General features: G+C 40.9%; 2 protein-coding genes, 1 non-coding gene and 1 pseudogene across 5 annotated transcripts in view; all 4 read right to left on the bottom strand.

Annotated features, from left to right (window-relative positions):
• Positions 1-10,230, bottom strand: part of kirrel1a (kirre like nephrin family adhesion molecule 1a) — an 18,068-nt gene extending 7,838 nt beyond the window's left edge. For 2 of the 3 annotated variants that reach the window (XM_062449477.1, XM_062449478.1), the window contains exons 1-2: positions 9,932-10,230; positions 460-609 (exon numbers count right to left, since the gene is read on the bottom strand). In XM_062449477.1, the coding sequence (XP_062305461.1) occupies positions 460-609; positions 9,932-9,977 (196 nt within the window). In that variant the 5' untranslated portion in view covers positions 9,978-10,230. The remainder of the gene's footprint in view (positions 1-459; positions 610-9,931) is intronic. The other variant, XM_062449479.1, reaches the window with a different exon arrangement.
• Positions 10,231-11,389: 1,159 nt separating this feature from the next.
• On the bottom strand, positions 11,390-11,463 carry trnar-ucu (transfer RNA arginine (anticodon UCU)). Its single transcript has one exon. It is a non-coding gene; the product is annotated as a tRNA-Arg (tRNA).
• Positions 11,464-29,432: 17,969 nt separating this feature from the next.
• Positions 29,433-33,091, bottom strand: LOC134009862 (interleukin-13 receptor subunit alpha-2-like). Its single transcript, XM_062449606.1, has 8 exons — positions 32,804-33,091; positions 32,233-32,360; positions 31,806-31,971; positions 31,215-31,320; positions 30,609-30,790; positions 30,351-30,493; positions 29,642-30,101; positions 29,433-29,491 (listed from the first exon to the last, which is right to left on the bottom strand). Exons 1-7 carry the CDS (start codon positions 32,877-32,879, stop codon positions 29,712-29,714), a joined length of 1,191 nt encoding a protein of 396 aa, XP_062305590.1. The 5' UTR covers positions 32,880-33,091; the 3' UTR covers positions 29,433-29,491; positions 29,642-29,711.
• Positions 33,092-43,697: 10,606 nt separating this feature from the next.
• LOC134010136 (dedicator of cytokinesis protein 11-like) lies at positions 43,698-63,380 on the bottom strand (annotated as a pseudogene).
• Positions 63,381-72,089: the final 8,709 nt, after the last annotated feature.

Below are 72,089 nucleotides of genomic sequence, written 5' to 3'. Positions count from 1 at the left end.
AGAGAGAGAGAGAGAGAGAGAGAGAGTGAGAGAGAGAGAGAGAGAGAGAGAGAGGAAGGGTGAGAAGACAGATGATGTGGCCGAGGTAAGAGAGCAGCAGAGAAAGAAAAGGAGGGAGAGAGAGGAATGAGAGCGGGGTTGAGAGAGAGTCGAGGCCGCGAGAGAGAGGGGGGAACAGAGAGAGTGTGAAGCGAGCAGAGGAGGGAAGGAAAAGGGGGAGAGCGAATGAAGAAGGAGAAGGGGCTGAGTGTGAACAGCGGCAAAGAGAGAGAGAGAGAGAGAGAGGTGGAAGACAAACGAGGAAGGGAAGAAAAGAGTGGAGTCTGCGGAGAGAGCGAGAGAAAGAAACGGGGGGGGAAAGGAGGGGCGTCAACAAGAACTGAGGGGAAAAAAAAAGAAAAGGGAGGGAAGAAAAGAGCAAGGATGGAGGGAAGACAGCGGACGGGTGTGGAGTCTCACCCCGGAGATCTTCTCCTATGCCGAGGGCAAGGCCATCCTTGGTCCACTGCACGATGCCTGAGTAGTTAAAGACCACACAGGACAGTATCACCCTCTGACCCCTAACCACTGACTGGTCCGCTGGCTCCTGAGAGAACCGCGCCGTCCACACTAAAGGAGAAAGGAAGGAGAGACAAGGGTTAGGGAGAGACATATAGAAATAATATATATATATATATATATGCTGGATATAAAGAGAGAGAAAACTTTCTTTGTACACTATTTGTACGTCACTTTGGATGAAAGCGTTTGCTACAACTGTAAAAAAATAAAAAGACAAGGCGTAATTGTACACATACCAAAAGCTAAACATTTCTGTGTGTTTTGTGGCTCGATTGATTAAAAATGGTTTCCCATCAACAGCGGAGTAGACAAGCCACAGGGACATGATAGCATGTCTGCTGCTGTTGAACAATACACTGAGGTAAGTTCAAGAGAAAGGGATAAAAGAACGACAGATTGAGAAAAGTGGGTGAGAGAAGACTGAAGGAGTCGAGCTGCTGAGTCAGGAGGAGTGAGAGAAGAAAGACGGAAAGAGATCAGACGCGAAGACTCGCGACCCAAGGGGTCTCACCCTACTTTCTCTCTCTCTCTAATGCCTTTATTTCTTCATTCCCTTCTTTCTATCTTTGTTTCTCTCCTTCTCCTTTCCTCTCTTACCCCTCATTCCATTCTGGCTATGAGTCATTTCCCAGGCCTCCCCTCCCCACCAACTACAGTGGATGTCATTGTCTACCCGTCTGCTTGTTAAGAGAGAGAGAGAGAGAAAGAGTGTGTGTGTGAGAAACAGAAAGAGGGAAAGATTCGTCTCCACTGTTCTTCCAGATAAAACGGCATGCGTCTCAAGTGTTTCGACCAAGTGTCCTACAAGAAAAGGGGGTTTTGTACGATGCTGTGCAATGACACATCATAATTAACTGTTCCTCGTGAAATGACACCTAAACAATGGAAGAATGACAATCGCCGTCGGCTTTCTGCCTCGCTTGTTGTTCTTTGGCGCTGTATTCCCCTTTTTCTTTTGCCCTTTCTTTCTCTCTTGCTTCCTATTTCTTCTGTACACATATAAAATGTTGTATATGTCTTTTACTCATGCTGCTTTCTATTTCTGTGGTCTTCCTCCCAGTTTCTGGTTGTAGGGGGTTGGAGGCGAACTGTCACAACTCATTTATCACATTAAATATCAGCCCTCCAGCACTCTCTCCCTTTCGCTCCGTTCTCTTTCTCTCCTCTCCCCCTCTCTCCCCCTCTCTCTCTCTCTTTCTCACCAACTCCTCCACCCTCGCTCTCTCCAAGCCCTCCAGCCTTCCTCTGAAGGTCCCCATCTCTCTCACTTTCTTAACAACTGCCATATGCCTGTGCATCCCCCCATGACCCTGAGTCACTCTCTTTCTCCAAAACTCCCTTCCTTTCGCTCTCGTTTTCTCCCTCGTTCACGTATGTGTGCATGCATTCTTCCCCCAGTCTTCATAGAATTGGGGAGATTTGCTGAGGTCTGACATTCCCCATAACATGTAAAAACTCAGTCATGCATAGAGGTTCTTTCACTGGCAATAACGATTGGAACAGGGTCAAATATAAATATTCTGAAAAATAATATAATGTATGCTTTTGCGGTAGTAAAGGACTACATTCGGGTAACAAAACAGAATTAAAAGCAATGGTCCCAAAACCCAAACCCGGTGGGACACCTATTTAAATTCTGCTTAGATTGGGATTTGATACATTTGTACAAACTAGCAATATACAAAAACTCTTTACGCTACTATATTCTCCATGTTTCTCAATTAACTCAAATTCTTTCCAAACCTTGAAGCTCCTCTAACCACTGTGTGTATCACAATGTTCCAACAACAAACAACAACATAGCCCCGGGCAAAGCCAATCGTTCCCCTCCACCTTCAACAGTGTTGTACAGGGTATTCCCTTCACTGCCTTCTATGAAACCATTAACAGGGTCTAAAATGCATACTGCTGAAGGGGGGTTACTTCACAATCTGGACCAGGTGAGAACACACAACCGCCTGAGGTGGACTACCTTGATACATGACTCTGTTGGGAGAATTTGAAAATACAGACTGTTCTATATGAACTTAAACTTACCGAAGACTCATCATGTGTGTGTATATGAGTGTGATTCAGTAACAAGGAGAGAAATCCAAAGCTATACATAGAGAGCAGATGGAAAGAGAAACGACAGGAGCGACAGTGTGTGAGAGTGAGGGTACTTGTATTCTTTCATTATGTGGGTTATGCTGCAGTGACAAATTTAGAGTGTCCTGATTTCCCTGAGTCAATGATCCCCTAGATACCATTGAGATACTTGAAGCACCCTGACCGTACAAAGACTATGGTCACAAAGAACTGTGACCGTGACCGCACAAACATGTAGTTACAAGAGCAAAGCGATCTCATCCCACACACGCGCAGACACAAACACACATAAACACATGACACCAAAACCTTAACACTTAGGCTCACCATATGCTGTCAACACACACACACACACATCCAACCCCAACCATATAATAGACACAAAGAGGTGGTTTTGTGGACACAGATTACAGTGCATCAGGCTCTAGACAAAACCACACGGTCAATAGGAATGTCCAACGAGGAGGCTTTCCAGTCTAGGATTAGTGTTAAGATACAGGAAACCTGCTCTCTGGAGACAAGGTGACACAGTCTGACTACACAGACACAAAGCAACACCGATCCCTGTCAACATAGCCACAGAGATGCAGGCAGACAGGACCAGATAGCCAAGGCCCTGCATTACCACAACATATTATCCATGTATCCCACATACAGGTAAAACCATACATAGTTGCATAACTTGAAAGTAATAAAACAATTGATCGCAAAAAAACAACAACTAAAAAGCTATTCTACAGTGCATCACTAAAAAGGGGCTTGTTTTAAATGTTCCCTTAATATATATTAATATATATTAATATTATTTATATATACAGCTATATTGTATGTATAGCTGCGCAACTTGGAAATCAAAGTTTTCCTTGCTTATTGCGTGACAAAAAGATGATGTCATGGAATCCTAGCGCGCTCGACGATGATTGATTAGTGAATGTTATGCATGGCATCAGTCACATGGCCACAAACAAGGGCCAATAAAGCAATGTCTGTTCGCTTTTAATCAATACATCGAGTTATTCATCTATCTATTGCTCCATATATTCCTCTATCGCCCTCTTTACAAAGTCCTTCTGCCTTTCTCTCCCTCTTTCCTGGCCAATCCCGCTCTTCCTTTGGATCATAGACATGCGTCACCATAGCAACAGCTGACGTCCAAGTAACTGCCCCCCCCCCCCCCCAAAAAAAAAAGTTTTCCGTATGTGTGTATGCACGCGTGTGTGTGTGTCTGACGAAATCCTCCCTTGAGTTTGGTACACCCATTCTCTTCAAAACATCCATCATGATCTCATCCTCCTCCACCTCTCTAATTAATTGTCCGGCGGCCACCCAACTGTGTCCTCCTCTCTCTATGTGTCCTCCTCTAAAGTTGTTCTTTAATATTCATTCTGTATGTCCCCGGACGTCCCTTCTTAATGCATGGATGACGTTCACGGTATAGACTGCCCAGAGGAAAAAGTGAGGGGAGAGAGAACAAAGAGAAAGGGTGGCAGATGAAAAGTGAGGTGTGATGGATCGGGGTATAATGTGTGTATGTATGTATTTCATTGTGTATGTATGTATGTATGTATGTATGTATGTATGTATGTATGTATGTATGTATGTATGTAACTGTATGTACTGTATGTACTCTATATATGTATATATAGCATGTATGTATGTATCTATAGATCCCGGTCTATGGGAATAAGACCACCTGTGTCCCGTGGACAACATGGCGACTTGAGTAGAGTGGCCCTAACAGTATCTCCATGCTAATGCCGGGCTATAGGGCGGAGGGAGAGAATGGTGGGAGTGAAAGGAGGGGACATGCTGAGCTGGCTGACACCATGCCACTCAAACACAAAGGTGACTTCTGGAGGTGGCGAAGGAAACAGGGGAAGATGAAGAGAAAGAGGACGAGGGAGACTCCTTTGTTTGTCTGCTGCATTGTCGGCCCGCTTCTGCTTCTCTGTCATCTTACCTGGGTGTCCTCCACCTGACTACTACTCCTCGACCCCTCGCTTTCTGGATCTCTTTGTTGCCTGGTCCCCCAGTCTCATGCTTTCTCTCCTTTGTCTGCCCAGAACATACTTTGAAATGATCGCCGTCCTCCCTCCCTCCCTCTCTCCTTCCCTCTCTCAATCTCTATCCATATTCTCGACTCCTCTACCATTCCTCTCTCCAAGGTTTATTATTCCCCCTGCCTTTTATTTCTCACTCCCTCTACCCGTGCAGACCCCTGGTAAAATGGCTGCTGTAGAAACAGATTTATTTGGTAATGGAGGGAAGGAGGGAAAATAACGTCTATGCTCTTTGTGCCTGTCCGTTTGTTCCTCCTGTACGCGTGTGTGCGTGTGTGTTTGTGTGTCTGGCCATTTTCTCTGGCACTCTCTGGGGCTATTCTCACACACGTATTGTACATCTGAAGTGCTTTATTTGTATGGACCTCTGTTAGATACATTGTTACCATGGCTACAGCCAATGAGGACCACTGACACAATGATAGACACAGTGGCCATGGCAACCTCTGGGATCAGAGCTGGGTAATATGATAATTCATGGTCGAAGCGCCTGCCACATTATGGGAACATGAATATGCCAATGGATTCTAAAGCCCTTCCTTCAAAATAATCCATTGCTCCTTTGTAAGAACAAGCAAGTGAATAAGGGGCACAGAAAATACGCTGGAGTAACCAAGGGGGACCACTGGAACAAGATTAACAATAACATCAGCAATACAGAATCCTGAACAATGGTTATATATTACAAATATCTACAGTTCTACATTTGTTGTACTCTGATTTCTTCTGATTTTAGCTGGCAAAGTCAATGTCATGACATAAATCAATAATTCATGACAGTGGTCTCTAATTGATTTGGAGTGCTGACCCGACTAAACCTTATTGAACTGAATTATCATTCAGCCACAGGTTTAAGAGAACAGGCTCATGAAAACATACCAGTCTTTAGCTTCACCCACCAATGTGTCTATACCCAGCATTTGGGTTAACACTGATTTGGTATGCGTAAGTTGTTATTTTTCAAATGTCGTCATAAATCATTCTCCAAGGTCTAGTTTAATTCAACTCCATCGAATTGTATTGGTATGTACTGTAGCCTCTTGCGATGTCATCTGTCACAGACTGCCCAATATAAACCATGGCCTTGACCTCCAGGCAATGTAATATTCATGCAAAACCTCTATATCACCAACATATGCATACAGTGAAATAACATAATTTATTGCAAGTTTTAAAAAAAATGCTGTGGCTAAAAATGTTGAGGTAATTCAGTAAAACAGCTAATGCATGTTTTTACCATGATAACTAAATAAATACAGACGGCTCTTAACTGTTTCTGCAGTTTGCTTTTACAGGCTAAATAACTAGGTGGCTAACATTGTGGGGGAGCAACTTTAAGCTGATTAGTTGGATGTCGGACAGTAATGTTGTTATGGTTGAAGGAGACGGATGAAGAGACCCAAATCTCTGTCCTCTCTCCCTCTCAAAGAGAAACTCGGAGAGCCAGAAATGAAATGACATCATCAGCATCAGCCACATTCCTACAAGGGGAGGGGGGTACAGCTCGGAAGCCGTGTGTGTGTGTGTGTGTGTGTGTGTGTGTGTGTGTGTGTACTGAGGGGTGTGGGTGACAAAAGTGGAGGGGGGAATGTACCAAAACTTGAGGGTGAAAGAAATCAGCCCCTGCCCCAACAGCAGTGAAACTCATCAGTTAGTGCTTTTGTGTGTATGTGTGTGTGGTAGTGTCTACAGGCTCGTCTTCCTCATCATGTGCTCCCTGTTTTAATTCATGTGCTTTCCCTCCTGATCCTGATCCCCCCCCTCCCCCTCCCCCTCTCCCTCTCTCTCTCCACTGACTAGAGGAATGCAAGAACCACATCTGGAACTTATTAGAGATGGAGAAAGAAAAGGGGGAGAAAGAGAGAAGGAGAGAGAATGACAGAGAGGAAAGAGAGAGAGAAGGGAGGTTAAAGAAATGGAGACAATGAGAGGAGGACAAGTCAAAGGGGGATGAAGAGAGAAAGAGAAAGAGAGAACAAGAGAAAGAGAAAGAAAAAAGGGAGAGGACGGAAAGGGGGTGAGGGGGTAAAAGACTAGAAAAGTTGGATTTAAAGAGGAAAAAAGTACAGGATGGGGACAAAGAGTGAGAAAGAGGGAGAGAGAGAGAGGGAGGGAGGAGTGAGAGAGAGAGAGAGAGAGAGAGAGAGAGAGAGAGAGAGAGAGAGAGAGAGAGAGAGAGAGAGAGAGAGAGAGAGAGAGAGAGAGAGAGAGAGAGGTAGGGGAATTGACCTTAGCAAGCAGAAAGAAGGACAACAAATATATTAGGACACGGAAAAGAGAAAAATGGTGGGAGAGACAGAGGGACATGTAGAGAGATGATGAGACAGAAATGAGTTTCAGCAGCCATTAATACCAATTACTAGGGTATGCCAAGGCAGGGCATGTGCAGAAGGCATCTTACAGGACCCTGGAGCTGGCGGGGTTGTCTTAGATGTGGGTTAAATCAGTCTGATTTGAGTATATAGCCTTTGAACCCCCTCTTCCATATTCTGTCTGAATGAACAGCTCTGCTGTCCCTACTGAGGAGCCAGTCAGGCTTGAGTAATCGTCCTTTCTCTCCCCGGCCCCCTAACCACAACCCCTCCTTTCTCTCTCTCTCTCCTCCGCTTTTTCACTCTCATTCTTTTCATCTCCCAACCCCCGAGTCGGCTACCACCCCCACCACCCTCCTCAAAAAACTGTAGTTGCTCTCAATCTGCCCCCCCCCCCCATTTCACCCACCTGCTTGTAAGAGTGCCACCCCCCCACTCCCCTTCACCCAAAACAACTTTTTGGTCACCCCTCCCCCATCCTAAATTGGTTCTCGGAAAAAAAATGGAGCCACAGTTTGAAAACAAGACCAATAGATTCAGTCAGATGGGATGTAAAAGGACACATTTAGTAAAACTCCAGTGGTATGGCCTGACTAAAACCAATGACAATCCTATCCATAATATTAGTTTTGCTATTTAAAATACGTCATATTGTTTACTTGGAGACCAAAGACGAACTAAAAAAACTCAAATAAATACTAAAAGTATTATCATAGAATAATTGTTATGGAGGCTGTCATACTATCTACACACAAGGCATTAATTTAGTTAATATTTTGTAAGTTGTTTTTGTATTTTAATATGTTGAACATTAGGAAGTTATTATTATTTACTCCATGTATAAACAACAAGCCACAATATGGCAGAAATTCAATATATTCTTGGAATAGATTGGAGAAAGGAGCACACGAACGGATAAGGAAAGGGTGAACACAGATGTAAACAAAGGCATTTGTTTGTGCAATTTTCATACCAACACAGAGTAGTAACTATATAACTACCAGTTAGCATTTTTACAGAAGAATGATTCTACATTTGCAGGCCTGGACTCAAGGATTGAATAGGCGTGTATCTAGGGAAATGTATTTGGCCATAATGTCTAGAATGTGGTCAGTCCATTGTGGCTGGCTGACAAATGCTGTACCTGCATGGAATGTTTTGTTGGAGTCAGCATTTCAGGCGGTCTAAGGTATAGTAGCAACACCGAGATGCATTGTTGCAAGACTGTCCACTCAAAATGCTTTTCACAAGAAGCCGGTCTCTGCAATGGACTATTCAGCAGATGAATGCTACATTACTCATTACATGGACTGATGTTACATTTCCAAAGACAATCTGTAGACTGCAGTGCCTTAGTATGAAGATAGTCCTATGTTAAACTGTACTTGGAAATGTGCTGTGGGTACATGTACTCAGGATGACAGGATGAATATGAGACACAAAGGGGATTGTGAATTGGGACACTGCAGATGTCTATCAAGCATCTAACAGCTTGAATTGGTCATGTTAAATGAATAAATGTTAGGGGCCAACTTAAAGCTTTATGGGCGAGAAAGGTGGACACATCAGCATTCCCATGTGACAATGAGGATGATGGTTTCTATAACATAAGTAAACATGTATGTGTGGCTGGATTTCTCATTGTCATGTGAGTATTTTAAAGTTAATTCGTTAGCATTAAGTATAGTCCCTCCTTCTACTGAGTGTGTTGTCTGACTAAAACCACAATTTCCCAAAATGGGAAAATTACTATTGTCAGTAGCCTACTGCGTGTCAACCGGCTCCGAATCGTAAATGTGCGTGTGGCGTGCACGAGGGACAGGAACACAAAGAGCCATGGGTGACATCATCCTTTACATACCTTTCAAACACGCCCCCTACCTATGATAAAGTGGCCGAGTGGTCTGAACAGTAGACTGTACAAGCGCGCGCCTTTGCCAGTTTGCGCACACACGCTTTTTTTGTCACATCTATAGTAGACAATGAAAAGGTTTGCCTACATGCTCGAGCACAACAGGCAGTGATGTTGTAATCAAACAGGTAGCTTAAGGAATCACATTCTTGGCAAGGCTACCCGAGCACTTGTTTCCTAGCAACTCCATTACACCTAAAATCACAGCTGTCATCGTACAGATATGGAATAGGCCTATGCATCACATGGGACACATCACTTATGTCTGTATTTCAAACTAACGTCCATGCCATTTTATATATAAAAAAACGGTAATTAGTCCAACCTTTGTGTCACACGCCAGAGCAGGACGCATGCATAGGAGCGGCAGCTGCGCGTGGCAGGCAAGAGACTGTCTTTAATAGCTTGGTGTGTGCGTGCGTGCTTGTATGTGCGCGTGTGTGAGAGAGATCCCTCAAGCTCAACTATTAAGATTACAAAATGTCAAATTGACGGCACGAACTATATACCTTTGCCTATTCCGATCCAATTAGAATGTAGCCTATGGATCACGTTCGGGAGAGCACAGTCATTCAAGTCACGTCCATAGCCTATATATGCTATTTGAATTTTGCGGCAATAGCCACCAAGCCAGAACTAAGGTCGTTTAGTCGGACAGGTTATTGTGTGAATCAGGCCATGATCATGGCAAACATGCACACACTCACACACATACATACACAGACAAGCCCACACCTATGGAGATCCATTCACACTGCGGCGCATAATGATAACTCCTGGCCTGGGAGGCAACGCAGAAAAGAGAGCATCTCTCTGTGGCTCGCACATATGTGCGCGCGTGCACACATACACACACGCACAAACACACCCACACACACACCAACTAACCGAAGCGAATCTGGAGTGGCCTAACTTTTCTTTCTCTCATCAAGTATAAAACGTTTTGTTTCACACAGTATTAGTGTGCAATCGATTAAAAACGAAAACAGAACTCTTACCATAGCGAAAACTCAACGCCAAACTCAGGAGGAGAAACCTCTGCATGGTTTACCAGACCAGCTAGTCCGTTAGCTCAATTTTCCGTGTGGACAGCATCAAAAACCCTGCTTTAATTTGAGTCACCAGGTAATACGTTATTATAATCCTCCAAACGAATGTTTACGGTTGTTCAGTCGCACACCACCTCCCCTTGCTTCTTTTTCTTGCTATTTAGACCATTTCACGTTTTCCCCCCCTCTCCTTCGCTGTCCGATCTTGCGTGCTCGGCTGCTGTCCGTTTTCTCATTAGCGGCGCATTCCTCCCTCCCTCTCTTTCCCTCTCTCACTCTCTCCTCTCACGTCAGCACAGAGCACGGCCCATCTCTCCTCCCTCTACTCCGGTTCAGGACAAACTCACAATTATCATTTTACTGGCGACAGCACAGAGTGAATGATGAATATGACAATAATTGTAATTTATTTATAACGGCGTAGGCCTAGCGTTAGTGCATTTAAAACAAGTATCAAACCATCGGATCTTTGATTTACTAAGCCAATGACAGAACCGATCCGAGTTCACCTCGAATCTTTTAGAAATGTGTCATTTCCAGAGGCGATTGAAGGTGTTGTTAAAGGTAGGCCTACCATCAGTTCAATAAGCTATCGGTTAACATAACCGAGGAGTTCTTATGCGCAAATGTTGGCAAAATCCATCGTTCAATCTCACCGCCACCATTAAGTTTTAGACAACATGTATGAACTACGAGGCTGCTTTACTCAGATAGACTTAGAGCGCCCTCAAGTGATCGTGAAGAGCCGCTTGCTAAAACGACTAGAACGTCCAGACTCAATTTATGTGCTTCATGTTTTCATGTTGAGCTCTTTGCTGAATTCGGTTTAACCAAACATAGACTGATATTAAAGTTAAAGGTTTACATTTTTTAAGTTAATATTTTGCTTGCTTGAGACATGTTACAGCCTATCTACAGTTTGTTATTTGTTTTATGGTTTTAAAGCCAGAAAGTCTGTAAATAGTCCTATTTACAAAATATTATTGCTATTAATCAGCAAGCTTGGGAGATTTACATATAGGCTTATTTGTGACACATTTCCTTTTTATGATAATGTCAATAGGTCTCAACAGCCCACCACTGCGTTAATGTTTTTATAGATTCCACCCGAATGTCTATGCAGACTTGGTGATACAATCATGTTGAATACACATGATTGTGTCAAATCGTCTCAATATTTTTCGTCCATCATTTGAATGAAACATGTTGATTATAACTGAATGTGCAAAACCATGTGTAAATGTGCACACATGTTCTTAATGACCTTGTTGCAAAAAAAAGTAGTGAAATGAAGGTGTTGGTAGGTCTACTTCAACGTTCCAAAATGCAGAAAAACGAGAACGTCCTTAATTTTATTAGCTTTATTAAAAAAGGCCACATGTAATGCATGCAGCTCCATCAGTGGCCCATCTCTGCCGGGACTCGAACCCGGAGCCTCTGGATTAGAAGTCCAGCGCGCTATTCCATTGCGCCACAGAGACTGCGCCAATCGGTGTATTTCTCACACGGTTTAGATACTTACATTCCTCTGTGGCGATGCTTTCTGCATCTCTGCAGCATCAGGACCATCATTGGTCGACATTTTGGCTCTGAGAAGTTCGCCAGTAGATGGCGCTGTTAGCGCGTTGACCAATGGACGCAATGCGCTCCGTCAGAGCCAAAATGGAGTCGTGGTGCCCTCACTGCACATAGGTTGCAAATCGGCTGCTGTAGATGAATCTTGATTATTATGAATTATTTCAATTTAAGGGACTTGTCAAAACAAGTAATGATTCAGGGGAAAGTAGGACGAAAGTTGTGTTGTTAAGTAGGCCTAAATACAGTGTATGAGAATCCGCATGTTTAGGATAGGCCACGCTACAATATTTTCCGAGGCAGTCTGTTTCGAGGTAAGGCAACAAAGCCTCCTGCAATAGAATCTGTTATTCCCATAATATTTGCCGAATATTTTGTTATCGATGACCCTAATAGGTCCAGATAAGCAAGGTGCTCTGTATCGATGGAAACGCACTGCGTTGCACTGTGGTTGCATCAGGTGCCTCCAACGCCAGTAGGTTGAAGCAGCCTACCCTAGCCTATCGGATATAGCGTACATATGTATATGTTAATATTAATAGACTTGGACAATGTGAATAATTTGACTGTAAAAACCACACGGTAGCATATTTCAAAAGTGTTATTGCTTTACCAGTCAGCAGATGGCATTATCTCCTGATAGTTGATATTTCCATTATTAATTTAGAAACTGCTTTAAAAAGTATCCCTGCAAATAGCCTAGTGCAGCAGGTAATCAATGACTTGTACTGCACAGTTCAAACTATATTAAAGTGGTTAGTGCCATGGAAGGTATGTATATGAATAAGAATTTCAATTATATATTGGAAAAAACAACTATTAAACAAACGTAACCAAAGCCTCTTTAAAAAATTTGGGTTAGTTCCATGATAAGATGAAAAGTCATGAGAAGTTATCTCAGAAATGAAATATCTAGGTTTTTGGACATTATTCAATGATTTACTAAGATTGTTCCTTTGTCTACATACTGTATATTTGCAGACTTCTTCAGTTATTTAATTCATAAACCAACATGACATAGTAGGCAACAATAATTCAACCTTTAAAATGTAAAACTTTACTTGCCCTTCCCATTTCCTGGTGAGCAAGTCAAACTAGGAAATCAGCATCCTCTCTCAACTGCACGGAACTCAACTCTATTATTGGCTCTTAGTCAGTGAACTTAATCGTTTCCTGGATAAACAATAGGTATATACAACAACTATAATTGTGACAGAGGTTATCCACTTCCTAGTAAATCTAATACATGAAAGACATGTACAGCACATGTTCACCTTTCACCACCTATCATGCTACGGTATATTCTTTTATTGATACATGGACAGGAAGAAATAACCATATATACGTATATATATATATATTTTTTTAAAGATGGTATATAGTTCAATGACCACACCACCAGCATCTCTGCAGCATCAGCACCATTCTCTGTCGACAATTTGAGATCTTGCCTGGTATGGCACTGATGGCTGTTAATAAATAACCGGATTGACCCTGCAATTATGCTTCTGTTTATTTGATAAGGTTACAGTGCATACAGTGAAAATAACTCTATTGTTTATTTTATGCTTTCCACAAAATAGAATATAATTACATGCTACAGAGGTATGGTCAGAATGATATAGAATATATACGACCCAGGGAAGCAGATTGACCACAACATGGCACACTAAAATAAACAAAAGGCACAAAATGAGCAGAGCTTAAAATGGTGTGGGGATTTTACTGCTCATAGGTGGCTGTAGTTGCAAATTGCTCTGATTTATTATTATTGATTTATTTCCATATTGGGGACCTGGCAAAACTACAAATAATTTTGGGAACCATATAAATATGTTATTATTTTGTCTGTATGAGACAACTTTTTTTGAGGTAGGGGAACATAAGCTTCTACAATATCGTCCATCCTTTTCTATTATGTTTAGTAGAATATGCCCATATTAATACAGTATATTGAAGTCCAAAAAGCAAGGTGCCCTCTACTGGTAAAAAGTTGCACTGTAGTTGCGTCAGAGTGCCTTAAATCCTCAATTCTCAAGTTCTCATGTCTGCTGCGTACCACCAGGGGCTCCTATAGAGCTGGCAGTACAGGACAACCTCTGACATGGTGCTCTATTGAACTTACTCTGACACACCCAAATAAAGAGTCATGCTTTTTTATTACTTCTGTCTATCATGGTTATTTCTGGGTGTGTCTGGAATGTATGGGTGTTGGAAATCATGTTTTATTTCTTCTTCAAAGGAACATTGACAGTGTGGACATAAAAATGTCTCATTCAATCTCTTCCACAAAGGCCTTTTTTCTCAGAATGTCCTGAATATGAGAATATTCTGAGATGACCCGCCTGCATGGTGTGTGCTTGTCTCAGAGGGCTGTCAATAATCCCTGTGTCGTCACCTCGCTATTTTCTTTGTGGCACCCCTGTGGCCATAGGGCAGTACTGCATGGTAAGTGTCCCAGCCTGACCTCTGGACCTGATATAATCCAGCTATCCCAGTTTTGGCCTGGTTCTTCAGCGCAGCAGACCAATGGAGTACTGATGGCCCTACCTCTGTTCCTTTCAACCAAACTGTCTGCCCACGACTGGCTCTTCGACATCTTTCTCGTCATCTGACCAGTCTTCATTCTTTGCAGTTGTGACTATTAGTGTAGAATGTGTATCTGTCTGCAAGCTTTTGAATTATATATTTGAAGGAGAAGCCTAGGTCTGCTTCATGTGTTGTATATTTATCAGATTGATTCACACCCATTCGACCTAGACAACCCTTGATCCAGAAATGTTGGTACTAGTACTGCTGGCTAGCCTCAAGCTACTCTGCCTTGGCCTTGTCCAAAGTCTGTTTCAGTTTTTCTTTCACTTATTTCTTACTTTTCCTTTGTTCCTCCTGTTTTTTTGGCCTTCCTCCAGGTACTGTTCTTTTTTTCTCAGCTCCTATACATGTAACTTCTGGTCCCCACCTTTCTATTTGCCCATGTTCTGCATTATTGTGCAACAAAATGGCATTAACAAACTTGCCCAATATCCCCTCACTGCAACAATGACTAGAAAAGGTAAAAATGTATATATATTAAATAGAATAATGTGTTATTAACTACCCATCCAAATTCAAATGAAAAAAAACCCCGGACAAGTATGTTAAATTAGGCTTTGAAATTGTAAGAAAATCATCCGTCTTCTCTGTTTGAGACTGGGGGGGCGTGTCGCCTGAAGGAGCTGAAGCTCGGCCCCCTCGCTGGAAGGCGCTGCCTCTCTCAAGTAAGCTACCTACGACCCAGATAATGGACGCTACGTCAAGCCGAACAAAACAGTATAGAAACGAATGTATTTGTTCAATGAGTGAAACATACAAATGCATATAAATGAAATATTCCCCTGAGCTGTAACACAGGAGTAAACATTTACAGCAGAGACAGCAGACAGTGAGCTCTCTAAATACTTCTAGCACATTAGCTACCATTTCACCAAAATACCATCATTCTACACCGAGTATCCTAGTCAGGTGGCTGAGCGGTGAGGGAATCGGGCTAGTAATCCGAAGGTTGCCAGTTCGATTCCCGGTCATGCCAACTGATGTTGTGTCCTTGGGCAAGGCACTTCACCCTACTTGCCTCAGGGGAATGTCCCTGTACTTACTGTAAGTCGCTCTGGATAAGAGCGTCTGCTAAATGACTAAATGTAAATGTAATATCAAGTTACCGGTTTGCACTAATTATAGCAGAGATACCTCTGGAAAAGTTATCTAGTATAATTATAACAAGCACACAGAACTGAGTGATGAACTGTTGGCGGCGGTGGATGGTCCAGGTGCGACCGGAGGATGAACGGCCGGAGGGGCGATGCTCGGTAAGGCTCCTCGCTGCAAGAGAAGCCGTGTGTTGGTGAACCTCGTCTGTCTCTGGTCCATCGTAAAACTGTCCGCCGTGAAATGGTCAGTGGCGAAGAGGCGGCTGTTGGAGTTTATCCGAAGCTTTCCATGAGCATGGCTTTTCACAAAATCTATCCACCTATTTTTCCTTTCATTATCAATAGGGAACTTAAATGGCGTTGCATCCAGGGAAGATGCAGTTGCGGGTGGTGGGAGACATCCTGAAGCTAGCTAGCTGATGTAAGCTACAATAACAGTACAGCAGGAGGAGCCATTCAGTGATCTGACGTAGATGGGGCGAAATGACGTAGATAGGGCATTTTTTGGCTCCGCCCATTAAAACTTGATCTGAAAACGGAACAGAAACTGTTCTTCGGTCTAACTCCACATTTCAGTGCGACAAAGTTTTAGCGCTTTGCACATGCTTTCAGGAATTCATTTCACACGTATATAATGTACTTAGAAGCAAAACATGGAATTTACTTTACAGGATCTTTGAGAAAATATTAGGGGTGGGAATTGGCAAAAATTTGACGATTCGATAGTATTGCGATATTTGGTGCCACGATTCAATATTATTGCGATTCTTAACATTGCGATACAGCAAGTATTGCGATTCGATTCTGCGATATATTGCGATTCATGTCCTCCATATTATTTAAAGACATTACAAAAAATAAGGAAAATCAGACTGCTCAACTCACTTCAAATGTCACATTTAATTCTGTGAACAACAGTGCAAGAACTTAGGAGAGTAGTGCAAAAACGTTGTCCTGAACATTCAGAAAACAGGACCTTTGTAATTATTTTCTGAAAAGGAGAACGCTGAGCTCCCAGCACATAAACTATTGAAATGCAATAGAGTAACATAAAGCAGACATAATAAAGTAACATAAACCTGAGAATAATCATATAAATAAGTAACTTAGAGCTTCAATCAAATTGAGAAAATAAACAAAAATGTGTACTGTCCAGTCCAGTTGGCTGCATGGTCATGAACCAAAATGTTACATTCATTTTGGAATGTTGGCGATTGTACTGCGGTGGAAAAAAGTGGTTATGCGCCGGACTCTTCCTAGTAACCTAGCGACAGCAGGCACTTTAAGTGCGCGCTGTGAGGCGAGGTTGAGGGTATGGGCAAAACATTTCACGTGAAGGTAGCCCCCCACCTGAGCAGCCACAACCATGTTGGACGCATTGTCCGTAACCAAAACAATATGTTTCTTAGCGATGCCCCACTCTTCGGTTGCCGTTTTCAGAACCTCAGCCACATTGGCCCCGGTATGACTCTCATGCATCGCCCTAGTTTGTAGACATGTACATGTCTTTTTATAAGACATGTACATGTTTTATAAAAACCTAAATGTACCCACACTTTCGATTTAAAAGACGGAGCGTCGTAAACAACCGGTTGAGATGATGAAGCCATTTTCAATTGAATTACTGTTGAATGCACGTCAACAAAGCACCGCAACAAGCGCCACCTTGTGGATGTAATATGCAAATGTAATATTATCAGAGTAAACTCCGAGAAAACCAATGGAGAAAACCCAAAAGTAAAACACATAATTATATAATTAAATATTGCAATTCTTTGCGCTATTGTATCGATATAATTGCGTGCGCAAAATATCGCGATACTGAACAGAATCGATTTTTCCCCCCACCACTAGAAAATATGTATTTATTCTGATGTCCAACTACATGAAACAATAATGTTTGAGTCAAATAAAGGTTATCAGTATTATTTAGAAACTTTTGTTTCGTCATGTTTTCAAAGCCTACCTCAATTCTGACTTGAGTGCTGACACCTGAATTTATGTGTGCGCGCTGAGTGGCTTTACTGTAATAGCAAGTACACAGGCACACGTGAACATGGATTTCTGCACGCACACATCAGTTTGTGTTTTCGGTTAAATTGCGTTGCTTTTACAAGCGTTGACTGGCTTGTTGCGTTACATTTACATTTTAGTCATTTAGCAGACGCTCTTATCCAGAGCGACTTACAGTAAGTACAGGGACATTCCCCCGAGGCAAGTAGGGTGAAGTGCCTTGCCCAAGGACACAACGTCAGTTGGCATGACCGGGAATCTAACTGGCAACCTTCGGATTACTAGCCCGATTCCCTCACCACTCAGCCACCTGACTCCCCAAAATGCGTTGCATTTTTATCCATTCCTTTTTTTCTGGGATAATCAATCGAGAAGAAACCGCTGTCCAACAAAGTAAATAGTTAAAACACGTGAGATTTTACAGGGGCACAGCAGATTTAAACTGGGGCACGTACACCAGTCAAAAGGATCTAGCGACACCTATTCTCATGGGTCTTCTAACCTCACTGCAGACTCTTCTGGAGCCTCAATGCTCATCAGGGGTCTCATTTATAAAACTGTGCGTAGGATTCTTACTAAAAGTGTACGTACGCCCAAAAGCCTAAAATGGCGTACGCCAAAAAGAAAATCTGATTTATAAAACCGTGCGTACGCACACCTGTAGGCAATGTTCCCTTTATAAATCAAATCAAAGTGTGCGTACGTGAATCTGCATTTTACCCCGCCCTAAACACGCCCATTTTTAACCATAAATGGTCAATGCAAAGCACCTCATGAATGCTAATCCAGTATATTAATGACCCTGGCATGCGATTGTTCTTCACGGTGAATCATGGCGCATGACAACTTCTCAGACACTGTTAACCTATTGGTGGAGGCCCGAAAACCACATTATTTGGTGGCCGTTGGATCACCAATTAAAAAAAACAGTGCGAGTGGCGTCAACTGTGCCAGTGATACCGCAAATCGAGATACAATTTGAAAACAAAAGTGTTTTGTTATGAACAGTAGTCTATTGAAGTCTGGACTGATAACGAGGACGTAGAGTGTAGCGATTGCGCGGGATCTTAACGACTGTATTTCCAGTTTTTGACATATGATGATATATGCACAGTATTAAATAAATATATTTACTTATACAATGTGTTCTGCAGTTATCTAAAGGTAGGATATGTGATGTTATCCTGTATTCCATGCAGGCGGGCTCGGGCATCTCCCCCTCCTACATCCCGTAGTGGACAATCTGATGGTGAGACATACAGCGCTGAATTTTTATTTAAAATTTGAGTTGGATTGTACAAGGTGTTTATGGAACAATTATCAGTCAGTACAAGCTAAAATAACACTGCTGGATTTAATCTTCATGATAATTATGAAATCGAGTGAAAAAAACGTGTGTAAGGAAAACAAAATATATAAATATTACGAGTAATGTTCTTCCCACATTCACTTTCTGCAGTCTGACTACAGTACGGTCATCTGCGTCGCCAATTCCAACTGCTTCCAAAATGTGCGTAGGCCTACGGGAGGGTCAGATTTTGCGTGGAGGACCGCACATTCTCCCGTCAAGTTTGTTTTTTATAAATCACAACCTTTGCGTGGAAAGTGGCATACGCACATTTTCAGCCCCGTTTTGTGCGTACGCAAGCTTTATAAATGAGACCCCAGGTTCACCTTCAGGGCTCAACAATAACGATGGTCCGATGGCCAGTAAAAAGTAACGTTGGGACAGTTAAACTAGCAACTCATCCTGCATGTTTTGCTATCTGCTAAATGCATAAATTACTTTGCAGCTCCTGGGGCACACCGTTGGCCAATCAAGAGTTGAGTAGTGAGTGACGAGTGGTTGTCAAATTGTAATTCTCTAATCTCAATACATTTGGCGCGAGACACTAAAGTGAAGATGGCAGCAAAGGAGAGATACGAGTTCAAACGGAAGCAACTTTTTTTTTTATGTAACTAAGATGCAGGTGTCGTCTGTCGTATGTTCCTGTCTAAAGCAGACAAAAGTTGATCTTTATACACAGGCACCGCCAATTTTCCAAAACAATCCCTGAACAGCCATGCTAATAGCAGACAGCACCTGGTTTGCGTGACAGCTAAGCGGGTGGTTGTGTTAAGGATTGTGTAACTGGGTAGTACTGGCAACTTTCTTCTTCAAAAAGTCTGGAAAGTCGCTATTTGTCCAAAAAGTCGCTAGTTTTTTTTCGCTAGGGAAGGTGAAAAGTCTCTAGGGGTGTGTCTACTACCGAGCACTTCGAGCACTGACTTTCAGTGCTTAGGGTGCTTAAAACTGTCCTCGGTGAAATGGTTCGAGCAAATTGAGGGTCGAACTGCACAGGGATCTTCTCATAGACAAACATCACAGCCCGTCGAATGTTTGGTTCCTTGGGAAGACTCAGCAAGCAAAGTGTCAGCATTCCCTGTACAGCCTGGAGCACTGCATTTACCACCGTAGTCCATTTTCAATATGCTAGAAAAATGTTCTTCTTTGTAATTCTGTGGAAGTACACAGAGCCGCGCGCAGCACATTTTTGGGCGTGACAAAGGTACAGACAAGAGCCCAAAAAGGTGTTCGGTGGCATTTTCAAAACCTACAGTTTTACAGCTACATTTTTTTTTGTGAGATTTGCATAGGAAAGAGGTGTCAATGGTCACTGTATGTCCATTTTACCCCATGAACTGTCATTATTCAACTGTGACAAGGTAAATTCAGTTCTGCAATCAATGACCCCTTTAAAGGACACAAACACTGAAATATGCATTTCATGTGTTCAATAAAACACACACGGTTTGATTTGAACATTAAACTGTGAGGGGAATGATATCTCAGCAAAACATACAACAACAAACTTTGAAACTATCTACTGTAAATCATTTTTTAATAAATAACTATAGAACAGAAGATATAGAAATGCATTAACACAACAACTGCAATACCTGTTGAGAGAAGAGAGGGAGAAAAGAGGCAGGGGGGAAGACAACACCAATAAACACATCCCTTTCCATCTACGCCTTGTCGTGATATTGGTCACACTCAGCTGATTGCCAAGACTGAAAACAGGTCCTATCGCGAAGCAAGGAAAGTCGTCTGCCATTACATTCTGGCGCGCAACAAAATACTTTCATTCTATTTGCAATCCTACGTTTATGATAGCATAGCCAGCATCTCTTAGGGGACTCTTCCATTCTAGGGACATGGGCTGTGTGGAATGACGACGAAGGAGGGTCTACAGGTTTTTGTGTATGTGTAGGGAAACTAGCATGAATGTTGATACCTCCCAGCTGATGAGCAAGGTTCTCTCTGAAATCTATCTGGGTCACTGGTCTACGCTCTTCTGGTGCCGCATGAACGTGTTGCCATTCCTTGAACAGTACAAAGCTATTGACTATGGCAATGTCTATGAAGTGGAAAAAAAGTGTCGTATGATTTAATCATTTGATCTGACCCATCAACACCGTTTGTTCTTATTATATTCACTGATGACAGCGGGCTGGAGGGCTAGTTATTTTGTCCAGTTGCCATCATTCTTTACGAACTTAGTAATTTTTGTTGAGTCATTTGCATTGTGGAAATTGGAGAGGCATGTAACTGCATGCTGTCCTTCCACTGGATTACTAGTATGTTCCCATCAATCCTACACCACCTCATATCCCCACGAGCTGCCTTGCGTTCCCATTTTTTATGTCTTTGAATTCTGCAGGGAACAGTTTACAATTCACCCTGCATGTCCCACAAGCATTGTTTCTCATTTCTAACAACTTAACCATAAGGGCTGTGGACGTGTAAAAGTTGTCAAACCAAAGATTGTGGCCTGGTCTTTGAATGGCTGCATTAACGACTCAATTACTTTGGTGGCCAAGTCAGTGACACGCCCGAGTGTATACCCTGAGTCGGATGTTGCAATTACCCATTACTTGAAACCCCACCGAGTATGCTTGCCTTTCATGTACTGTTTAAAACCTGATTGATCTTTCGACTTGACCATGCGTTCAGCTATTGCTAAAATGTGGTTAGGCTGAAAGAGCTGCTGGCATTTTAGTTTGAGGTGGTCCATAAGGTAACGCAACTTCCTAAGGCGATCCTGATTATCCCCTGTGAGAGGGTCTACAACATGTAGAGCTGCTAAAATTGCCTTGTAGCGATTACGCAACATAAATCCCCTCGCCCACGAACCCTGTCAATAACGATGGGAATCGGGAAGAACTGAAAAACCCATGTAAATGAGCAGCCCGATGAATTTGTCAAATTAATCTGGGGTCACCTCCATCCAATTTGCGTTGTAGCTGGAATATGATGGACAGTTTAAGACGAGGTCCCACTCCTGACAGTTTGTAAAGCTGCATATCTCAGCAACTAAAGTCTGAGTATAAAACTGCAAGAAAAAGTCAATTTCTCGCAGCATCCGGTTGGAGGTTGACCACACAGCCCGACGCACGCTATTTAAGTCAATACCGCTTGGACAGCTAGGCGTAAGGTTTTGGTGCCTGTGAATCAAAGTCGGAGTAAGAGGGATAAGAAACTAAGTCAGGGAAGCTTTTACGCTTTCTAGCTGACCCGGGACCTGTGCGAGAATGGCTAGCCAAACCCAAAATAATAAGAGTAACAGTGTTAGTGTTTTTATGAGTATGAGTCACATGAGAAACCGAAACAAACAATACACATTCATACATACCCAGCTAATGTTCCTGGCTGGGGATCAGGTTCCATCTCATTCTCCATCTCCTCGTCTTCCTCCAGCAGTTCCTGATCCAGTAGATCGTCCTCATGTGTGCTCATGCCCTCATGAGTCACCTCCTCCTCTTGAGGGTGCTGAGCAGGGTGCCATAGTCTACCTCCATCTCTACAACAGAAAAAAGTCAAATTGGTAGCCAATATAGTACATTTTCACAAGCAACAAAATTGGGCAAAAAAGTTACTGATCTTTAGCTAAAATCATACCTGCAAACTTGTCGCTTATCGGCGAAAATCGCAGTTTTGAATGGGAAAATGTCATCCACGTGAATCGTGTAGATCCTAAGAGTTTTTATTTGTGGGGGGGGGGGGGGGGGGGAGTTTCCAAAACCTACTGCGGTCATCTTCACAATAAAACATCTTTGGTGATACGTCACGTGAGTCATTTGGCCAATCACAATCAAAATAACGGCAGTGTTTTCTTTAAAAAGCCCCTGGCTGCAGCATTCCCTGGCTACAGCTTTCCCACGGGTGAATTCAACTTTTCACGCTACCACTACCAGACAGAGGCCGTTTATGGAGAACGTTGGTGTTTAACGTTATACCCCTAAGGATCCCTCAATATTTGGACTACATAGACAACGTCGGTGTCAAAGGTTTTGTCTTGGTAGCAATTGGGTTGCTTGTATTTTTATTTACGTTCCGTTGCCTGGTTTAAGTTGAAATTACGTTTTTGTGGCGAAAAGTGAAGCTAACGGTGGCTAACTTGGTAGCCAGTCACTGACGTTATTAACGTCACGAAAACACGCGTGACTACCTCTACCTTAGTTTAGCAGCTCGTTAACTTCTGGGAGATAGCTAGGCTAACTATAGCTTTACTGCAAAGCAGCTGCAGAAACGCCACAAGCAAAGAGGCCCGGGTGATAACTATTTACTCATTTTACTTTGTTATGTGAAACACAATTGAGAAGTGTAATGTACAATATAAGCTGATACTATTAAGGAAGTACATCTACTTTCGGAAACAGTAGTCTACTATTTCACTGAAGCATTAGCATCATGACATTAGCCTCTGTTGCCCGGGCAACACATACTTATTATACTTATTACACATACATATTTCAGCCCCACCCTTACGTTTCTTAGCCTGGTTTTCCATCGTTATTCTTCTCCCGGTGCTCCCCAGTCCGCTACTGCGGGCTGTGCCGCGGTGGTGGATTTTCCAGTCATATTATTTTAAATTCTCGTGCTGTCGCGGTGCTGTAGCACTCTCAGCCCCCCTAGTTGCCGCGGCCAAGGTATTCCCTCTCCACTGAAATCCAAAACTCAACCAGTGTCTTGGCTGAGAACGCTGCCTTTAACAATTAAGAGGCTAGATCAATGTATAAAACTTCTCCCCACTCTGCCCCTGCAATTATCCAAACGAAACTAGGCTAACAGCTAGCCCTCTCAACCAGAACAAGCGCAAGTGTCACTTGAAGTGCCTCCCCCTCTGTCTTACCCTGAAGATTCACCTCAAAATGCATCGAAAATGCAAACACAAGATTTTTGTGGAACTTCAATGGGGAATAAAGACTAACAAGACAGATAACAACATTGAACACTAAACAGTAATTTATTTTTTTCATTTAGGCGAATAATTTTTCTTAGTGACACAGGAGGTGTCGGATCCAACGTCGGAGGTGCCGGAACATGTTCCGGCTCAAATTAAGCACACTGGCTGTACTGTAGCCTACGCGAGACACACTAGTATAGTAGCTAACAAAAACATCTCCACACAGCTGTTTAAGTCAAACAGCGACAGAACATGTTCGGCACTCCCCTTAGCTCTACTTAAACTTTCAATAGGTGAAACTATCTGACTATTAACCTGAACTTCATTGCCACAGCATAAACTTTGTCAATCTGTTCATGAAAATAATTAATTTCAGCCTAAACCGTACAACGGAACGTTAAAACGAATTCTACCAACGCAATCGCTACCAAGACGAACACAGGTAGCTAACTGTACTACTGTAGTAGTACAATTTACCGGGGCAGCTTCTACACACAGGGATCGCATTTTGCGTTGTTACTGACAATGATCGCTACCAGTGAGCTTTTTATGAATTCGCGATTTCCCCCTAAATAAATGTCAAGCGTATTTACGTTTTTGTGGACATATTTTCAGTTAGCAGATGGTACTGTTTGAATCGCGATTCCATCTGAGATAGCTCAGATGCCCCCGCCCCCCCCCCCTTTAGTTATGACGTTAAACTATACTTTGTCACGAAATATAGTTGTCGCAAATAGCAAATGTTCGTCTTTGAAACTACCTACAGATTTGAAAATTCCGTTGGCTAATTACAGGGCCTAACCTAAATAATGAAAATAAATAATAACTGAACTTGTAACAGTTTGGTTGCAAAGCACACTATTATGGTGAAATGTTATCTCGTGTTTGTTGAGTTAAAACCGAAATATTGTTGTTGCATAGCAAGCATCATAGCAAAAAGGCTAACAAAGGTAAGAGTTAGCCTATACCCACCAATTAACATTAGCCCTTCATTCATGACATGGATACCGTAATAATCATACAGAGACATATTTGCATACCTTTATCTTTTTCTCGTTTCTCCTCTTTTCTTTTTTTTTCGAAATTGGGCACCTGATGGCTTACTTGACCTTTTCCTGTCCATCTTCTTTGGCATTCAACAGTCAACCGATTTCCCATCCCCCCAACGCTGTCACTCACGACCAGAAGTCAAGACTAAACCAATTCACCTTGGTGACCACAATCGTTGTGTTACATATTTGGGTGTGCTCAAGCCTTCGGCGAGAGCACAACCTTTGTTCTCTCACATATATATTTATTTATTGTTTATTTTCGCCCCCCTAAAACTCAGTCAATATTTGGCCTACATACACAACGGCGGTGTCAAAAGGTTTGTCTTGGTAGCGATTGCGTTGCTTCTATTGGAATTTACGTTCCGTTGCATGGTTTGGGCTTAGGTTAAGTTTTTGTGGCGAAAAGTGAAGCTAACGGTGGTTAGCCACAGTCATTGACGTTACTAACGTCACTACGTCACTAAAACACGCGTAGCAGAACATTCGTTTCGCATCTGTTAACTTGGGGGATAGCTAGGCTAACTATAGCTTTACTGCAAGGCAGCTGCAGGAACGCCACAAGCAAAGAGGCCAGGGTGATAACTATTTACTCATTTTACTTTGTGATATGACACACAATTGTGATGTGTAATGTACAATATTAGCTGATATTATTAAGGAAGTAAGCCCACATCTACTTTTGGAAACGGTAGTCTACTATTTCACTGAAATATTAGCATCATGACATTAGCCTCTGTTGCCCGGGCAACACATACTACAGTGGTCTATGATGTATCTGTTTTCAATCGTTAAAATAAACATTCCTCACATATACATTTTCGTTGTAGGATTTATTATGACATTAGATTACAAGTAAACGATTTGTGGGTGAAATTATCATTACCTGTGGTTTCAATCCAGTGTATCACTGCAACGCTGTAGCCTACGCGAGACACAAAAACATCTAACATACACAGCTGTTTAGGAAGTCAAACGGCGACAGAACATGTTCGGCACTCCCCTTACTTAAATCAAAAGTCTATCTAACTACTAACCTGAACTTCATTGCTACAGCCTAAACTTTGTCAATCTGTTCATGAAAATAATTAATTTCAGCCTAAACCGTACAACGGAACGTTTAATCGAATTCAACTAACGCAATCGCTACCGAGACGAACACAGCAGTAGTCTAGTACTGTACCGTAGTAGTAGAATTTACCGGGGCAGCTTCTCCACACAGGGCTATATCGCATTTTGCGTTGTTACCTTACAATGATCGCTACCAGTGAGCTTTTTATGAATGAGCGATTTTCCACTAAATAAATGTCAAGCTTATTTACGTTTTGGGGGGCATATTTTCAGTTAGCAGATGGTACTGTTTGAATCGCGATTCCATCTTCTACTGCCGGGTAACGTCATAGAATAATCTTCAAAGGGGGTTCTTTATTAATGAATGAATGCAATGAGTAGGCTAAATGCATGAAAATATCACGAGAAGGGAAAAACTTAAAAGGACGTTTAAATCATAGAGATTAGGTCAATTTGTACACCGGTCTGCCAAATTTATTCGTTTTGATTCAACGATGAGGCTGCCTCTTGCAGGGGAAATGAGAAGACATCCATTTCATTCTACACTTCACTCGTATTTTCAGTTGTAAATGAGCAGCAAAAAAAAATGCTTTTAAATCTATGTAATCTTTATAAATAATAAGTATGCATTTTTATATAAAATACAGAAATATCAGTTGTAAAAATGTTATTAAAAAACGGACCCCTGTCCAACCGACGCAAGCAAGCACACCCTACAATTTCCCCAGAAATTGTACCCTCTAGTGAATGAATGCAATATGAGTAGCTAGGCTGCTCATTTACAACTCAAAATACGAGTGAAGTGTAGAATGAAATAGATGTCTTCTCATTTCCCCTGCAAGAGGCAGCCTCATAGCTGAATCAAAACGAATAAATTTGGCAGAGCGGTGTAAAAATTGACCTAATCTCAATGACTTAAACGTCCTTTTAAGTTTTCCCTTCTCGTGATATTTTCAGGCATTTATAAATGCTCTCTAGTTTTATTAGCCATTTCACACAATTGCCGTGCCGTGCATTTCACACAAATGCACGGCACCTTCTCAGCAAGCTGCCTGAAGGGGGCGCCAATTTGCCAATTCCCCACACAGTGAAATGATAGAAAAGAGAAAACCGCTTCGCGGCGCATAGATTTGTATTGATTTATTTTATGCTCGTGCGCCCCCCACGTGACATGAAAAAATGCCGCCCCGGGCGGCTGCCCTGTCCGCCCGTGCTTAAAACCGCCCCTGGATGTGGAAACAACTAAAGTAATCATTTGAAATGATATCTAGTCAATCTGTTGAAAACAGACACAATAGATTTATTTGTACGTTTTTATTTCAAGTCTCCACCTTCTTTGTTTCAGTGTGCTGTGGCCTTGTTGCCTCTTTGCCCCGCAGCTTCACTCGTTGTAAACCAACCAATCAGCGCGCAGCTAACCTATATATTCATGAGCATACCATAAAAAGAGAAAACCTAGCGTTTTTTCCCGGAAAAAATTCACTGGATGTATCAGGGGGCATAGAACAGCACTCAGGCCACTTTCAGCCCAACCAATGTAAAATACCCTATTCGGAGACCTTAAGGAACAGTGTGAAATACCCCAAAAACCCAGTCAATCACCCCTTTAAGCAAGGGAAGTTTGTATGGTGCATTGTATTGTACACTTCTTGCAAGATTGGAAGAAGACAACAAAGTGATGAGTAGCTCTAATGAGGGGCCTGTGCCCCAGTAGAGCTTCATGTCAACACCCCTGTGCCCCACCATATGCAGCTGGTGCCCTTTAAAAAAAATTCACCCCTGCCCATCAGATAGTTTGAGTTTGCCACTGGACCTGACTACCCCTTTTGAATCATTCTATGTTGCTCTGTCCATTATCAAGCTTGTCTGCCTGATTATGCTTCCTATTGATAAAGCCTGCACTTGAATCCTATTTTAACTGGCAGCCATTACACACTGGTCTGCCTACAAAAAAATCTCAATGTTTGGCATGCAACTGTGGCCAGGAACTCAAGCAGTTCTCACCAGTAATTTAGCAGGAGTTCTGGGACATGACTGGCTTAAAGCCAAGAAACAGTTTGAATCCTTTGGGAAGGAATTACTTTACCAGCTATGTCAATGGTGGTTAAAAATGACTCATTAATGGAAAGTTACTGTCCCAGTGGACCTCAATCAATCTAACCATAACGTAGAAACCAGTGTATATCCAAGCGCAGAAATCATCTTGATCGGACGTTCACCCTCCCTCCGTCACCAGTGTTACGTTACTCACTCATCAGTGGTTCATCAATGACAGCAATAATTTTGATTAGTAGCAAGTAAGACTAAATGTTTAATAACAAATTAGCCTACGTTGACTGATTATAATTTTTCTATACTCAGAGTTGTATGAATGATAATATTTTGTGTCGGTTAATGTCTAACCGTAAGTGTAAACTAGCTGGTGCTTTAGTCCTTTTTATCCAAGTTTAGTGTTTAGTGTCCAAGTCTGTGTTCCTGCCTCGTCTCCTTGCTCTTGGTTTCATCTCTCCTACACTGACCGTGACAGTGTAAACAGAAATGATAACAAAATAATAACCATTCACAAATTCAAATGTATATGCCAGAAAACACTTCCCAACAGCTTCCTACAAAACAAATAAAACATACTCTACATTCTGCAAAGAAATATATTTACAACAGAGTATTGGGACATTTGACTGTTCAAAGGGTTGTAGCCTACTGTACAATACATCAACTTATTATATTTCCCAACATTTTTACAAAATTGATGAGCCTTTAAAAACATGTACAAAATGAAGTATAGCAGTAGCAAAGACAGGGTTGTAGTCATCAAGTGTTGAGACCGTTACAATGTCCAAATAGGTGAAGTAGCATTCTGGGTGTCTGTTGCCAAAAGCATCTCTTAGTCGTTCTTCAGATTGGCAACATGAGCCTTCTTGAGTGGTTCATACTGTCTTACCAGCTGGACACTGTTGTACGTTTACCTTCCACACATTCACTGGGAGAGAGGCCATTGAGTCAATTTCTACCCTCACTCTCAACAAACCCTTCTTACGATCGACACACAAGAATACGGCACACGTTGTTGTCTGAAAGCTGCCATCTCTTACAGCAATAAGCCCCGAGAGGAACACGGGCAATAATAAAAAATACATAATTTCCATTCCTTACTTTTAAGGTGGATCCCTTAACTGAACACTGGGCTGTAGCCCACCCACAAGTATCCCTGTAGTCGCTGAGGTTGGGTTATGCCAGGATGTAACACAGTAATTGAGTATTTCATGATGGTCACCATGTCAGATCAGTGCCATAATTTAATGCCTTGCTGAGTGAGACTGGCATCACCACAATCCTTGAACGCTGCCTTTCACGATGAGTTGTCAAATTAGAATCCCGGCATTAGTCGCATGTCTGACTGTTCTCTCAGACCAAGAAAACCATACATGTAAGGTTTGTGTGCCTAGTCTGGCTGGGTAGGTAGAGGGTTGGTCTCTAGGTGGATTTCATTTCATGTTCTCTGGCACTGGAATATACACCTCCTCTGGTACTGGAACATACAGCTTCTCTATGGGGTTCTGGAACAGAACAGGAAAGACAGTGGGTCTGTTACAGAAGTAGTGTCTTTCCGTTTGTGTATGTGTGAGAGAGAGAGAGAGAGAGAGACAGAGGGAGGTAGAGAGGGACGGAGAGAGTTAAACAAATACAAGAGGTAGATACAGCATACAGTTAGTGTTAAAAATAAATCAATAAATACACATTGAATCTTTTGACATTTATTGTTGACAAGTTTGAGCCCTGTTCTTTTTTCTTTCTTTTTTTACCTTTGGCTCCTTGTTGTTATTCATTATGTCCTTGAATATTAGTTGAGGTTTGGGAATGTCAGGGAAAATAATGGTTTTATGCCTGAAAAGGAATCGCAACCACATTCACATATTAAATCTGATATCATGTTTCTACATTTCTATAGACATGTGTCTGTGAAACTGAAAACATAATGGAAGCATTATTTACATATACCATATATAAACAATGGAGCCTAACAATTCCACTTACTTCCTTAAACACACAAGCGCAATGATGACAGAAACGAAGATGATGATTGGAACAATGATGGCCACCACTATCATGTTATGATTATCCTGACCTGAAGAGAACACATGAACAACATGAGCTGGGACTTAATAAAAAAGTCTGTCACAAATTGTGGAAACGGACAATTAACTGTATTAGTGGCAGTTTTATCAAAAGTCAAAACATTGTGATCAAAGTAGGACCATTTTCTATATCTAAGCAAACTTACCTTCAATACTGGCTTGAAAAGTGTTTCAAATAAATACATTATACATTTGATTACAATGAAAATCCAAGTGAAAATACCATAAACTTGGAATGGGCTTCGTACGATGATGCTGCTTCCCCCCACCAAAATACACAAAGATTTTAATGTAGTCTCAAGCTGGATCTCGTACTGGCACATTGAGTCATATGGTATGCTGGCTGAATTTGTTTGACTCTGTAAAGAAGTTAAATGTATAAAAAATAATTGTTGTTTGAAATGCATGTTTACATTTTGATAAATTATAATTCATTTCTAAATCAAATTGTTACCGAGAACACATTCCATTAATATCTTGCATAAAAAAAACACTTTTAAAGGCGCACTTCTTGATAAGTCTCAAATCCAACTCCACTCTTGATCTCTTACCACTACTGTATAGCATAGGGCCTCTAAAAACATCCACACTATTCTACCATGTCTTACCGTGACAGAGGAAGTCTCCCCACATTTGATGTATTTCAATTTGTACTCCCAGCAGTCAGGCTGAAATATGTCTGGTGGTGCCCAATCAAGGACAAGCTTTTTCCCCTCTTGTTTTATGTTGAGTGTGGGGGGTGGGGGTTTGACTGATGAGAGTCAGATCAAAAATTATATGTTTGAGAGTATGGTTTATGCCATGTGTTCAATTCAAAAAAACATTATGTAGACTGGAAAAGGGAAGACATTTGGTGTTGTAACTACCAAGTTTCCTGGGAGTCCTCTTGAAGGTATTCTGAAAAGGTGAGCCATCGAATGTACCATTGAGCAAGAAATATACAGAAGGCCACTCAAAAGCTTGATTGTCATGTAGGTGACATCCTGTTTTCACACCATTTCTGTAGAGATACTTTGTACATGCCGCTAAATGGGTATCTTCGTCCCTCCTGATAAATAAGAAATATCAATAAAGATCACAAACATTTCCAAATTGACCCATCAGTTATAGAATATGTATTTGAAGACATTTGCTGTGTGTGGGAGCTTGTACAGGAGCTTGAAATGAAAATAAATTATTACATTCTTATGGTAATCCAGAGAGGCCATGAATAAAAGTGCCTTGTTTTGTTGTAAACATATTTACCTCTGGATCACAACATAACAAAAGTTGTTTTGTGTTGTGATCATGAGATACACTATAAATAGAAGTGACCGTAGCCAGGATATGTGAAAATCACCTCACTATCACAACAAACGTTTGTTACATAATTTACTTGATCACAAGATAAGTAATCATTTAGACCAAATATAGTAAAAAAAATAAAATAACATTCTGTCCTGCCTGAACTTCCATTTAAGTTTAGTTCCTACCTATATAAGAGTTGGAGGTCGGAAACATGATTGGATGTCAGCCAGGAACAGTTCATGTCCTTTGTCGAGTAGAGGTAACAGTTGAAGTCCTTAATATGCTGTAGAACTTGGGAGAAAACAAATAAAAGATCTTGGAGATCCACCTATCAATAATAGCAATTTCCACTATCCACAATTTTTCTACTTATTTACTTTTACAGGGTGTAAAAGCTGTTGAGGTGTTCTAATTTGCCAGTTTAATTTGATAAATATGTTTAGCACTTATTAGTGCATTTGTTTTCATTTCACCAGGTTAAGGTAAGTGTAACCTAAAATGTACTATTTTTACAATTTAAAGTGTTAGGCTAATGTTTGAATGTGTTTTATATGGTGGATACTCATTGTAATAAAACAAATACGTTTTAATTGTAACTTAAGTACCTTTTTGAAATACTGTTTGTTACTATTCTACTATTCTATTCTGCTACTCATCTTTAAATCAGAGAATTTACTGTGCATCAAATTAACAATGTGACCAATGACTATTTGTAATTGTTCCATTACAGTCCAGTTCCATTCTGTTAAGAGGTTGATGTACTGTTATTAGCCTACCTGTGCGTTGAGGGATAATTTGGGTCACAGGTTCACTCCGGTTTCTGTCTCCACATTCTATGGGCTCGGTCTGCACAGTGTACTTCACCGTATTCTCGGTGAAATGGCACTTTGGACTTGTTTCGATTCGTTTATAGGGACCAAGGTCGTCATACCGGTATGCTAACTTTAAAATAAAGACAACTTGTAATTTGAACAGAACATGTCTTCTTACAAGAAACTACACCAACTGTATACAATATGCCATAAAATAAAATGACTAGATTTGTTAAACTATATAAAAAGAATATATTAATTTTACTTTCTAATTCCAAGTGGGCGTTATTAATATCAATTCAAATTGAATTATTCAATACATGAGCCCATTCGATTGTTCACTAAGCTTTAGCTTTAATACAGCCTACAAAAATACAGCTAATTATCTCACCTCGTCAATTCGTACATAATACTTCACTTTGCATTTGCCCAAGTCTTCCTGAGGCGCCTGCCATGACAGCGTCAGACAGAACTCATCGCGCCAGTTTATTGACAGGTTGCGCGGTGCAGGGAGCGGAACTATGGGAGTCGCAAAACGATTTAGATTCTTTAAATTACATGGAATTAAGAACGAGTACTGATGGAGAACAATTCAAGATTACTGTTGTAAATTATTCCTGAGCCTATGCCTAGCCTATGTCAATGGTGGTTAAACATAACTCATTAATGGAAAGTTACTGTCCCACTAGGGTACTCAAGGCAACAAAGTTTAATGAACTAAATTTACTGAAATTAAACAATAATCTCTTGTTTAACATCCGGTTCCCTAAAAACGGATAGGCCAATGAAGAAATACATTTACGACTAAACTGACATTAACAATTACTACAACAGTCGGTAGACGTTTCTCCCGTTGATACCCGGAAAACAGGAGTTTTCCGGGTGTCATGGAAAATCTTAGCAAGTACATTCAATTTGATGACATTTTTGGTACTGTGTCAGATTTTAAACTTATGTTTTACCTTTGTCTGTTCCGGATTCGGAAACTAAAATGAAACATAATAGAATCCCAACAATTCCAAAATACTCGAAAAGCATGTCCCTGCGTTCCCTAAACGCTTGTATGTCCTTCAGAATTCCAGGTTATCATAAAGTCACAAGTCAAGGATTTAGCCAACTGAAGTACCGGCACAAAAAACCTGGTAGCCTACTTCTTTGTCGATAACTAAACAAAACCAACCATGACAAACTCTGGCAGACGAGTGACAGTGTCAGAACAAACCCAGTAGGCTATGTGTGAATAAACTGGGAGGGAGGAGTTAGAATGAACCACTAGAGAGAGAAACTGGAGATAACAAATTGATAACATTGAAATGTACACATTCGTTCCTAGAACGCTTTTCAAAGTCCTATATTGAGTTTTAAACAGGCAAAATCAATTTCAAGAAAAGTATTCAGTCCATATGATGCAAACATCTTTTAATTGGGTGTGCTCAAGCCTTCGGCGAGAGCACAACCTTTGTTCTCTCACATATATATTATTGGGTGTGCTCAAGCCTTCGGCGAGAGCACAACCTTTGTTCTCTCACATATATATTATTATTGGGTGTGCTCAAGCCTTCGGCGAGAGCACAACCTTTGTTCTCTCACATATATATTGTGAGAATGCTGTTAAGCATTCTCACTATTGCTTTTCAACTTCTCAGTTCTTCCGCCGTTTTTTGGCCTTTAACTCGTTCTGCATACTTTAACCGATTCCTACAACTTTTGTATCAAAACGTTCAGCTCCTTCAGGAGATGATGGCTATGACTTTTGGTATTTCTCACTTTTATACTTTTTAACCCTTGTGTTATCTTCGGGTCATTCTGACCCATCAGTCATTGTGACCCACCGTCGTATTGCGACAAATTTACCTCCTACAAAAACAAAGTGAAGCATTTTCTTTTAACTGTTGGGCTGTCTCAGACCCCCCACATTGCAATGGTTAAAAGAAAATTATTTTTATTTGTTTTTGTATTGGGTAAAATTGGGTAAACACAACGGTGGTTCGTTATGAACCTTTGGGTCATGTGACCCGAAGGCAGCACAAGGGTTAAGACATTAAGGTTTTTGTGCAAATTATTCTCCCATTAAAAGTAATGGTAAATCCTTTCAAATCATTAAAAAGCTTTCTCCTCTTTCAAACGTAACTACTTCAGCTTACTTTCAGCTAGAGACACCATTCAACCTTTAAAATGTTCACAAGACATTCAGCTATTCCCAAATGATTCAGCTTTTTCAAATGTTCAGCCAATTTTGAATTATGACAGTTTGAAATACATTAAAATGTTTGCTCCTTCTTGATTTTTATGAATGAGCAGCAAGCAGAGTGGCACACTCTGCTGGCTGCTCTTTTTCTGATATTCAACTAATTTGTCAAACAAATTCCTCTAACGTTCATATAGTTTAACTTACAGAAACAAGTTATACCTTAAAATGTAGGAAAAATTGTCCTCTTTCAGCCAATGTAACTACTAAAGAGCTCACATTTACAGATTTTCAGCTATGAGCCTTGAAGCGAGAGCAGCCTTTCAAATTCTCTCACTAACTTCAATGGAGAGGTGAGTAAAATCAGTCAGAGAAAGCAAGAAGGAACAAGATTTTGAAACTGCCGATAGAGTCGTATTTCTGACCGCACAGACATATAAAGAATATCTCTGGTTTCGGCAGAGTCTTGGGTCTCGGAAAATATCCTTATATTTTGGATTGGACGTACAGTTTTGCGTCTAGGTTATCTTGTTTGAGGTGTGGATTCTAGCTACATTTCTCTTATTCTCTGCCCTCAGCACATTAGCAATCATAGCTGCACCATCACCGTAACGACAGACACGCACCACTCAGTCTCTCACACAGGTGATTGGTACGTTTACTTGACCATGAGAAACACGATTACTAGCAATTGTGGTTTATGCCAATAATACGATTACTCCGTTTACATGTGTAATTAGTTATGCGATTACTCAATAAACACGTCTACATGATTCTTTTTTATTCATCGTTGTATGCTCCACGGACAAAACTTGCACCATCATCCTTCTGCAACAAAGTGTCGCCGTGTCTTCCTGTATCGGCCCTACTGCTGTATGTTTCATTCCATCAACACATTGAATCCAACTAAGAAAGCCGAGTAAACGCATAGGCTACATCTGCTACTGCTAATACTATCCCAACTATAATTTAATCTGTTAAAACGATAATATTCTTGTTACGACTAGCTAGCCTACTTCTTCTGTTTAACAGTTCAGCTTTCAGCTTCTCCCACATTGTAGGCTATTTTAGCTCTTAGCTTTGTTAAGATGATGCAGTTCAGCTTCCACACTGCCTCTTTTGTGTGACTCACACATTTTTGAAATTCATTTCAGCTTGCGGGTATTTTCTCATTTCTCACTTTTATACTTTTTAAAATATTAAGGTTTTTGTGCAAATTATTCTCCCTTTAAAAGTAATGGTAAATCCTTTCAAATCATTGTTGGAATGCTGCTCCAGTCCCTTTCAAAAATACCTTTCGGTTGCTTTGAAGCTTCAGCTTATAACTTTCTACTAAATTTTCACTATTTTCAGCTTTTTTAGCATGGTCAGCTATCCCCATTCAGGTTTTCAGCATTCTCACTGCTGTTTCGCAGGAACAGCCGTTTCTAGTTATTATTGTGAGAATGCTGTTAAGCATTCTCACTATTGTTTTCCTGTTTCTCTTTATTGTGAGAATGCTGTTAAGCATTCTCACTATTGCTTTTCAACTTCTCAGTTCTTCCGCCGTTTTTTGGCCTTTAACTCGTTCTGCATACTTTAACCGATTCCTACAACTTTTGTATCAAAACGTTCAGCTCCTTCAGGAGATGATGGCTATGACTTTTGGTATTTCTCACTTTTATACTTTTTAAGACATTAAGGTTTTTGTGCAAATTATTCTCCCATTAAAAGTAATGGTAAATCCTTTCAAATCATTAAAAAGCTTCCTCCTCTTTCAAACGTAACTACTTCAGCTTACTTTCAGCTAGAGACACCATTCAACCTTTAAAATGTTCACAAGACATTCAGCTATTCCCAAATGATTCAGCTTTTTCAAATGTTCAGCCAATTTTGAATTATGACAGTTTGAAATACATTAAAATGTTTGCTCCTTCTTGATTTTTATGAACGAGCAGCAAGCAGACACTCTGCTTGCTGCTCTTTTTCTGATATTCAACTAATTTGTCAAACAAATTCCTCTAACGTTCATATAGTTTAACTTACAGAAACAAGTTATACCTTAAAATGTAGGAAAAATTGTCCTCTTTCAGCCAATGTAACTACTAAAGAGCTCACATTTACAGATTTTCAGCTATGAGCCTTGAAGCGAGAGCAGCCTTTCAAATTATCTCACTAACTTCAATGGAGAGGTGAGTAAAATCAGTCAGAGAAAGCAAGAAGGAACAAGATTTTGAAACTGCCGATAGAGTCGTATTTCTGACCGCACAGACATATAAAGGACATCTCTGGGTTCGGCAGAGTCTTGGGTCTCGGAAAATATCCTTATATTTTGGATTGGACGTATAGTTTTGCGTCTAGGTCAACTTGTTTGAGGTGTGGATGCTAGGTAAATGTTCGTTTTTCTCTCTGCCTAGCTCGTTAGCTATCACAGCTGCGCCATCACCGTGGCAACCAAACAAACAAGCACCAGGAAAGCAAAAGGAACACGTTTTTGAAACTGCAGGTAGAGTCGTATTTCTGACTGCACAGACATATAAAGAATATCTCTGGTTTCGGCAGAGTCTTGGGTCTCGGAAAATATCCTTATATTTTGGATTGGACGTACAGTTGTGCGTCTAGGTTATCTTGTTTGAGGTGTGGATTCTAGCTACATTTCTCTTATTCTATGCCCTCAGCGCGTTAGCAATCATAGCTGCACCATCACCGTAACGACAGACACGCACCACTCAGTCTCTCACACAGGTGATTGGTACGTTTACTTGACCATGAGAAACACGATTACTAGCAATTGTCGGTTTATACCAATAATACGATTACTCCGTTTACATGTGTAATTAGTTATGCGATTACTCAATAAACGCGTCTTCTTTTTTATTAATCGTTGTATGCTCCACGGCCAAAACTTGCACCATCATCCTTCTGCAACAAAGTGTCGCCGTGTCTTCCTGTATCGGCTCTACTGCTGTATGTTCCATTCCATCAACACATTGAATCCTACTAAGAAAGCCGAGTAAACACACTCAATGGTAGGCTACATCTGCTACTGCTATTACTATCCCAACTATAATTTCATCTGTTAAAACGATAATATTCTTGTTACGACTAGCTAGCCTACTTCTTCTTCTGTTTAACAGGTCAGCTTTCAGCTTCTCCCACATTGTAGGCTATTTTAGCTCTTAGCTTTGTTAAGATGATGCAGTTCAGCTTCCACACTGCCTCTTTTGTGTGACTCACACATTTTTGAAATTCATTTCAGCTTGCGGGTATTTTCTCATTTCTCACTTTTATACTTTTTAAAATATTAAGGTTTTTGTGCAAATTATTCTCCCTTTAAAAGTAATGGTAAATCCTTTCAAATCATTGTTGGAATGCTGCTCCAGCCCCAGCTCAAAAATACCTTTCGGTTGCTTTGAAGCTTCAGCTTATAACTTTCTACTAAATTTTCACTATTTTCAGCTTTTTTAGCATGGTCAGCTATCCCCATTCAGGTTTTCAGCATTCTCACTGCTGTTTCGCAGGAACAGCCGTTTCTAGTTAGTTATGCGATTACTCAATAAACGCGTCTACATGATTCTTTTTTATTAATCGTTGTATGCTCCACGGACAAAACTTGCACCATCATCCTTCTGCAACAAAGTGTCGCCGTGTCTTCCTGTATCGGCTCTACTGCTGTATGTTTCATTCCATCAACACATTGAATCCTACTAAGAAAGCCGAGTAAACGCACTCAATGGTAGGCTACATCTGCTACTGCTATTACTATCCCAACTATAATTTCAGCTGTTAAAACGATAATATTCTTGTTCCGACTAGCTAGCCTACTTCTTCTGTTTAACAGTTCAGCTTTCAGCTTCTCCCGCATTGTAGGCTATTTTAGCTCTTAGCTTTGTTAAGATGATGCAGATGATGCAGTTCAGCTTCCACACTGCCTCTTTTGTGTCACTCACACATTTTTGAAATTCATTTCAGCTTGCGGGTATTTTCTCATTTCTCACTTTTATACTTTTTAAAATATAAAGGTTTTTGTGCAAATATTCTCCCTTTAAAAGTAATGGTAAATCCTTTCAAATCATTGTTGGAATGCTGCTCCAGCCCCTTTCAAAAATACCTTTCGGTTGCTTTGAAGCTTCAGCTTATAACTTTCTACTAAATTTTCACTATTTTCAGCTTTTTTAGCATGGTCAGCTATTCCCATTCAGGTTTTCAGCATTCTCACTGCTGTTTCGCACGAACAGCCTTTTCTAGTTATTGTGAGAATGCTGTTAAGCATTCTCACTATTGTTTTCCTGTTTCTCTTTATTATTATTATTGTGAGAATGCTGTTAAGCATTCTCACTATTGTTTTCCTGTTTCTCTTTATTATTGTGAGAATGCTGTTCAGCATTCTCACTATTGTTTTTCAACTTCTTAGTTCTTCCGCCGTTTTTTGGCCTTTAACTCGTTCTGCATACTTTAACCGATTCCTACAACTTTTGTATCAAAACGTTCAGCTCCTTCAGGAGATGATGGCTATGACTTTTGGTATTTCTCACTTTTATACTTTTTAAGACATTAAGGTTTTTGTACAAATTATTCTCCCATTAAAAGTAATGGTAAATCCTTTCAAATCATTAAAAAGCTTCCTCCTCTTTCAAACGTAACTACTTCAGCTTACTTTCAGCTAGAGACACCATTCAACCTTTAAAATGTTCACAAGACATTCAGCTATTCCCAAATGATTCAGCTTTTTCAAATGTTCAGCCAATTTTGAATTATGACAGTTTGAAATACATTAAAATGTTTGCTCCTTCTTGATTTTTATGAATGAGCAGCAAGCAGAGTGGCACACTCTGCTGGCTGCTCTTTTTCTGATATTCAACTAATTTGTCAAACAAATTCCTCTAACGTTCATATAGTTTAACTTACAGAAACAAGTTATACCTTAAAATGTAGGAAAAATTGTCCTCTTTCAGCCAATGTAACTACTAAAGAGCTCACATTTACAGATTTTCAGCTATGAGCCTTGAAGCGAGAGCAGCCTTTCAAATTCTCTCACTAACTTCAATGGAGAGGTGAGTAAAATCAGTCAGAGAAAGCAAGAAGGAACAAGATTTTGAAACTGCCGATAGAGTCGTATTTCTGACCGCACAGACATATAAAGGACATCTCTGGTTTCGGCAGAGTCTTGGGTCTCGGAAAATATCCTTATATTTTGGATTGGACGTATAGTTTTGCGTCTAGGTCAACTTGTTTGAGGTGTGGATGCTAGGTGAATGTTCGTTTTTCTCTCTGCCTAGCTCGTTAGCTATCACAGCTGCGCCATCACCGTGGCAACCAAACAAACAAGCACCAGGAAAGCAAAAGGAACACGTTTTTGAAACTGCAGGTAGAGTCGTATTTCTGACTACACAGACATATAAAGAATATCTCTGGTTTCGGCAGAGTCTTGGGTCTCGGAAAATATCCTTATATTTTGGATTGGACGTACATTTTTGCGCCTAGGTTAACTTGTTTGAGGTGTGGATTCTAGCTACATTTCTCTTATTCTCTGCCCTCAGCGCGTTAGCAATCATAGCTGCACCATCACCGTAACGACAGACACGCACCACTCAGTCTCTCACACAGGTGATTGGTACGTTTACTTGACCATGAGAAACACGATTACTAGCAATTGTCGGTTTATGCCAATAATACGATTACTCCGTTTACATGTGTAATTAGTTATGCGATTACTCAATAAACGCGTCTACATGATTCTTTTTTATTAATCGTTGTATGCTCCACGGACAAAACTTGCACCATCATCCTTCTGCAACAAAGTGTCGCCGTGTCTTCCTGTATCGGCTCTACTGCTGTATGTTTCATTCCATCAACACATTGAATCCTACTAAGAAAGCCGAGTAAACGCACTCAATGGTAGGCTACATCTGCTACTGCTATTACTATCCCAACTATAATTTCAGCTGTTAAAACGATAATATTCTTGTTCCGACTAGCTACCCTACTTCTTCTGTTTAACAGTTCAGCTTTCAGCTTCTCCCGCATTGTAGGCTATTTTAGCTCTTAGCTTTGTTAAGATGATGCAGATGATGCAGTTCAGCTTCCACACTGCCTCTTTTGTGTCACTCACACATTTTTGAAATTCATTTCAGCTTGCGGGTATTTTCTCATTTCTCACTTTTATACTTTTTAAAATATAAAGGTTTTTGAGCAAATTATTCTCCCTTTAAAAGTAATGGTAAATCCTTTCAAATCATTGTTGGAATGCTGCTCCAGCCCCTTTCAAAAATACCTTTCGGTTGCTTTGAAGCTTCAGCTTATAACTTTCGACTACATTTTCACTATTTTCAGCTTTTTTAGCATGGTCAGCTATCCCCATTCAGGTTTTCAGCATTCTCACTGCTGTTTCGCAGGAACAGCCGTTTCTAGTTGTGAGAATGCTGTTAAGCATTCTCACTATTGTTTTCCTGTTTCTCTTTATTATTATTATTATTATATCAACTTCTTAGTTCTTCCGCCGTTTTTTGGCCTTTAACTCGTTCTGCATACTTTAACCGATTCCTACAACTTTTGTATCAAAACGTTCAGCTCCTTCAGGAGATGATGGCTATGACTTTTGGTATTTCTCACTTTTATACTTTTTAAGACATTAAGGTTTTTGTGCAAATTATTCTCCCATTAAAAGTAATGGTAAATCCTTTCAAATCATTAAAAAGCTTCCTCCTCTTTCAAACGTAACTACTTCAGCATACTTTCAGCTAGAGACACCATTCAACCTTTAAAATGTTCACAAGACATTCAGCTATTCCCAAATGATTCAGCTTTTTCAAATGTTCAGCCAATTTTGAATTATGACAGTTTGAAATACATTAAAATGTTTGCTCCTTCTTGATTTTTATGAACGAGCAGCAAGCAGAGTGGCACACTCTGCTTGCTGCTCTTTTTCTGATATTCAACTAATTTGTCAAACAAATTCCTCTAACGTTCATATAGTTTAACTTACAGAAACAAGTTATACCTTAAAATGTAGGAAAATGTGTCCTCTTTCAGCCAATGTAACTACTAAAGAGCTCACATTTACAGATTTTCAGCTATGAGCCTTGAAGCGAGAGCAGCCTTTCAAATTCTCTCACTAACTTCAAGAGAAAGCAAGAAGGAACAAGATTTTGAAACTGCCGATAGAGTCGTATTTCTGACCGCACAGACATATAAAGGACATCACTGGTTTCGGCAGAGTCTTGGGTCTCGGAAAATATCCTTATATTTTGGATTGGACGTATAGTTTTGTGTCTAGGTCAACTTGTTTGAGGTGTGGATGCTAGGTAAATGTTCGTTTTTCTCTCTGCCTAGCTCGTTAGCTATCACAGCTGCGCCATCACCGTGGCAACCAAACAAACAAGCACCAGGAAAGCAAAAGGAACACGTTTTTGAAACTGCAGGTAGAGTCGTATTTCTGACTGCACAGACATATAAAGAATATCTCTGGTTTAGGCAGAGTCTTGGGTCTTGGAAAATATCCTTATTTTTGGGATTGGACGTATAGTTTTGCGTCTAGGTTAACTTGTTTGAGGTGTGGATTCTAGCTACATTAGTTATTCTCTCTGCCCAGCTCGTTAGCCATCACAGCTGCGCCATCACCGTGGCACCCAAACAAACACGCACCAGGAAAGCAAAAGGAACACATTTTCGAAACCGCAGGTAGAGTCGTATTTCTGACTGCACAGACATATAAAGAATATCTCTGGTTTCGGCAGAGTCTTGGGTCTCGGAAAATATCCTTATATTTTGGATTGGACGTACAGTTTTGCGTCTAGGTTATCTTGTTTGAGGTGTGGATTCTAGCTACATTTCTCTTATTCTCTGCCCTCAGCGCGTTAGCAATCATAGCTGCACCATCACCGTAACGACAGACACGCACCACTCAGTCTCTCACACAGGTGATTGGTACGTTTACTTGACCATGAGAAACACGATTACTAGCAATTGTCGGTTTATGCAAATAATACGATTACTCCGTTTACATGTGTAATTAGTTATGCGATTACTCAATAAAAATACCTTTCGGTTGCTTTGAAGCTTCAGCTTATAACTTTCTACAAAATTTTCACAATTTTCAGCTTTTTTAGCATGGTCAGCTATCCCCATTCAGGTTTTCAGCATTCTCACTGCTGTTTCGCAGGAACAGCCTTTTCTAGTTATTATTATTTTTATTTCTTTTTGCCCCCCTAAAACTCAGTCAATATTTGGCCTACATAGACAACGTAGGTGTCAAAAGTTCTTTTTGCCCCCCTAAAACTCAGTCAATATTTGGCCTACATAGACAACGTAGGTGTCAAAAGTTTCGTCTTGGTAGCGATTGAGTTGCTTATATTGGAATTTACGTTCCGTTGCATGGTTTAGGCTGAAGTTAAGTTTTTGTGGCGAAAAGTGAAGCTAACGGTGGCTAATTTGCTAGCCACAGTCACTGACGTTACTAACGTCACGAAAACACGCGTGACTACCTTTGGCAGAACATTCGTTTCGCATCTGTTAACTTGGGGGATAGCTAGGCTAACTATAGCTTTACTGCAAGGCAGCTGCAGAAACGCCACAAGCAAAGAGGCCAGGGTGATAACTATTTACTCATTTTACTTTGTGATATGACACACAATTGTGATGTGTAATGTACAGTATAAGCTGATATTATTAAGGAAGTACATCTACTTTCGGAAACAGTAGTCTACTATTTCACTGAAGTATTAGCATCATGACATTAGCCTGTGTTGCCCGGGCAACACATACTACAGTGGTCTATGATGTAACTGTTTTCAATCGTTAAAATAAACATTCCTCACATATACATTTTCGTTGTAGGATTTATTCTGACATTAGTAAACGATTTGTTGGTGAAATTACCATTACCTGTGGTTTCAAACCAGTGTAGCTCACTGCAACGCTGTAGCTTACGCGAGACACACAACAAAAACATCTAACTTACACAGCTGTTTAGGAAGTCAAACGGCGACAGAACATGTTCGGCACTCCCCTTACTTAAATCAAAAGTCTATCTAACTACTAACCTGAACTTCATTGCCACAGCCTAAACGTTGTCAATCTGTTCATGAAAATAATTAATTTCAGCCTAAACCGTACAACGGAACGTTAAATCGAATTCAACCAACGCAATCGCTACCAAGACGAACACAGCAGTAGTCTAGTACTGTACCGTAGTAGAATTTACCGGGGCAGCTTCTCCACACAGGGCTATATCGCATTTTGCGTTACTGACAATGAATGATCGCTACCAGTGAGCTTTTTATGAATGAGCGATTTTCCACTAAATAAATGTCAAGCTTATTTACGTTTTTGGGGGCATATTTTCAGTTAGCAGATGGTATTGTTTGAATCGCGATTCCATCTTCTACTGCCGGTAACGTCGTAGAATAATCTTCAAAGGGGGTTCTTTATTAATGAATGAATGCAATATGAGTAGGCTAAATGCATGAAAATATCACGAGAAGGGAAAACTTAAAAGGACGTTTAAGTCATAGAGATTAGGTCAATTTTTACACCGCTCTGCCAAATTTATTCGTTTTGATTCAGCTATGAGGCTGCCTCTTGCAGGGGAAATGAGAAGACATCTATTTCATTCTACACTTCACTCGTATTTTCAGTTGTAAATGAGCAGCAACAAATATATGCTTTTAAATCTATGTAATCTTTATAAATAATAAGTATGCATTTTTATATAAAATATACAGAAATATCAGTTGTAAAAATGACATTCAAAAACGGACCCCTGTGCAACCGATGCAAGCAAGCACACCCTACAATTTCCCCAGAAATTGTACCCTCTCTAGTTATCAACGATTTTACAAAGTATGATTGATAAGCAGTTGTACTCACAATGCAATTAAAAATTCAAATAAAAAACACAATTAAGTAACATTTATCTTACTAGACCACATTTGTCCAAGATTATACAATATAAATACTCACATACATACACAGATAAAGTGTATTCATTTACAGCATAACAATATATTATATACATTTGCATATTATCATCTATATGTTCATTTCAGTGTAGCACTTGTGAAATACTGGACAAACAGCACTTTACTGAGTTCTAGAACTTGTAACAAAATAGAAGAGACTGAGGATGGGGCACAACATACCATAGGGAGACAGAATGGCTCCTTAAAACCTCAGTAAGCTGTAAGCAACTGCACAGCATATCTAATGAAAAAATGATAGTGTGTACAGCACACAATCAGTTCAGTTATAAGATAAGCTCATGGTGAAATGACACCATCCCATATGCTTTATTCCTCAGACAACAGCAAAGCCACATTCTTAGTTTCGTAATTGGCATATGATGCATCCATACACATGATGATTTGGAGTAATTGGCATATGATGCATCCATACACAGACCTCACTGTCCTCAAACACATACAGAACTAGCATGTAAGGCAAACAAGAGTTTTCTGTAGCTTACAGCCTGAGGTCTGGTTGACACTGGAAAACACAGAGGTAGTGAGTACTGTTGTCTGCATAGAGTTCTGTCAAACGTACAATAAGACCAAGTATCCTGGCCACTAAAACTAAAATAAAAACATACCATTCCCACGAAAGTGCAAAGTCATCTTACAGATGTGACTCATTACATCAGGTTGACATGCTTACATTTGTATGTACAGTGTCACTTTGCTCTCATACATTCCACTCCACAGTCTAGACAGAGATATCCCAATACTGCTCTGTATTTCAAACCCATTATATTTTGTTGGACATAACTAGGTAGCCTTGGTCTAAGAAAGAGGGGCCTGCAAGGTCAAAGTCTTGTCCATGTCCAACTCAAAGGTGCCGTTCCTAAAACATATACAGTAACTCTGGAAGGTCTGTAGCAGACCAAGAGACCAAGGAGATTCTGTTTTAAGGCAAAATAATGGCACAGAAGGACTGGAGAGAACTAGCCAAGGTCTGTTGAAGTTCCACTGATGGCACAAAACACATGCATGGAGTTCTGAAGCAGGGAGCGCATCATGTCCTCCTGTTAGATCTGGGGATTTTTTTAAATTATTAAAACAATTGATGTTGCAATATGTAATATGTTAAGCTAGCGCCAGGTCTCAACAATAAAAATTAATGAATAAAATAATAATAATAATAACCCTTCCAACATGTGACAAGAATTAAACGTGAGCTTTAGTTCATGTCAATGAAATTCAGACTTTTTTTTCACCCTTTTGTTGTGGTGACACTATATAATAAAATAGTTGAACCCATCAACCATGGACCAGTGCAATCTTTATGAGTTATGTTGTAAACAGACGCACCCCACGGCCAATCAGCACATTTCACAGGAGGGGTCTATAATCACAGATGGCAGTTTACATATGTAACTGACACGTAAAACCATAAACATATTACCTGGCTTTCTTAAAGCTGAAGGGCAGCAAAGACAAGAAGAAAAGTTAGAAAGACAGACGACTGCACTGAGACCAAAATAAACACTTTTGACAAGATTAGAAAACGTCTCTACGACAGGCAGTTATGGTCTAAACACATCTTTGAGAAAACCATCATTCACTGCAAACCAATCCAGTGACTCACCATACTACACCTGTGTATCGTTCAAAATCAAGCAATTGTATTGTGTGTGTTCTTGTGCAAGTCGGTTCTTGCCCTGACGGCTCTCTGACTCATTTTGCAGAAGTTCCTATATGAAAAGGTTTGCAACACAACAATGCCACTCCCCAGACAGCTTCTCACAAAAAGGAAAGTAACTTCTCCATTCTCAAATATCTATGAAACAATCTCTAAATCCCTGCGTTTTTTATAGCTATACTCAATTAACACACAAATACTGTAAATTATGTTTTATTCTGGAAATGTCTGTATAGTTAAACAATTGTTCAGGGCTGCTAGGCAGTCACAGGGCTTCTTCCCTCAGCTCATGAATCCTCAATGCCAAATAGAGAAGCACTGGCTCCCATTTCCCTGTATATGGAAGGACCCATTTAGGATCTAACCCCCATCCTGGTAGTCTCAGGATACTATGACGTAGCAGGAATGTATATTTTTTTATTGGAGGCCTGAGATAACGCAGGTGCCTGATTACATAGCAGGTGCCTGATTACATAGCTGAAAAATGCAACAGATAAAAAAAGCATGGGATTAAAGTCCAAAGTTCAGGAGAAACTAACCCCTGTGTGTGTAAGCCTTTGTTTAGAAACGGAGATGCCAGTGATACAGGTGAGAGAGAGAGAGAGAGAGAGAGAGAGAGAGAAAAAGAGAGAGAGAAAGCATGTGTGTGTGTGTGTGTGTGTATGGTGGTATAGTACCTGTTCATGGATTATATCAGACAGCTCCTGTATATGGAAGGACCCATTTAGGATCTAACCCCCATCCTGGTAGTCTCAGGATACTATGACGTAGCAGGAATGTATATTTTTTTATTGGAGGCCTGAGATAACGCAGGTGCCTGATTACATAGCAGGTGCCTGATTACATAGCTGAAAAATGCAACAGATAAAAAAAGCATGGGATTAAAGTCCAAAGTTCAGGAGAAACTAACCCCTGTGTGTGTAAGCCTTTGTTTAGAAACGGAGATGCCAGTGATACAGGTGAGAGAGAGAGAGAGAGAGAGAGAGAGAGAGAGAGAGAGAGAGAGAGAGAGAGAGAGAGAGAGAGAGAGAGAGAGAGAGAGAGAGAAAAAGAGAGAGAGAAAGCATGTGTGTGTGTGTGTGTGTGTATGGTGGTATAGTACCTGTTCATGGATTATATCAGACAGCTCCTTGACCATATCCTTGAAGTTGGTTTTCAGACCTGCGTGGCAGTCTCAAAAAGGCGATGTCGGTCACTGTTTACGGTCCGGGAAACTCCGCCCCCCCACACTTGGACAATCAGCAGATTGTCCAAGTGTGAATAAATTATACTATGTTAGCAGCCACTTGTGGAAACGGGTCGCCATCTCTCTTAAGGTTTAAAGTGGATTTTTTGCTAGCTTCCCGCTTTGTTTCTCTGTGGACACTTTCAAGGTGTTTTTTTGTTTGTTTGAAGTGCTGCTTTTAGCAATAGATAGTATTTTGTTGGGGCGCAGTTTGCAGTTCACTTCAATGTTTTTTCCCATATCTTTAATAAAAGCGAAATAGTGTGAATATTTCCACCCCAAAAACGTATCACGTTCTGCGGCCACGATTAATGTTCTGTTTGCCTGCAGCGTGAATCAAAGGCAAACGGTAGGCTACTGCGCCCAGGAAGTGTCGTTTAGGCAACAATCTGTATTTATAAGGCTATTTTAGTCCTTGTTGAATTCATGCAGTAACTTGGACAATTAACGCAAGTTACTTAAATAAGTAACTGTAATAATATTACTCAATGTCAAAAGCTAACGCGTTATATTACTTCGTTACTAATAATATATATTACATGACGCGTTACCCCCAACACTGCCTGTAACTGTATATACCTGTATGAATTGTAACTGTATGACCTGTAACACCATGACCTGTAACTGTATGACCTGTACTGTATATACACTTTATTGCCAAAAGTATTCTCTCAGCTATCCAAATCATAGTGCGCAAAGGTCGCCAACTTTATGCAGAGTAAATAGCTACAGATCTCCAAACTTCATGTGATCTTCAGATTAGCTCAAGAACAGTGCGTAGAGAGCTTCATGGAATGGGTTTCCATGGCCGAGAAGCTGCATCCAAACCTTACATCGCCAAGTGCAATGCAAAGCGTCGGATGCAGTGGTGTAAAGCACGCCGCCAATGGACTCTAGAGCAGTGGAGACGTGTTCTCTGGAGTGACAAGTTATGCTTCTCCTTCTGGCAATTTGATGGATGAATCTGGGTTTGGCGGTTACCAGGAGAACGGTACTTGTCTGACTGCATTGTGCCAAGTGTAAAGTTCGGTGGAGGGGGGATTATGGTGTGGGGTTGTTTTTCGGGACTTGGGCTCGGCCCCTTAGTTCCAGTTGAAATAAGGGGAACTGTTAATGCTTCAGCATACCAAGACATTTTGGACAATTTCATGCTCCCAACTTTGTGGGAACAGTTTGGCGATGACCCCTTCCTGTTCCTTCTGCACACCAGCGCACAAAGCAAGGGTCATAAAGACATGGATGAGCGAGTTTGGTGTGGAAGAAGTTGACTGGCCTGCACAGAGTCCTGACCTCAACCCGATAGAACACCTTTGGTACGAATTAGAGCGGAGACTGAGAGCCAGGCCCTCTCGTCCAACGTCAGTGTCTGACCTCACAAATGCACTTCTGGAAGAATCGGCAAAAATTCCGATAAACACCTTGTGGAAAGCCTTCCCAGAAGAGTTGAAGCTGTTATAGCTGCAAAGGATGGGCCGACATTAAATCCTATGGTTTAAGAATGGGATGTCACTCACGTTCATATGCGTGTGAAGGCTTTGAGTAATATTATTACAGTTACTTATTTAAGTAACTTGTGTTAATTGTCCAAGTTACTGCATGAATTCAACAAGGACTAAAATATCCTTTTAAATACAGATTTTTGCCTAAACGACACTTCCACTTATATACAGTAACTGTATAACCTGTAACTGTATAGAACAATGACCTGTAACTGCATATAACTATAACTGTATATAACTGTATGACCTGTAACCGTATATAACTATGAGCTGTAACTGTATATAATATGTACACTGTGGGCCTACCTGTACAGAGACACAGCCCTGCAGTTTGAGCTGCAGCTGGATCATGTCCACCTCCTGGCTGGAGCACAGCTTGTGGAGCTCGGCCGTGCGAGCCCTCATCTCGTCTATGGCAACGTCCACCGGCTTCAGCTCCACGTGTTTCTCCCCCATCACCTCCACACGCTTCTTCACATAGGGGAACGTGTTGGCCGCTAGGGAGAGCAGAGAAGGCAGTGGCAGCAGGTGCATATCTGGCTCGGCTCGTGTAGGTGTCTGCCAACTATTTTGCTTATCGGCAACACAACAACCAGGCCTTGTTCTCACTGTGGCTTCCCTGACTTGGATGCATCCTGGTCGATGTTTTGATTAAGGCTTTGTCTTTTTTTTTTGTGTAGACGGTTCTGTTCTTTGGTTAAGATTTTCTGTCAACCTTTCCGCGTGCACTATTTGTATGTCCTTTTGAATAAAAGTGTCCGCTAAATGATTAAATTTTCTTTATTTGTGATTTCTAGATATGTTAACATACTTAACCTACTCCATTGTTGCAAATCACTCAGAGTTTTAAAATACAGAATTGTTATCAGATGACCGTCTTGGCAAATTCAGTACAAGCGAGAGATCGAGACTTGGCTCGAGGAGGTCATTTGTGTTGTAGATAGTGTAATCAGGCTACAGTTAGCAGAATTTGTTTATGTGAATAGGTAAGTGGTATGGTTCTTAGATGGAGTGCAGTGAGGAAGAACAGCCCAGCTTAGTCTGTTGTCACCCTGCTGTCACCAGGGGTAGCTACCACCTGCTACTGGCCTAAGGGGGAAGTCCTTATCAGAAAGACAAATAAGCCATTTGTCAATAGGTAAACATTTAAAATAAAACTAAACATTAACCTATATATTTTGGTCTCTGGTAATACAGTAGTGAAGTATTTCTAAGGAGTGGAGTAAAACAATTTTTTGTTGTGAAAAGGGGTTAAGCAAAAAAGAATGTGAGAAGTAATGGTTACTTTTGAGCACAGTCCTCCTCTTGCACTGCTCCTCCACTCCTCCGTGTTTCTTTCCGCTCAGCATGTACGGCGTCTCGAACACAAACTGGTTGATGTTGTGGCACTACTCAAAGTCTGTCTTCTTCTCTGGAGCCTCCTTTTCCTCGAAGTAGGGCTTGACGAAGGTGACCTGGACGTAGGCAAACTTGGGCTCTAGGTCTTTCGGGTTGACCTAAGTTAAAAGTCGGAACTGATAGGTACTTTGTAACTCATAAATGTTAAGTGTTACTAGTAAAGCATCCTTTAAAGTCGATTAAGCATGTACAGAAAGTAAACAAAGTATAGTCTTATGAAACTAATCAACCTTATCCGAAGAAGAATACAATGTCATCCAGATGTTATAAAGAGACAACCACTTAACAGCCATCGCTAAGTTTCCCACCAAAAACAGCTAGATGGGTTTGGCTGAGAGATCTGTAGCCAGCTCTGTGGAACTAATAGTAGTTTCTGGTTAAATTACTGAACTGGATTTGATATCCACTACGAGTCAAAATACATGTGTTTGACTGTTCTCACAGCATTTTATGGAATCTAAGTTACCTTGTTGGAGTCCTGTATGATTTTAAGGTTTTCGGCTCCAAACTTATCTCCGTAGAGCGCAAGGAGACGTTGGGAGATTTCGGACAGCCCTGTGAGCTTTGGCTCCTTGTACACATACTCGATTCCATCCTCCTCTTCAAAGAAGCCCTGTAGACACATCAGTTTGAGACAAAACAGGGCTAACTGGTAATGAGGGCCGGATAACGGGAGCCGTACAATGTGAATATCAACAGCAGATGCAGTGGGAGCAGCTGCAACAATGTTCCCGGATGCCAAATAAAAATGGCTGTTTCCATTGGTCAAATCCTTGGTTCACTGAAATGCTCAGTTAAAGGGATTTTGTTCATGCGAGTGAATTTGTGACTTTGTTCATGCGAGTGAATTGTCCTAACCTCCTCTTTAGCTGACGTAGATCTCCATTTTTGCTTTGTGCTGGATACTTTTGATCAGGCTTTAAAAAGTGTGTTTTAAAAAACACAGGTCTCAAATCGACAAATGTATGGCCTTTGATATACCTGTTTGATATTAAGAATAATAATAGTAAAGAAAGGAGTGAGAATCATCTCAATTTTGACATTTGTGGTGGTGTGTTCTGCACTTCCTTCTGGTGATTTCGAGGTCTGTTTGACTACTCTAAAATGCCTCATTGACATGCCATCTGATTGAATGTCACTGTGTACTACATGTGATGGCAAATATCAACTTACACAGCTGTTACTAATCTTGTCATATCAGATCTTTTTTTTTTCTCCAGGGAAGAAAGCAGGATATGTTTTAGAGAATGCAAAGGGACCTGTGTCTCTATTTAATCCACTCAACCCTAGTTAACCCCAGGTGGGTAACATTCTAATGAAAGAAGGAGTATGCGTAACCTATCTAGGTGATTTTATTTTGATTATAGCACAGGGCTCGACAATAACGATGGCCCGATGGCCCGGGGCCAGTAAAAAGTAACGTCGGGACAGTTAAACTAGCAACTCACTGGCCCGATCGGGCCACTGCAAATTATTGATTGAAAAGAAAATTCGCATTGTAAAAGTTAACATCCTTCATATGTTTTGCTATCTGCTAAATGCACAAATAACTTTGCAGCTCGTGGGGCGCACAGTTGGCAAATCAAGAGTTGAGTAGTGAGTGACGAGTGGTTGTCAAATTGTAATTCTCTAATCTCGATGTATTTTTTAACAACTGGCGTGAGACAATAAAGTGAAGATGGCAGCAAAGTAGAGCTACGAGCTCAAACGGAAGCAACTTTTTTATGGAACGAAGATGCACTGTGTCGTCTGTCGTATGTTCCCGTCTAAAGCAGACAAAATTGATATTTTTACAGAGGCACCGACAATTTTCGAAAACAATACCTGACCAGCCATGCTAGCAGACAGCCCCTGGTTTGCGTGACAGCTAAGCGGATGGTTGACAATCCATCTTCGAGGCCGTTGACCATGCTGGTCAGGAATTTAAATGTAGATGCCCATCGTGTTATTGCACGACTTATAACAACCGCATATCACGTAATTAAAACGGGCCAGCCGTTCGCCTAGTTTCCCCAGGCAATTGAACTGCAGCAGAAGAATGGTGTCGACTTGGGTACTTAGTATCATACTGATGAAATGCTATGGAAGCTTTTATATATTAGCATTGAGGGACCAGAGGTTTCAGTTTCAGCCAGACAGAGTTGTGCAGAGATGGCTGTCAGCAGGGAAGAGACCACGTCATGTTTGAGGTTAAGTCAATTGTTTTTCTGACTATTACCTTTTCATTTTTTATCACTAGAAATGTGATTTCATTTTTGTTTGTTTTTATATCCAGGATGTGTTTAATAAATGGTTAACCCTTGTGTTATCTTCGGGTCATTCTGACCCATCAGTCATTGTGACCCACCGTCGTATTGCGACAACTTTACCGCATACAAAAACAAAGTGAAGCATTTTCTTTTAACCGTTGGGCTGTCTCAGACCCCCCACATTGCGAAGGTTAAAAGAAAATTATTTTTATTTGTTTTTGTATTGGGTAAAATTGGGTAAACACAACGATGGTTCGTTATGAACCTTTGGGTCATGTGACCCGAAGGCAGCACGAGGGTTAAATATGTTAACAGAATAACACAACTTATAAGTCTTTGGTTTTGTTGTAACAATGATAAATTACAACTTTTGGAGGGGGGGCCAGTAAAAACTGTCTTGGGGCCAGTAAGTTTCAAACCCACTGGCCCGATGGGGCCAGTGCCAAAAAATGTTAATGTTGAGCCCTGTAGCATATGTTACTCTTACGTAGAGTTTCCACACAACCAGAGAGAGAGCGCAAAGTCACGTGTGACATTTACCCATGCTGTCATTCTCTTAAGTTATTCTAAGTCTTCCGATTCTGGAAGTGTGTGTGAGCGGGGTGTGTGTCGCATCCTCGATCTCCCCACCTGTCCGTAGAAGGCTACTCGGAAGTAGGTCCCCAGGAGTCTTCTGCCTGAGTGCATCACCTCCAGGATCTTGTTGTAGGCCCGGTGCAGCGTGTCGTACAGTCCACTCAGCTTCTGCATTGAAACGGAACACGGCATTGCCCTGTTAGTGCTGAGGATTGTTGGCATGCAGACAGAACACGCGCTGCTGGGAAACGTGCTTGTGCTGACGTGTTTGTGAGCAAGCTTCCATGAAGCTATCTATATTCGAATGGTCAAAAGAAATAACGTCCTATGATTGTGACAGCGCTGTTGGATGCAGTTGAGAGGACCCTGTGCGCTAAAGGAAATATGTTTGACCTCTCCTCTGATTGAGCCGATTTGCTGGCAGATGCAACACAGAGGCTTGCAACTAGCCAAAAGAGCTCAATTTAAAAACAGACCAGGTCCCGGTGCAGAGTGAAATATGGGAGAGTAAACTTCTCACAGCAGTATTTACACCAGAGAATGTATTCCATAAACCACGGGCTGGTTTGTTGAATGCATTATAAACACTTGGAAGGAAAATCTGTGTGTGCGTCCGGCTGTGCAATATCTGTGCATGCGTGTGAGTTTGTGTGTGTAGTTGTGTTTGTGATGGATACAGAAGCTCTACAGGCCTAGATCAGTCATATATGAGCATGTGTCATGACAGCACGTTTCCTTTCACCGAGTTTTCAGGCTACGCACCTGAAACTCGTGGCGTTTCTCATACACGGGGATGAGGAGCTTGGCAATGTGTGTGATGAGCTCATATCGCTCGGCCTTCCACAATCCCTCCACACACAGCTCCAGGCGTTCCACTAACACCTCCTGAATGCCAACAAACACACATGGGATCAATGTACCATCAACCAGCGTCTGACAACACCAAGACCTATCAAAATGTAAACAAGATATCCTGGAGGTTCTCCTTTACTAAACGACCTGAGGTCAACTCTATGATGACGTCACTATGGGCCTGCAGTAATGACTGAATGAGAACGAATGAATCACGTTTTGGCACCAAATGGTTTTCTAATAATAAACAAGTTGGAAAATATTTTTTCTGATGGTTTCTGTACTTGTTAAAAAAAACTCTGGATCACACACCAGGAGGCATTTCAAGGAATCCCGTTTCATTCAACTTAACACTGTTTACTAGCGGTAAATGCACAATGGTGGGCCCTTGCCAAGCCAGGAGACCTGGGAGTCCTTTCTTCTCTCACTGGCGTTAGCGACGCCCCTGCACTCACTTCAGAGTAGTAGACATCCTGCATCCCTGTGTCTTCCTTCATGGCAGCCTCTTCCTCTATGTTCAGGGTGAGCCTTTTGAAGGCTGCCAAGCCGCTGGGGAAAACACACACACACGTAGCGAGTCCCACAAACCAGGATCCATGGTGCCAAACAGACTTTGTGGAAAAACCTTTCTCAAGAACTACACTGTTATACCGACTCTACAACGAGGATAGGAGTTGATGTATGACTGTCTGCTTTTCTGTTTACACTGTGTCTAAAAAAAAAGAAGTATGGTTTCCTGTACTAGGACTTCCCTTCCCGTGAGGCTTGGTCAGTCAGTTAGTCTGTCCAACTGGTTGTAAAATAATGAATGAATCATGGATCCATATTTTGTAGATACATTAGGATGTTTGATACAATATACATGGATGTTTGATACAATATACATGGATATGTTAAGCACATGTTCATCCAAAAACCCTCCAGTTCACACCCATCTGTGAATTTTGGGTAATCAGCACCGGACAACGCCAGACCCTGATGACTGACCAATGACCTGGATGGAATCTACGAAGAAGCACCCCAACGCAATTCTAATTGACTGAAATCCCCCAAATTCATGCTCATATTGGAGACATCTTAGGCAAAATAATTCTTCAATGTAACTTTAAAGAGCTCTACGGACATAGGAAGACAGCCTAGAAATCCAGGACTCCACAACGAGCCTTTGGATCCACATATCAAGACACCGGCCAAACGTAATAAGACTACCGCAATTTTTCTATATTGACATTGGAATGTTGTTTAATTTACATTTGTTGATGCTTGATCATAAACTGAATGTAAACTAACTAATGTTGGTTCTGCCACTAGACTCCAGTCCTAGCTGTTCCCCCATTTGTCAAAACCCCTCATTTATTTCTTACGTTTTTATAGTCATTCAAACTCAAGCTATACCACTTTAGAGACTGGACCCCTAACATATCCCCTAATTTCATCCTATATTTGCTCATAGATTTATATACAATAAATTGTGTGAATGTAATTTTAACTTTTTTACATTCCATCATTGTTATGGTCTTCTAGAAACAATGAATTCCTTCTAAATGGCAATTATTGTGTTATATTGTGCTACCCCAGGTATGTTGTGTAGACCTACACTGTGTTTAACCATGTGCTTCTGGTGTCCATCTATAGATGTTCAATAGCACAAAATGCCTTCAGTCACTATTTTCATATTTAATTGAACGTGTACTCCCTCTTCCTTCCTACAAAAGGTAACTGTGGGAATTTGCATAGTTGAAATGGAATAGAAAAAGTAGCCATGGAGATCTCTACTAATTTTTGTTTTGACCCTACTGAATGGAGTGTTTGATTGATTCTGCATGATTTGAGTGTACATACATTATATGCAACTGCAGGGCCAGTAAAAACAATTGTATAAACCTTTAGACTGTCTTATGTACAAACGGTTTATGCAAATCTCTACAAACAGTACAGTAAGATGCATAACCAAATGCCACAGTTGTAAAGGACATGATCTTCTCTTGGCTTGAATGTAGAGAATTGCAAAAGATTGTATGTGGTGTATTGTCAATGTGGATGATTTGCATACTTTTAAGACTTCTTGGAAATAACAATCACTTCTGACTGAAAAATAAGCAGATTGATATAAAAATGTAAAAAATGACCAAATGTGTCAAAGAAACCCAATTAAATTCAATTATTAATAAGCAATACTTGATTTAATTTTAGTAGGATTACAACTAAATGCAAGTCTAAGACGAGTTTCCACTGCAGAACTGTACCCCAGAACTAGGAACTGTACCCTGGACCTCGCGGTGCTTTTTACTGAAGGAACAAGACTGTGGGAAAGCAGGAGGGATTGTTCTGTCTTAATTGTAGCCTAATGTTTCTCTCTCATTGATTTGCCCTGAGATGATTCTCAAAAATACAGAACAAAGCGTGTCCCATATAAGTTCACTTCTATTTTATATATATACATACGTCAGCCTAATTTCCCTAGTCATCTGGGGGAAGGAACCTTCTAGCTCCTTGAAAAGTAGTTCTACAAACGAAACGTTACGGGATCTTGTGGTAGAAACACATCTTAACACTGCCAGCCCTCCAACCTCCCCTTCTCTCATGCCTTGGTGGATCCACAGTGTCTTGACTGACCCTGAGTGGAAGTGAGAGTGTAGGATCAACATGGGAAGTCTTAGGCCGAATCCCAATTCTCTGTCTTACCCCTACCCCTTACCCCTCTCCCTTAGTTTTGCGCATTCAAGGGGGGGTAAGGGCTGTCCCAATACTCGAGGGGTAGGGCTAAGGGGTAGGGGTACATACCCCTTAAAACCCCTGTTTTCGGAAGCTTACTTGAAACTAAGGGGTATGTGAATACTGCGCAACCGGCAACAATGGCGACCAGATCATCCAGAGAGTCCATCACACAGTCTTGTTTTGTGCTCTACACAGTCCTGTACATATATATTTGCAACCATGTTCTTAACCATGTCTACAGTTTTAACTATACTCCATTAGCAGCAAATTTAGTTTGATATCAGTGCATAACACTACTTGCTTTGGAGACATCGATACGTGCTAGATGACGTAACCGTAACCAGGTGGCGTCTCATTTCATAGGGGTATCTAACCCTTAACACTCAGTTTCGAGGGACAAGGGCTAGGGGTAAAACTAAGGGGTAGGGGTGTAAGGCTGGGTGTCAAACCTGCCCCCACCTCTCATATGCATAAGTCTGGAGTTTATGGCCGGTCTCAACTTGATGGGTCTCACACCCCATTCAAGATTTGGTCTGATTGGTTGTCCTTGTGTATAAAGGGAATTGTAATGCATTGTTCTGTGGATTCTTCATCTCCTGAGACCTTCTCCTCAGTTCTCCCTTGTCCTACTCTTGCTTTCTCTCTGATTTACAATGATCACGGTAGAGTAGGTAAGATTTAAAGCCTTCATTTTGTAACATGTTTGCCTTGTAATTGATTTCATTCATTTGCAATGTTATTAAATGTGTATTTCATTTAACCGTACTTTGACCATTCTTGCTCTGATTTAACCCATAGAGTCAAATAACTGTAAGACTATTTGTATTGGCATTATTTGGTTCATGCTAATACACTATTGTTTCCCATCTTCCTTTAAACCATAGGGGAATTCGTTTTGGTTGTTTGGCCAATATTTAACCCCCTACAGTTTTGGTGACCCCGACTACGTGATATTTTTCGTGCAATTCAGTTACAGTTTGGTATACCGGCATCTCAAACCATGGTGCGGTGACTAAGCATTTACAAATGTAGCCTACATTAAATTCTGGTTCTGTTGGTAGAAGCCTATTACTAGTTTCTGATATTAGCTCCTGCCAGGGGCAGACTGGGAGAAAAAAGTGGCCAGGGAGTTACTGTCAGACCGGCCCACTCAATACACGGCGCGCGGCCCACTCAGTACATCATAGATAGCCTATATATCTTTTCTTACGTTGAACTTCCGAAGTCCGTAAGAACACATTTCAGAAGACACTTCAGAAAATTTTCTAAAAAAGGCACCATGACTGTGAATACAGATCACGAAGAGGAGTATAAAAGTCAGTCAGTGATTTTAGACTACTGAAGGTCTTAGGCCGAATCCCAATACTCTGTCTTACCCCTAGCCCTCAGTTTTGCGCGTTCCCGTTAGAGTAAGTGGTGTCCCAATACTCTTTTTGATCGTGGGCTAGGGCTAAGACGAAGGGGTATACACCCCTTAAAACCAAGTAAGGTCGGGAGCTTACTTGAAACCTAGGGGTATGTGAATACTGCGCTACCTGCAACAATGGCGGACAGATCATCCAGAGTCCCATAAATGTAATATTTTCGGTTTAAATAATTGACAGTCTTGTGCTCTACACAGTCCTATACATATGTATTTGCAACCATGTTCTTAATTGAAACGTTTTTAAAAATCGCTAGTTTGCTACGCTAAAGTGACATTGCTGATTTGCACAACATTCCCGCATTTCTCTGATTAATTAGCCTTGAATGGACTCCATGCATGTCTACAGTTTTAATTAAACTCCATTAGCAGCGAATTTCGTTTGATATCAGTGCATAACACTACTAGAAATCCTCCAGCCAAAGTATTACCAGTTGGTCAAGACAAGCATTGTCTCTAACAAGTTCTTGCTCCCTACTAAAACAACAAATTACAACCTACTCTGGGAACTCATGTATAAACGTGGCGTACGCACAAAAAGCTTGCGTACGCTGGTTTTCACGCACACGGTGTGATGTATAAAAATGTACTTGACGTGAAATGTGCGGGCCGCCACTGAAACTTTTGATCAGACGTGAGAATGTGCGGACCGTCTGCAAAGTCTTGTCTGGCTCTGTAATATGGCGAATTCTAACTGAAAAGTTCCGAAACTCTAGCCTGGCTCTGACCTTCTACATACTTCCGCTCAATTTTGATTTAGCTTCTGTACTGCATCTGGGCTTGAGGTACGTAAATCAGATGTCTCCGGTTAACTTTCTACCTGTCCAATCAGCGAACAGAGGGAGTGGCTGAGAACGATGACGTTGATGTTGTGCGCTAGTTTGTGTTGTAGTTCCGTAATGGCGGCGGAGAAAGATGCGAGCGAAGCCATTCGGTCCAATATGGCCAAGAAAAATCTTTGATCCCCACGGGGTTCGTTTGATTTTCCAGCTAGCTCCGTTAGTCGTGAAGGAGTTGGCTAAGGCGAACGCTAGCGATTGGTTATGGCAGATCCAGAGTGGCTCTGGATCCAATAGTTTTAAACTTCAACAGAGTACCCGCCTTCAAGGAAGTTCACGCTTGTCAATGGAGCGAGCCCAGACTCACCAAATAAAGTGTTCACTACAGTTACTGTCATACGTCTATGACGTTGACTATTCAAAAAACATTACAATAAAAGTTTGATCATTAATGTGGATGATCACATCAAAATGCCAAAACCCAAAACAGGAAATGCTATATACTGTTTAATCCGCCACCACTAAATAACTTCTGTTAAACTTGAGGGTGTCAGACGAACGAGGAAATGCATGTCACGCTAACCCTACGGCTGCCATGCTGTTACGATGCACCACCACTCGTTTCTTAATTTCAAGTTTTACATCGGACCATTTCTTCTTAATTTCTCCTTTACAATGGGAGTCAGGTGGCTGAGCGGTTAGGGAAGCGGGCTAGTAATCAGAAGGTTGCTGGTTCGATCCCCGGCTCTGCAAAATGACGTTGTGTCCTTGGGCAAGGCACTTCACCCTACTTGCCTCGGGGGAATGTCCCTGTATTTACTGTAAGTCGCTCTGGATAAAAGCATCTGCTAAATGACTAAATGTACAAAAAAGAAGTATATTAAAGTATACTAAAATATGGATAGTACACTTTTGATATACTTTTAAGAAGTATGCTTAGAAAAGAGTTCACTTTTGATATACTTTTAAGAAGTATACTTAGAAAATAGTTCACTTTTGTTGTACTTTTAAGTATGCTTTGAAAATAGTTCACTTTTGATATACTTTTAAGAAGTATGCTTAGAAACAGAAACTGGTATACACTTCTGGAGTAGGATGTACGTTTTCTATTATTATACAGCAAAAACAGTCCAAATAATTTTAAAGTACATTACAGGTTACATTTTTTAGATCCATCTCATTCTAATTATTCATGTCTAGGAAAATATATTATGCATTGCACATTGAATCTTTTTTGGTACTGAAGCTGTAACCTTAATTACTGCCAAAACATTTTGAAGCCCTATACTCTTATACTAATAATGATCAATTGGAGTATTAATGGAAAAAACGAAAAAGCTGCTTGAGAAATAAGCAGACAGAAGGGTTGCATTATGTTATAAAGTTAGTGCATATGCAGTTAATTGCTTCTTTCAGCTAAGAATCTGCAGTGTCACTTGGCGAGGGCTTCTTCTCGCCAAATGACGCAAGATTAGGGGCGTGTGAGGGTCCCCTAAACATTTAAATATATTAGTAAATTATAGTAAATGGACATTTATTACATTTACATTTAGTCATTTAGCAGACGCTCTTATCCAGAGCGACTTACAGTAAGTACAGGGACATTCCCCCGAGGCAAGTAGGGTGAAGTGCCTTGCCCAAGGACACAGCGTCAGTTGGCAGGACCAGGAATCGAACTGGCAACCTAAAAAGTAAACCTCAAATACACTATAAGTGTACTTTAAAGTGTACTAAATGACCTAAAAAGTGGGCCAATTCAGTTTACTTAGTACAAAATAGTATATAAATAAGTACACTGCTAGTATACTTTAAAGTACCATGATAATAGTATACTTTTTATACTAAGTATACTTACAAAATAAATTTGTAACTTTTTTGTAAGGGCTGCCATGGTCCAGTTCTCCGAACCCACAGAATTTACGGCCCTATAATAATAATAATGATTTTATTTGTAATGCACTTTACATTTAGCTAAAAGTGCTACAGGTTAAAAACAACTCAGCCGACTTTCTTTTGTTGCTAATACCTGATGACAGGCCGCCAAACAGGACACATTTTCTCGCCTCCATCTCTGTTGTTAGAACCTCTATCTCAGTCTGTGAAATTTCTCTTTTTTGCGTGTTTAGCCATTTTAATTCAGACAAAGAAATGATCTCGGAAGCTCATTTATAGGCTATCTGCATATTCATTTATGGGAGGAGGCAAGGCGGGGTCAGTGGCTCCTTCACGTAGGTCAATCTCACGTTGATTGTGATTTATAAAGGAAAGGTGCGCAGGACCTGGCGTACGACCGGTTTTAGGGTATACATGTGAATATTTCTGTGCGTTGGTACTTTTCAAGTTTTGGCCGTACGCCATCTTCTGGTTTGAAAGCTGTGCAACCTTTTATACATGAGGCCCCTGGAGTAGATAAACAAACTGCAGAATGATGTATAGTCCCAGTGTGACACCACTGTAGGACCAGGATGATTCATGTCAGGATCAATAACCTTCTGTTGACCTGCTGAATGACCAGGGGTCTCATTTATAAAACCGTGCGTACGCACACCGGTAAGCAATGTTCCCTTTATAAATCACAGACTACCCACAAGTGTGCGTACGTGAATCTGCATTTTACCCCGCCCTGAACACGCCCATTTTTAACCATAAATGGTCAATGCAAAGCACCTCATGAATGCTAATCCAGTATATTAATGACCCTGGCATGCGATTGTTCTTCACGGTGAATCATGGTGCATGACAACTTCTCAGACACTGTTAACCTATTGGTGGAGGCCCGAAAACCACATTATTTGGTGGCCGTTGGATCACCAATAAAAAAAAAGTGCGAGTGGAGTCAACTGTGCCAGTGATACCGCAAATCGAGATACAATTTGAAAACAAAAGTGTTTTGTTATGAACAAGTAGTCTATTGAAGTCTGGACTGATAACAAGGACGTAGAGTGTAGCGATTGCGCGGGATCTTAACGACTGTATTTCCAGTTTTTGACATATGATGATATATGCACAGTATTAAAGAAATATATTTAGTTATACAATGTGTTCTGCAGTTATCTAAAGGTAGGATATGTGATGTTATCCTGTATTCCATGCAGTCGGGCTCGGGCATCTCCCCCTCCTTCATCCCGTAGTGGACAATCTGATGGTGAGACATACAGCGCTGAATTTTTATTTAAAATTTGAGTTGGATTGTACAAGGTGTTTATGGAACAATTATAAGTCAGTACAAGCGCAAATAACACTGCTGGATTTAATCTTCATGATAATTATGAAATCGAGTGAAAAAAGCGTGTGTAAGGAAAATAAAATATATAAATATTACGAGTAATGTTCCCACATTCACTTTCTGCAGTCTGACTACAGTACGGTCATCTGCGTCGCCAATTTCAACTGCTTCCAAAATGTGCGTAGGCCTACGGGAGGGTCAGAGTTTGCGTGGAGGACCGCACATTCTCCCGTCAAGTTTGTTTTTTATAAATCACAACCTTTGCGTGGAAAGTGGCAAGCTTTATAAATGAGAACCGGGTCACTCAGCTTATCTCTTTGACTCCCACAATGTTCATCGCTAACTCTGTACCTTTTACTGCACTACTGTACCTTCTACTGGACTAATGTAGGATCTCACATGTGAGTGCTGTTTTTTTGGCATTAACTACTGTATTACTGTTAGAACTGTGCACTTCTAGCACTTCCAGTCCTTGATTCTCTCACACTTACTATAGATGCATCCCTATACCCGCATGTATGCAAGTACATCTCCATGTAACTACATGCATTCCTACCTGTATAATAATACATCCCTTTGTGTAAAAAGCATCAGCTAAATGAATACATGCAAATGCAAGAGTGGCAGCTTAGAATGTCAGAGTAGAACGTTGACAGCGTGCTCTCTCTTACCTTCATGGCCTGTTCGCTGTTGGCAAAGTTGTTGATGATGGAGAGCGACTCCTGAAAGCGAGAGCTGCCAGTCAGGGCCACGTCTGAGATGAGCTGGCTCACGGCGATGATAATCTATGCAGGAAATCGAAAAGCGTAAGGAGGTCCTGGCGTTAACACCGAGCCCAGCCTGCGTCTGTTCCATCGCATGAATCATGGGCCCGAACTCACGGATTTGTGTCAATAAAGCAACGAGAGAATGAATATGGAAAAGCTGGATTGGCTTCTGGGAAGCCGGTGGGTTGTCTGTGTTTAAAAGTTGTTCCAGACCCTCTGGTGAAATGATCAAAGCGAGTGTGGTGTGGACCGTCAAGTCTGCCTGGGTCTCAGACTAGAACAGAAGAGGCCTGGAATTAGATATGGCTCACCATATCTGACTATTTGCACAACTGGAAATGTTCAGATGAAGACACAAGCACACACAGACACACACACTCTCTCTCTCTCTGTCCGGACCTGCAGGTGTGTGCGTAGGAAGGTCTTCCTCTTGGTGTAGTCGTAGTTGTTCCTCATGAGCAAATACAGCAGGGCTGAGGCCTCCGCCCTGAGGGACGCCATCTTGGACACGCAGCACTTAAGTACCTCGTAGCACAGCGCCGCGCACAGCGTCACGCGGCCCTTAAACAACACCGGCGGGAACTATGGGAGAGAAAAAAAATGCGGATTGAAAACCGGTATAAAAGCTTGACTATCCAAATAACCGAAACCGTGTCTGTTCCCGTCCCTGTTTATGTTTCTTACTTTGTTTATAAATGCCCTGAGGGAGGCAAACACGTGACGGAGGGCGGCCTCTGATTGGCCGACCTTGAGGAAGGTCAGGTAGATGTCAAAGAGTTTCTTCATCAGGGGGTTCTGACCGTCGCTGTCCAGCAGTTGGGTCTGGGTGTAAATGCACAGTGGGTGAAAGAAATAACAGATGAGCAGATCACATATGAGCCACTAACCTCAGCACGTAAATATCCGACGAACACGTTTTTGGATTGACGATGATTGATGTCTGATAATCACATGAAACGAGTAAAGTGGCATTCAATGGAAAAGGATTGCAAACAAACTGGAACCCGAAGTACACATTCCAATGAAACGGATGCCGGTGAAATTAAAGCGGCAGGACAGGATGAAAAACATAGCAACGAGAATCCTGACAGGTGCATATAGTTTCATGGAGTGGCAAGAGTGTACTTTGGTAGGTGTGCTCACCCACACCCAGGTGTGTTTACTTTGCAACATCCAGTGCCATCCGTACCTGCCAATGTTCCTCTTCCCAACGTAGCGGAACTGCACCACGCATGTCCTGCAAGAACCGAGAATTGGGGTGAGACGTGTGTGGTCAGCAGAGGTAACAGATGAGTCTCTACAGGAAGAAGGACATCAGAAATTAAACAGGTGTGGGTGTGTGTGGTTTTGTCCAAACGTAAAAATGCCCCTTATGTTGTAGTCCTTCAGGGCTTCACTGAGGTAAGACATGCGTGTGTGTGTGTATGTGTTATGGACCTTCCGTCACGGTCCTGATGATGTGTAGGAAGCAGAACAGCAGTCCTTTGATCTCGTACTGGCCCAGTCGACCAATGGGAAGTCGAGTGCTGCTCATGGTGGAGCCACGTCTGTGCAGCTGAAAGCACACACACCACTTCTATTAGTCTGCAGAGGGAGATTGTGAATTAAACTGTGTTCCATCAAATATACAGAAGTGGCCAAGCTCCCCATGAATCCTGTTTTCTTCCAGTGTTATGTTTGGCACCTTTAACTGTGCGTACTGGGTGGCTAACCTGGTACAATGCATCCCAAATAGGCTTTACCGCAGCAGCCAGGGTTCAATTCCAACCCAAGCCATTTACTGCATGTCATCGCCTCTCTCTCTCCCATGCCTTTCCACTCTCTCTACATACTAGTACAATCAAAATAAAGCATAAATGTAAAAAAAAAACATACTGTCGCATCTGGTGTTTGGCGGTGCTTTGAGGGGTCATTAAGTGTTAGGTTGGTCTGTGTCAACAGTGTTATATGTTTAAATAACACTCCATCTTCAATAGATTACGTTCAGAGGGACTAACATTCAAGACAAACAGGTCCTAAAATTCTCCACTTGCTTATTCTATTCCAACCTGGCTCCCAAATGATCAGCGAGGCAGTCATTTAGTCAACACATGCAAATATGAGTCAAATTACGAAAGACAATTATGCTGACAGACTAAAACAACCTTCAAATACTTATGCTGCACCTACTACATGTTACTACTATTAGCGTGTCGCTTTGGACAAAAGCGCCCGTGATATGAGTCAAAGGCAAACATGCGTGTCAGACTGTTTGCAAAAGGCTGTCTTCCTCTTACCTCATGACTGTCTGGGGTGACAGTGTTGTAGAAAAACATCACACTGTTGTAATTATGAAGATGGGTAATGATTATGGATTATATGATTGAAAATGAACCTCTCAATCACTTTTAGTAGAGTTTGATGCAAAAGTTTATTCAGACACAAACGTATCTAAACAAGTGAGTGTGGTCCCGGGAGCAGACTGGAATTTTTCTCCGGACATTTGTCTTATATATGAAAACCTTATCAGTTCTGTCATTTTTCTATTGGTACAATACTGTTTGTCACAGATGCATTATGTATTTCTCACACTATCTGTCTCTTACCCTAGGGGCTTCAGATTACAGTTACATAGAAAACTCTCCTATTTTTGGGTGTGCTCAAGCCTTTCGGCGAGAGCACAACCTTTGTTCTCTCACATATATATTATTGTGAGAATGCTGTTAAGCATTCTCACTATTGTTTTCCTGTTTCTATTATTGTGAGAATGCTGTTAAGCATTCTCACTATTGCTTTTCAACTTCTCAGTTCTTCCGCCGTTTTTTGGCCTTTAACTCGTTCTGCATACTTTAACCGATTCCTACAACTTTTGTATCAAAACGTTCAGCTCCTTCAGGAGATGATGGCTATGACTTTTGGTATTTCTCACTTTTATACTTTTTAAGACATTAAGGTTTTTGTGCAAATTATTCTCCCATTAAAAGTAATGGTAAATCCTTTCAAATCATTAAAAAGCTTCCTCCTCTTTCAAACGTAACTACTTCAGCTTACTTTCAGCTAGAGACACCATTCAACCTTTAAAATGTTCACAAGACATTCAGCTATTCCCAAATGATTCAGCTTTTTCAAATGTTCAGCCAATTTTGAATTATGACAGTTTGAAATACATTAAAATGTTTGCTCCTTGATTTTTATGAATGAGCAGCAAGCAGAGTGGCACACTCTGCTTGCTGCTCTTTTTCTGATATTCAACTAATTTGTCAAACAAATTCCTCTAACGTTCATATAGTTTAACTTACAGAAACAAGTTATACCTTAAAATGTAGGAAAAATTGTCCTCTTTCAGCCAATGTAACTACTAAAGAGCTCACATTTACAGATTTTCAGCTATGAGCCTTGAAGCGAGAGCAGCCTTTCAAATTCTCTCACTAACTTCAATGGAGAGGTGAGTAAAATCAGTCAGAGAAAGCAAGAAGGAACAAGATTTTGAAACTGCCGATAGAGTCGTATTTCTGACCGCACAGACATATAAAGGACATCTCTGGTTTCGGCAGAGTCTTGGGTCTCGGAAAATATCCTTATATTTTGGATTGGACGTATAGTTTTGCGTCTAGGTCAACTTGTTTGAGGTGTGGATGCTAGGTAAATGTTCGTTTTTCTCTCTGCCTAGCTCGTTAGCTATCACAGCTGCGCCATCACCGTGGCAACCAAACAAACAAGCACCAGGAAAGCAAAAGGAACACGTTTTTGAAACTGCAGGTAGAGTCGTATTTCTGACTGCACAGATATATAAAGAATATCTCTGGTTTCGGCAGAGTCTTGGGTCTCGGAAAATATCCTTATATTTTGGATTGGACGTACAGTTTTGCGTCTAGGTTATCTTGTTTGAGGTGTGGATTCTAGCTACATTTCTCTTATTCTCTGCCCTCAGCGCGTTAGCAATCATAGCTGCACCATCACCTTAACGACAGACACGCACCACTCAGTCTCTCACACAGGTGATTGGTACGTTTACTTGACCATGAGAAACACGATTACTAGCAATTGTCGGTTTATGCCAATAATACGATTACTCCGTTTACATGTGTAATTAGTTATGCGATTACTCAATAAACGCGTCTACATGATTCTTTTTTATTAATCGTTGTATGCTCCACGGACAAAACTTGCACCATCATCCTTCTGCAACAAAGTGTCGCCGTGTCTTCCTGTATCGGTCCTACTGCTGTATGTTTCATTCCATCAACACATTGAATCCAACTAAGAAAGCCGAGTAAACGCACTCAATGGTAGGCTACATCTGCTACTGCTATTACTATCCCAACTATAATTTAATCTGTTAAAACGATAATATTCTTGTTACGACTAGCTAGCCTACTTCTTCTTCTGTTTAACAGTTCAGCTTTCAGCTTCTCCCACATTGTAGGCTATTTTAGCTCTTAGCTTTGTTAAGATGATGCAGTTCAGCTTCCACACTGCCTCTTTTGTGTGACTCACACATTTTTGAAATTCATTTCAGCTTGCGGGTATTTTCTCATTTCTCACTTTTATACTTTTTAAAATATTAAGGTTTTTGTGCAAATTATTCTCCCTTTAAAAGTAATGGTAAATCCTTTCAAATCATTGTTGGAATGCTGCTCCAGTCCCTTTCAAAAATACCTTTCGGTTGCTTTGAAGCTTCAGCTTATAACTTTCTACTAAATTTTCACTATTTTCAGCTTTTTTAGCATGGTCAGCTATCCCCATTCAGGTTTTCAGCATTCTCACTGCTGTTTCGCAGGAACAGCCGTTTCTAGTTATTATTGTGAGAATGCTGTTCAGCATTCTCACTATTGTTTTTCAACTTCTTAGTTCTTCCGCCATTTTTTGGCCTTTAACTCGTTCTGCATACTTTAACCGATTCCTACAACTTTTGTATCAAAACGTTCAGCTCCTTCAGGAGATGATGGCTATGACTTTTGGTATTTCTCACTTTTATACTTTTTAAGACATTAAGGTTTTTGTGCAAATTATTCTCCCATTAAAAGTAATGGTAAATCCTTTCAAATCATTAAAAAGCTTCCTCCTCTTTCAAACGTAACTACTTCAGCTTACTTTCAGCTAGAGACACCATTCAACCTTTAAAATGTTCACAAGACATTCAGCTATTCCCAAATGATTCAGCTTTTTCAAATGTTCAGCCAATTTTGAATTATAACAGTTTGAAATACATTAAAATGTTTGCTCCTTCTTGATTTTTATGAATGAGCAGCAAGCAGAGTTGCACACTCTGCTGGCTGCTCTTTTTCTGATATTCAACTAATTTGTCAAACAAATTCCTCTAACGTTCATATAGTTTAACTTACAGAAACAAGTTATACCTTAAAATGTAGGAAAAATTGTCCTCTTTCAGCCAATGTAACTACTAAAGAGCTCACATTTACAGATTTTCAGCTATGAGCCTTGAAGCGAGAGCAGCCTTTCAAATTCTCTCACTAACTTCAATGGAGAGGTGAGTAAAATCAGTCAGAGAAAGCAAGAAGGAACAAGATTTTGAAACTGCCGATAGAGTCGTATTTCTGACCGCACAGACATATAAAGGACATCTCTGGTTTCGGCAGAGTCTTGGGTCTCGGAAAATATCCTTATATTTTGGATTGGACGTATAGTTTTGCGTCTAGGTCAACTTGTTTGAGGTGTGGATGCTAGGTAATGTTCGTTTTTCTCTCTGCCTAGCTCGTTAGCTATCACAGCTGCGCCATCACCGTGGCAACCAAACAAACAAGCACCAGGAAAGCAAAAGGAACACGTTTTTGAAACTGCAGGTAGAGTCGTATTTCTGACTGCACAGACATATAAAGAATATCTCTGGTTTCGGCAGAGTCTTGGGTCTCGGAAAATATCCTTATATTTTGGATTGGACGTACAGTTTTGCGTCTAGGTTATCTTGTTTGAGGTGTGGATTCTAGCTACATTTCTCTTATTCTCTGCCCTCAGCGCGTTAGCAATCATAGCTGCTCCATCGCCGTGGCAACCAAACAAACACGCACCAGGAAAGCAGAAGGAAGACGTTTTTGAAACTGCAGGTAGAGTCGTATTTCTGACTACACATACATATAAAGAATATCTCTGGTTTCGGCAGAGTCTTGGGTCTCGGAAAATATCATTAGATTTTGGATTGGACGTACAGTTTTGCGTCTAGGTTATCTTGTTTGAGGTGTGGATTCTAGCTACATTTCTCTTATTCTCTGCCCTCAGCACATTAGCAATCATAGCTGCACCATCACCGTAACGACAGACACGCACCACTCAGTCTCTCACACAGGTGATTGGTACATTTACTTGACCATGAGAAACACGATTACTAGCAATTGTCGGTTTATACCAATAATACGATTACTCCGTTTACATGTGTAATTAGTTATGCGATTACTCAATAAACGCGTCTACATGATTCTTTTTTATTAATCGTTGTATGCTCCACGGACAAAACTTGCACCATCATCCTTCTGCAACAAAGTGTCGCCGTGTCTTCCTGTATCGGCCCTACTGCTGTATGTTTCATTCCATCAACACATTGAATCCTACTAAGAAAGCCGAGTAAACGCACTCAATGGTAGGCTACATCTGCTACTGCTATTACTATCCCAACTATAATTTAATCTGTTAAAACGATAATATTCTTGTTACGACTAGCTAGCCTACTTCTTCTTCTGTTTAACAGTTCAGCTTTCAGCTTCTCCCGCATTGTAGGCTATTTTAGCTCTTAGCTTTGTTAAGATGATGCAGATGATGCAGTTCAGCTTCCACACTGCCTCTTTTGTGTCACTCACACATTTTTGAAATTCATTTCAGCTTGCGGGTATTTTCTAATTTCTCACTTTTATACTTTTTAAAATATAAAGGTTTTTGTGAAAATTATTCTCCCTTTAAAAGTAATGGTAAATCCTTTCAAATCATTGTTGGAATGCTGCTCCAGCCCCTTTCAAAAATACCTTTCGGTTGCTTTGAAGCTTCAGCTTATAACTTTCTACTAAATTTTCACTATTTTCAGCTTTTTTAGCATGGTCAGCTATCCCCATTCAGGTTTTCAGCATTCTCACTGCTGTTTCGCAGGAACAGCCTTTTCTAGTTATTATTGTGAGAATGCTGTTCAGCATTCTCACTATTGTTTTTCAACTTCTCAGTTCTTCCGCTGTTTTTTGGCCTTTAACTCATTCTGCATACTTTAACCGATTCCTACAACTTTTGTATCAAAACGTTCAGCTCCTTCAGGAGATGATGGCTATGACTTTTGGTATTTCTCACTTTTATACTTTTTAAGACATTAAGGTTTTTGTGCAAATTATTCTCCCATTAAAAGTAATGGTAAATCCTTTCAAATCATTAAAAAGCTTCCTCCTCTTTCAAACGTAACTACTTCAGCTTACTTTCAGCTAGAGACACCATTCAACCTTTAAAATGTTCACAAGACATTCAGCTATTCCCAAATGATTCAGCTTTTTCAAATGTTCAGCCAATTTTGAATTATGACAGTTTGAAATACATTAAAATGTTTGCTCCTTCTTGATTTTTATGAATGAGCAGCAAGCAGAGTGGCACACTCTGCTGGCTGCTCTTTTTCTGATATTCAACTAATTTGTCAAACAAATTCCTCTAACGTTCATATAGTTTAACTTACAGAAACAAGTTATACCTTAAAATGTAGGAAAAATTGTCCTCTTTCAGCCAATGTAACTACTAAAGAGCTCACATTTACAGATTTTCAGCTATGAGCCTTGAAGCGAGAGCAGCCTTTCAAATTCTCTCACTAACTTCAATGGAGAGGTGAGTAAAATCAGTCAGAGAAAGCAAGAAGGAACAAGATTTTGAAACTGCCGATAGAGTCGTATTTCTGACCGCACAGACATATAAAGAACATCTCTGGTTTCGGCAGAGTCTTGGGTCTCGGAAAATATCCTTATATTTTGGATTGGACGTATAGTTTTGCGTCTAGGTCAACTTGTTTGAGGTGTGGATGCTAGGTAAATGTTCGTTTTTCTCTCTGCCTAGCTCGTTAGCTATCACAGCTGCGCCATCACCGTGGCAACCAAACAAACAAGCACCAGGAAAGCAAAAGGAACACGTTTTTGAAACTGCAGGTAGAGTCGTATTTCTGACTGCACAGATATATAAAGAATATCTCTGGTTTCGGCAGAGTCTTGGGTCTCGGAAAATATCCTTATATTTTGGATTGGACGTACAATTTTGCGTCTAGGTTATCTTGTTTGAGGTGTGGATTCTAGCTACATTTCTTTTATTCTCTGCCCTCAGCGCATTAGCAATCATAGCTGCACCATCACCGTAACGACAGACACGCACCACTCAGTCTCTCACACAGGTGATTGGTAAGTTTACTTGACCATGAGAAACACGATTACTAGCAATTGTCGGTTTATGCCAATAATACGATTACTCCGTTTACATGTGTAATTAGTTATGCGATTACTCAATAAACATGTCTACATGATTCTTTTTTATTAATCGTTGTATGCTCCACGGACAAAACTTGCACCATCATCCTTCTGCAACAAAGTGTCGCCGTGTCTTCCTGTATCGGCCCTACTGCTGTATGTTTCATTCCATCACCACATTGAATCCAACTAAGAAAGCCGAGTAAACGCATAGGCTACATCTGCTACTGCTAATACTATCCCAACTATAATTTAATCTGTTAAAACGATAATATTCTTGTTACGACTAGCTAGCCTACTTCTTCTGTTTAACAGTTCAGCTTTCAGCTTCTCCCACATTGTAGGCAATGGCGGAGCCAGGGGGTGGCCGGGGGTGGCCACGGCCACCCCCCGTAGAATCTCGGCCACCCCATTGGCCACCCCAAGCACCACATCAGAGCGGTTAAAAGTTTTGACGGCTGTGGAAAAATGCGGAACCTTTCTCGCACCGCTAGTACACTGTCGGACCCTTTAGCCACGCGCAGCGCGCACACATCCTGTATTTGAATTAAACGGCTCAAGCATGGCCTGAGAATGCCTGTTACCACCTGACGCTTCGACCGGCACCTGCGGCTAAGTGAAGAAACGCAAAACAGAAAGGTATGATATCATAATGGATGTTGTTTTTGTCTTCTAATAACTGTGACTATCCCACCCATGACTATCTATTTTGCGAAGTTTAGAAGCAAGCTAGATCGGAGGAGAACATAGTAAACTGTTAAAATTGCTATATGCTATGCTGTATTTGATAACTACGTTGCCAGAACGTGTTATGATTGTGTCAGGTATATACAGTATGCATTTTGGATAGGTGTCATTAAAGAGGGAAAAATAATGAAGAGGAAGAAGGCAGACATAGCGTCCTTCTTCAGGGCAAGTGGAAAGAAGACAGCTAAGGCAAAGAATGAGGATGAGATGGAGAAAAAACAGGCAGAGAGTGAGGATGAGGAGCCCCCAGAGAGCAGCAACTTAAATGGACCTCCAGGTATACAGTATAGAGACTCACATATAGTACAGCTTGATATGATGTTATCTTATTTACAATTGGCTTAAAGTGTGTCTATTCATATACAGGTCAGGTTGAAAGTGCAAGTATGAATACAGAATAAGTGTATTCTTTTTTTTCACCTGAATTCCAAATAATGTTGAGATGTTTCCTATATGTGTCTAAAATAGCTCTGCATCGCCTGGTGAGACACATGCTTGCCACCCAAAAATTATCACTGGCCCCATCCTGGCCACCCCAATGGAAATTCCCTGGCTCCGCCACTGATTGTAGGCTATT

Source organism: Osmerus eperlanus, chromosome 23, assembly GCF_963692335.1.
Source record: "Osmerus eperlanus chromosome 23, fOsmEpe2.1, whole genome shotgun sequence".
NCBI classification, from domain to species: Eukaryota; Metazoa; Chordata; class Actinopteri; order Osmeriformes; family Osmeridae; genus Osmerus; species Osmerus eperlanus.
This window is presented reverse-complemented; position numbering and strand designations above follow the sequence as displayed.

Coding starts and splice junctions, on each gene's coding strand:
- LOC134009862 (XM_062449606.1), bottom strand. CDS start 32,879: ATGCTTTTCGAGTATTTTGGAATTGTTGGGATTCTATTATGTTTCATT. Junction 32,361..32,803: donor CGAATCCGGAACAGACAAAG/GTAAAACATAAG, acceptor CGACTCCCATAG/TTCCGCTCCCTGCACCGCGC. Junction 30,494..30,608: donor GAGGACTCCCAGGAAACTTG/GTAGTTACAACA, acceptor GACTCTCATCAG/TCAAACCCCCACCCCCCACA.